The sequence below is a fragment of the Phaseolus vulgaris genome, chromosome 10 (assembly GCF_051622355.1).
Source record: "Phaseolus vulgaris cultivar YP4 chromosome 10, ASM5162235v1, whole genome shotgun sequence".
In the NCBI taxonomy this organism is placed as follows: Eukaryota; Viridiplantae; Streptophyta; class Magnoliopsida; order Fabales; family Fabaceae; genus Phaseolus; species Phaseolus vulgaris.
The window spans coordinates 29,364,560-29,436,648 of record NC_143507.1 but is presented as its reverse complement, the minus strand read 5'-3'; the positions used below and the strand labels follow the sequence as shown (position 1 = coordinate 29,436,648).

At 42.8% G+C, this 72,089-nt stretch overlaps 2 protein-coding genes across 3 annotated transcripts; one reads left to right on the top strand and one right to left on the bottom strand.

The window, feature by feature from the left end:
* Window positions 1-19,955: 19,955 nt before the first annotated feature.
* Window positions 19,956-52,053, bottom strand: LOC137818895 (2-oxoglutarate-dependent dioxygenase 19). Of its 2 annotated transcripts, XM_068622542.2 has the most exons (5): window positions 51,794-52,053; window positions 41,483-41,706; window positions 40,548-40,558; window positions 20,942-21,261; window positions 19,956-20,201 (listed from the first exon to the last, which is right to left on the bottom strand). In XM_068622542.2, exons 1-5 carry the CDS (start codon window positions 52,028-52,030, stop codon window positions 19,956-19,958), a joined length of 1,038 nt encoding a protein of 345 aa, XP_068478643.2. In that variant the 5' UTR covers window positions 52,031-52,053. The 2 variants fall into 2 exon arrangements, 1 of the variants encoding a protein (XP_068478643.2); XR_011082169.2 differs by lacking the exons at window positions 19,956-20,201; window positions 20,942-21,261; window positions 40,548-40,558; window positions 51,794-52,053 and adding an exon at window positions 42,019-42,077 and having other exon boundaries at window positions 41,473-41,706.
* A 1,435-nt stretch (window positions 52,054-53,488) lies between these two features.
* LOC150024713 (uncharacterized) lies at window positions 53,489-57,088 on the top strand. Its single transcript, XM_090296121.1, has 2 exons — window positions 53,489-56,414; window positions 56,991-57,088. Exons 1-2 carry the CDS (start codon window positions 53,489-53,491, stop codon window positions 57,086-57,088), a joined length of 3,024 nt encoding a protein of 1,007 aa, XP_090152247.1.
* Window positions 57,089-72,089: the final 15,001 nt, after the last annotated feature.

The window sequence follows — 72,089 nt, the reverse complement described above, 5'->3', positions numbered from 1 at the left end:
ATTCTTCTACTCCTAAGTCACCTACCAAAACTTCCAATATAAAATGTTTTTAAATGTTTAGGTTTTGGGCACATAGCTCTTCATTGTCCACAAAAAACCTTAATGACAAACAAGGTAAAACAAGACCTACCTCACCCACCTCCCTCACGTAAAAATGAAAAAGACAAAGAAAGCCAAGTTGACATGAGTCTTATCCTTTCACCTCCAAGGTGTTTTCCTTCCTTATCTTTTTCATTACCCAAGGTTTCTATTTCAACACCATCTTGGTTAAAAAGTGTTAGGGATGATTTCATACCTCCTAATGGTTTTCACCATTTAAGAGGCCTTTTTCCAAAAGATATCATCATTCCCAAACAAATTTTTCCAACTTGGTCGATTTATAGAACCTCCTTTTCTGAAATCCCATTGTTTACAAATGATAAGTCATGTTTACAATTTTCTTCCACTTTTAATTGTAAAACTAAACTGACTTTGTTATATGCAGGGATTCAGAATTCGTGGACGAATTCTCTCCAACTCGAGGAGTATGATGAGAATCAAATAAAGGAGGCTTTTATTAATGAAGGGAGAGGCCATTCACCTACACATTTGAAGTTCTTCCTTTTAGTCTTTTCAAAATTAAAAGAAGACATAAAATAAAGAGAGGATCAAGCCTAAAGCCAAAGAAGTCTACAAGCCTTCAAGGAATGGGCTTCAAATAAATATCTCTCTTTATAGTTTCTTTTATAAAATGTAGAATGTTTAAATATATAGTTTTTAGGAAGGTGCTTAGAGGGAAACCTTAGATACCTCTTTTGTAAAAGCATCTTTAGGCATTAGTTTAGAATTTTCTAGAAGGTGACTCTTCATGCTTAACTTTAGGTGCTAGAAGTGAGTAGCATGCAAGGGACTTTTGGTTAGCTTGTTTTGTAAGCTTCATGACCAGCCCTTGCTCTTATAAAAGGAGGGCTTAGGTCCTTCATAATGCAGATTTGGAATTTGTAGTATCAAAACTCTCCCAAATTGGTGATTGAGTGTAGTGAGAACTTGTCTTCTCCTCTTCCTAGTCTCATCTTGAGTGCCTTGGTTCTCTCAAGTGGCGACATTGCACACTTATCTTGGAGCATTCACACTTCAAGTGGCGTGTTCATCAACCAAGAACTACAACCACATAACTCCTCTTTCTTCTCCATTTTCTCATTCCATTTCCGTGCCTATTTGAATTCCTAAACATGTCTTAGGTTCCTTTCTTGCTTTCTATTCGGTGTTCTTGCTTATTTTCATGTTTCAATCGGTTCATCTTCTTTCTCCTTGGATTTGTTCGGTGCATTTCAGTTTTGAAGCATTTTAATCGGTTCATTTCATTTGTTATGCATTTTAATCGGTTCATTTGCATTTTTACATTTTTTAATCGGTTCAATTGGCAAGAAATGGGTCTTCCATGTGAGTTTGGTGTTTGGTGCAAGTTTTGGTGAGTTCTTGAAACATAGAACATAGATCCAATTCTATTAAAAGTGCCTAAGCTATCTCCAACTCAAGTTGATTCCATAGAATGTCAAAGAATCATCTCTTCTTTGCTATTGGAATCATATCACCCCCCGAGCGCCTCCACGCCATATGCATCAACTGGAGGGGGTCCTCCTTCCAATGCCTCAGCCGCAGATGTTGCTCCAATCGGGGATGAGGTTCCCCATACCTCTCCGATTCTGATCACCGAATCCCCGACGTCGCCACCACGAACAGAAGCGCCTACTGAAGAACCAACTAAAGAAGGTGGCGACGAAAACCAACAACAGGCCCACCCAGCGCCTCTACAAGCAGCAAACCTCCCTCTTGAGGTCACGAGGATGTGGGAGCCTTTATCTGCTAAGCTGAAGACGATAGCAGAAGACATCCCCGCCATCATAACCAGAGTTGTGGAGAGCTCCACCAGGAAGCTCCAGGATGACCTCTTCAACCTTAGAACTGAAAACAGCACCATGAGGGTTGAGGTGGAGAAGTTGTCCTTCAACCTGACACTCGCGGAGATTGAACACTCCCGAGTAGAGGACGCAATGAGCACCGAGCTCAGGATGGCGCGCAAGGAGGCCACTGAACTCCGCCATAAGGTGCAGCAACTGGCTCAAGAAAAAATTGAACTAGAGAGCAAGATTGTGCCTTATCGCGTCAGGGTGGCTGACCTGGAGGCTCTGATAAAAACCGACGCCGTCAAGGTGAAGAAACTGGAGCAAAGGTCAGCCGACCGGGAGATCTTCCTTGGCAAGGTGGAGAAGGCGAGGGATGACGCCATGGCTGGGCTCGACGAAGCCAACAAGAAAAAAGGGGAGCTTGCTGCTGAATTGGGCAAGGTGCAAGCAGAATCCAAGAAGGTTGCTGAAGACCTTCTCCAGGCTCAAGAAACCAACGAACAACTTAAGAAGCAAGTTGAAGAGCTGGAGCAACAGAATAAGGGGCTGAAAGAACAAACTGAACAACTCGAGAAACAGATTGAAGAGCTTAAGAAGCAAATTGAAGAACTTAATCTGAGTTCTGCCCAAATTCTGGCTGCTGGATTCGAGGCTGCACGGGAACAGTTCGCCTGCTTGTTCCCCGATCTGGATCTCAGCATGGTTTCTCTGAATAATGAGGTGGTGGATGGAAAAGTGGTTCCCGCCGAAGACTGATCAATTTACTCCATCCACTGCCCTTATACTTCCCTTTTGTGCATAACTTGTAATAAACTTTATGTCTTCCCGTACATATGTTCTGAACTGATATTTACCTTTAATGACAAAAGTCTGTGTTTTTCCTCTTATGACTTCTTCAACTGCTTTAACTTTCCTTGCGTGTTTTACTTCAAGAAATTAACTTAGCGATTTCGTAGGCACGATCTTTTACTTAACTGCTTCGAACCACTTCAACTTCAAACAACAATCACTTTAACAGCTCGTAATCTTAAGGCAATTAACCTTAGCGTAAAATCATTCCTCAAGCAACAAACTTTAACTCAGCTACTGGCTTAAACACTGCTTCACCCGATCTGCTTCATCAAAACGGGTCTTTTAACTTTCTCGCCACTGTTTGAACTTTTCCTGGTCGCCAAAGACTCTTGGCAATCAGCTTCTTTCTGGTTTCATCTCGGCCATCGTTCATTGATCTGGGGGTAGAGGCGCCTTTCGGATCCTCCTCTACCTTCCTGAACTTCAGGACAAAAGGCCGGGTGGCTAGGCGCTATCTTCAAACCTACCTTAGCCACCTTCCAAACTTCGTCCACCCTTAACACCATACCTGAACTCGTTCAAGACGAGAAGGATTTTATCTTGCCTGAACTCGCTCGTGGCGAGAAGGTCTTTAACTCGCCTGAACTCGCTCATAGGCGAGAAGGTCTTTTACTTGCCTCTACATTGCCCCAGGGGTTACATCTTCTCGCCCCCAGAAACACTGAGGACTTTTCACTCTTCCTCGCCTGCACTCGCTCGACGACGAGGAGGTCTTTAACTCGCCTCAGGACGCGCGAGGGCGTTGAGGTCTTTTAACTGGTGCCTCCGATCGCCGAAAGACGATGAGGATTTTAACTTTAACTGATGCCTCCGATCGCCGACAAACGATGAGGACTTAAAACTTTAGCTGATGCCTCCGATCGCCGAAAAACGATGAGGACTTAAAACTCTAACTGATGCCTCCGATCGCCGAAAAATGATGAGGACTTAAAACTTTAACTGATGCCTCCGATCGCCGAAAAACGATGAGGACTTAAAACATTTTAGAAAGCATGCAATATATCCTTAACTTGCCTTAAGTCACATATAGGTGACAAGGTCTTTCTTCAAAACTTTCTGAAAACAACAGGCACGCAATCTAAAACAACTTGTACTTTGAAAACTCTTCTTTTATTGGGTGGCCTCATCAAAAACCCTCCTTAGGGAAAAAAGAGTGTCCCCTGCAACACTATTTTAACAGAGACATTGTAAAGTAACTTTGTGTTTATCTTTACTTACAAAGTTCTCAACTGTAATACAACTTCAGGTGCGTGGCGTTCCAGGTGCGAGGAATCGCCCCTCCTTCCAATGTCTCTAAGCGGTAGGCGCCGTTCCCGAGCGCCTCGGTTATTCTGAACGGTCCAGTCCACTTGGGCGACAGTTTATTCTCCATCTCGTACTGGTGGGCTTTCCTCATCACCAGGTCGCCTTTTCTAAACTGTCTCGGCATCACCTTCGAGTTATATCTTCGCTCAATCCTTCTCTTCACCGCTTCAGCCTTCAATCTCGCCTCTTCCCTGACCTCATCCAGTAGATCCAGGTTCAGCCTTCTCTCTTCATTCGAGTCTTCCTTTACAAAGTTCTGGAATCTCGGCGAGCTCTCCTGGATCTCTACTGGAATCATTGCATCACACCCATAGACCAAACTGAACGGGGTCTCATGGGTTCCTGACTGCTCGGTGGTGTGGTACGCCCAGACTATACGGGGTACCTCCTCAACCCAGCTTCCTTTGGCTTTCTCTAGCCTTCTCTTCAAACCTCTCAGCAACACCCGATTAGCTGACTCCACCTGGCCATTTGTCTGAGGGTGCTCGACGGATGCAAACACTTGTTGAATTCCCACCCCTTCGCAAAGCTTCTTCAACAGGTGGCTTGCAAACTGAGTCCCATTGTCCGACACCAGGCGCTTACGCACTCCAAACCGGCACACAATGTTCTTCCACACGAAACCTTCGATCTTGTGTGCGGTGATCTGGGCCACTGGTTCTGCTTCGATCCACTTGGTGAAATACTCAATCGCCACCACCAAGTACTTCATCTGCCTGATCGCCAGCGGGAAAGGTCCCAGGATGTCGATTCCCCAGGTATGAAACGGCCAAGGGCTGTAGATCGACTTCAACTCCTCGGGAGGCGCCTTGTGCCAATCGGCGTGCTGTTGGCATTGTTTGCAACATTGGGCATACTTCTTGCAGTCTTCTCTCATCGATGGCCAGTAGTAACCTGCACGGAGAGTCCTCGCGGCCAGAGCTCGACCCCCGACGTGGCTTCCGCATATACCTTCGTGGAGCTCTGCCATGATTCTCGTGCACTTCTCGCCATGTACGCATTCCAGGAGTGGGTGAGTGAACCCAAACCTGTACAGATCGCCATCAATCAACGTGTACTTGCTAGAGTTTTTCTTTACCTTCCTAGCCTCTGTCGGATCCTGTGGGAGAAGGCCATCTGCCAGGCACCGCTTGTACTGTGTTATCCAGGTGTCTGGCTCATGGATAGCGCACACCTGCGTCATGTTCACCTTCTCTCCTCGACATGCTCTAATTCTCGGCGATCTCAGAGTTTCTTGTGTCAGGGATTTATGACTTCTCGCTGCTTTCTCCGTCGTCTTGCTTATCTAAAGAACCAGGTGATCTGCCACAAATTCTCTTGGCGTCTTCAGAGTTTCTTGAATCACCGTCCTCTGTCTACCCCCCTTGCCTGAACTGGCAAGCTTAGCTAGCAAGTCAGCTCGGGCATTCTGCTCTCTGGGCACATGCACTACTTCAAAGGAGGCAAAGGAACTCTTCAATTCCTGCACATACTCCAAGTAAGCCGTCATTTGTGGATCTTTAGCCTGGAACTCGCCTGTTACTTGCCCTGTGACTAGCAGCGAGTCACTCTTAGCCATTAGCACCCTGGCTCCCATCTCTTTGGCCAGCAAAATCCTGGCGATCAGCGCCTCATATTCTGCTTGATTGTTACTGGCTTTGAAGGCAAATCTCAAAGATTGTTCGATTAGCACGCCGTTGGGTCCTTCCAAAATGACTCCAGCACCGCTACCCTGCTGGTTTGACGATCCATCCACCGAGAGTACCCAACAGAAATCGTCCCCTTCAACCCGTGTCGCCTCGGATGAGAGCTCGACCACGAAATCTGCAAAGATTTGCCCCTTGATCGGGCCTCGGGGCTCATATTTAATATCAAACTCTGACAATTCTACTGCCCACTTCACCATCCTTCCCGCAACGTCAGGCTTCTTCAAGACCTTCTGGATGGGCAGGTCAGTCATCACCAGTATGGTGAAGCTATGGAAATAGTGGCGCAACCTCCTCGCCGAAAATACCACAGCCAGCGCAGCCTTTTCTAGGGCCTGATATCTCGTCTCGGGGCCCTGCAACACCTTACTCACAAAATAAATAGGCTTCTGAGCCTGATCTTGATCCTGGGCGAGCACCGCACTCACCGCCCTCTCAGTTACAGCAAAATACAACCTGAGAGGGGTTCCCACCAGCGGTTTGCACAAAACCGGCGGGCTCGCCAGATACTCCTTCAGCTTGACGAAGGCTTCCTCGCACTCCTTCGTCCAAACAAACTTATTATTGCGCCTCAAGCACTGAAAATAGGGATGGCCCTTTTCTCCGCTAGCTGACACGAAGCGAGACAGGGCTGCCATCCGACCTGTTAGCTGCTGGACTTCTTTCACCGTAGCTGGGCTCCTCATCGCCAATATGGCGGCACACTTATCAGGGTTGGCCTCTATGCCTCTTTCAGTCAAGAGGAAACCCAAAAACTTTCCAGCCTCCACGCCGAAAATGCATTTCTCTGGATTAAGCTTTAATCTGAACTTGGCGATCGTCGTGAACAATTCTTCCAAGTCTGCAACGTGCTTGCTCTTTTCCGGCGAGGTCACGACCATGTCATCGACGTACGCTTGCACGTTCCTTCCCAGCATCGGTGCAAGTACTCGATCCATCAGCCTCTGGTACGTGGCCCCCGCGTTCTTCAGCCCAAACGGCATCACCTTATAGCAATAGCACGATCTCTCCGTCATGAAGGCTGTCTTCTCTTCATCCATGGGATGCATTTTGATCTGATTATACCCCGAGAAGGCATCCAGGAAGCTCAGCAACTTACACCCTGCAGCACTATCTACCAGGGCGTCTATGCTTGGTAAAGGATACGAATCCTTTGGGCAAGCTTTGTTCAGGTCAGTGAAATCGACGCACATGCGCCATTTCCCGTTACTCTTCTTCACCAGCACGACATTTGCCAGCCATTCAGGGTACTGGACTTCCCTGATGTGGCCTGCAGCGAGGAGTTTCTGTGTCTCGTCCTTGATCGCCTGCCTCCTCTCCTCGTTGAACATTCTTCTTCTTTGTCGTACTGGTCTCACCAAGCTATCCATCGCCAGATGATGGCACAGGAAGTCGGGATCGATCCCGGGCATGTCCGAAGCGGACCATGCAAACGCGTCCAGATGCCGCTCAATCACCTTGGCGATCTGGTCCTGGAGCTCAACCTCCAGGGATCTTCCCAACTTGAAGATCTTTCCCCCGATTTCTTTCTCGAGCCACTGCTCGACGGGTTTTGGTCTGGTTTCTCTGGCGATCACCGCCCTGGCGATTCCCAGTTCTCTCGCTTCCTCAGGGTGATTCCTTGCCTCTTCCTCTTCCAGACTGGCATTCCCCTCCCCTAGCTCAGCATCTACCATCTCCACGTCCCTTCCGGCGGTCTCTTCTGTTACCGTCGATCTGGGCTTCACACCAGGAGGCGGGGTGGTCGTTACGTAACTCACCGATCTCTTGTTTTTCAGGCTATTCTCATAGCACTTCTTTGCTTCCTTCTGATCGGATTTGATGGTGATAACCACCCCCTCCATAGACGGCAACTTCACCTTCATGTGCCGGGTCGACGGTATGGCACCTATCCAGTTGAGCGTGGGCCTTCCCAACAGGATGTTGTATGCTGAAGGAGCGTTTACAACGAGGTATTTGATTTTCTCCGTTCTTGAACCCGCCACATCTGTAAACGTTGTCCTCAATTCTATGTACCCCCTGACCTCCACCTGGTCACCAGCGAACCCATATAAACACCCTCCATAGGGCCTCAACTGGTCAAGGGGCAGCTCTAGCTGCGTGAAAGTCGGCCAAAACATCACATCCGCCGAGCTTCCTTGGTCCACCAGCACCCTGTGGACCTTTCTTCCTGCTGTTATCAGCGAAATTACTATGGGATCGTTGTCATGAGGCACAACATCCTGGAGATCTTGCTTGGTGAATGTGATATCCACTTCTGGCGAGTGGTCTTCAAACATATCCACCGTCATCACAGACCTCGCGTACCTCTTCCTCTGTGATGCAGTGCATCCACCTCCTGAGAAACCCCCTGCAATGGTATGGATTTCTCCGTGCGTAGGCATCTCGTGCTGCTGAGCTTCAGCACCTGCCGGTTGGGGGCCACGCTTCCTCTCTTCTCGGCGACTTCGCTCTCGTCGGCGATGTGAGCCACCGCAAGTCGCCTAACCTCAGCGAACGTGGCGGGGTGTGCCCTGATCAACGCCTCACAGAATGGTCCCGGCAGCACGCCTTTCTTAAATGCATAGACTAGCATTTCTTCATCCTTGGCCGGCGATCTGACCATCTGCGCCCCAAAACGATTCAGGTAGTCCCTGAGGGACTCTCCCTGATACTGCCTTATATCAAACAGGTCGTAAGACACCCTGGGCGGTGCCTTATTCACGATGTACTGCTCGACAAAAATCTTCGAGAACTGTTGAAAACTGGTTATGTGACCGTTAGGCAGGCTCACAAACCATTCCAGTGCCGTTCCCTGGAGCGTGCTCACAAACATCTTGCAGTACACGGCGTCTGATCCCCCTGACAGCATCATCTGCGTATGGAACGTGGTGAGATGAGCTTCAGGATCCTCCACGCCGGTGAAAACAGCCTTAACCGGAACCACGCTCGCAGGAATGGGCGTGTCAGTAATCGCCTGATCGAAAGGCATAGGAAAAACGCGAGGTGGCGATGACGGCGCGACCTCTTCAGCAACGGAACGCCCCTGCTGCTCCTGAAGAGCCTGACGCAGCTCCTCAGTCACCTTGCTAAGCTTGTCATTCCTGGCCCGAGAGCCGGCCAGGTCCTCGTGCATTCTCGCCTGTTCTATGCGCGAGGCTTCCACAGTTGCCTGCAACGAGCGCATAATCTCTACCATCTGCGCCATGGTCATGGCGGCGACGCCTTCAGCAGCGACGGGCGCAACTGGACTTGAACGATTGCTTCTCATTTTTCTCATGAAACTCAGCGAATCACAGAATGCAGCGAACAACACTTACTTCAGCTACGATCGATTCAGCGATCAATCGAAAAAACTGTGCGAAACTTTGCAAGAAAACTCAAGAACACCGCAAACCTTCAAACAAACCTGCAACTCTACCAGAAACCACCGCTTTCCCCGCGGATAACCAAACGAGCGAAAGAACTCAAACTCCACCGAACAAATCACGCGTAAACAGCAGAAAACCTCACTTCACCGATCAAAAACCCAAACGAACGGTATAAAACGCGAAATCACCGAACAAATCTCAAGCAAACAACGAACGATGGTTGCACCAGCACACAACCACGCAAAAAACTTCGAAAACCTCCAAGAACTCACGCTGTGGATGGGAGCAAGTTTTACACGGCCCCACGGTGGGCGCCTGATGATCCTGCCTGTTGACCAGAACGCTGGAAACTGCCTCGTCAAAGGATCGACGTCTGCACCGCTTCAAACCTCCGTTCTTCTTCGAGATCCACCTCAAGAACCTGCAAAGGAACAGAGCGGCGCCGCTGCGGCCGATCGCACTCCAACGCCCAAGTCAGTGACCAAATCACCAAATACTAAGAGGAAACTAGGAACAGGAACCGTGCAATCTTCTCTCTCACAGTAAGCTCTAGAACTCGCAAGCGTAAAGAGTGTAATCTGAACGTGCGTACCTCAGAAAGTTCGTTGAGAACTCTTATGTACCTGGACACTTTCTCTCTCCTGGCAGTTACAGATCTGGACACGTGGCTCGCATCCAGTCGTACACGTGCCACCATCTGGAGCCTCCTTGACTTGGGCGCTGCTTCTGACTCTCTTTTTGGCTAAGTTACTTATGCATGGTACTGCCCAGTGCATAGCTAACTTGGGAGCGCGATCTCTACTGGAATTGGCGAGTTAGGGTGCTCTCGTACACCTTCCCTGTGGTCTCGCCGGCCGCCTTCATAATCTGCACCACCTTCATCTTCGGCGATGTGCTTGTTCTGGCGATCTCCAATCACTTGGTCGCCTGAGTTTACCATCTGGCGATTTCATCTTCAACTGGGCGATCGCCTGGTATGCTGGAGATCGGAGCACGCCAACTTAATAACTGGCGATTACACGAACCCTCCGACTTCCTTCCCTTCTGCAACTCTGGCGCCTTGTCCACACGCCTACTCTGTGGCTTGGTGCCACGTCATTACTTCCGACTACCAGGGCGGTACAGTTTGAATTACCAGTTTTGGAAAGTTAGAATGAAAATATTTATGGAATCTCTTGACAAAGGAATTTGGGATGCAATTGAAAATGGCCCTTTTATCCCAAAGTTTGAAGAAGATGGTGTTGTCATTGAGAAGCCATGGTCTCAATGGACTGATGCAGAAAGTAAAAAGGCCAAATTCGATTGCATTGCCAAAAATATTATAACCCCTGCTTTAAATTCTGATGAGTTTTTCAGGGTCTCACAATGCAAATCATCAAAAGAAATGTGGGATACTTTGGAAGTCACTCATGAAGGAACAAATGAGGTGAAAAGAGCTAGAACGCATGCTCTCATCCAAGAGTATGAGATGTTTAGAATGCTTAAAGTTGAAACCGTAGCTGAAGTGCAGAAAAGGTTTACACACATCATCAACCACCTTAAGAGCCTAGACAAGACGTTTGACAAAGAAGAGATGAACATCAAGATCTTGAAATGTTTTGATAGAGCATGGCAACCAAAGGTAACCGCTATTTCCGAATCTAAAGATCTAACATCATTAAGTGTTGCTTCTTTGTTTGGAAAGCTTAGGGAACATGAGCTAGAGATGAATAGACTCAATGTTCAAGAGAGTGAAGATAAGCACACAAGGAGCATAGCATTGAAAGCATCCAAACATAAGGGAAACCAAGATTCAAGTGATGATAGTGATGAGGAAAATCTAAGTTTGCTGTCAAGAAAATTCAGCAAATTTCTAAAGAGAAACCGCAACAAAGACAACAACAAGGATAGGTATGGAAACAAGAAACCCAATGAATTTAATTCAAATAACTATACTTGTTTTGGTTGTGGTGAGCAAGGTCACATAAAGGCAGATTGTCCTAACAAGAGCAAAGAGTAAAAGACAAGCTACAAGGAGAAGAAAGGCAAGACAAAAAGAGCCTACATAGCTTGGGATGAAAATGAGGTGTCACCATCAAGTTCTTCATCAAGTGAAGATGAAAAAGCCAACATATGCTTAGTAGCTGAGGATGATGATGATGATTCTTGCAGTTCAAGTCAGGTAAGTTCATGTGCTTCCTTAAATGAACAAAACTATAGTGAATTGCTTGAAGCTTTTCAAGAAACTCATGATGAAGCTAGGAGATTGTTTCTTTCAAACAACCGATTGAAAGATCTTAACAATGGGCTTGAAAAGAAAGTTAAATCTCTTGAAGAGGATCTGAGAAAAGCAAAAATTGATTTTGAAAAACTGGAAAATCGTTTAAAAAATGCCTCTTGCAAGTGTGATACTCTCATTTGCACAAATTGTGAAAATCTTGAGAAAATGGTTCACTATCTTGTTGAAACTGTGGACAAGCTTTCAAAAGGGAAATCAAACTTTGAGAATGTCTTGGCATCTCAAAGTTTTGTTTTTGGAAAGGCTGGTTTAGGCTTCAATCCACAGAACAAGCAAGATAGGTTTTCAAAATTTTTTTTAAGAAAATCAGAAAAACAACCAATTGTTAAGACGAAACAACCGGTTGTTACATGCTTTTACTGCATGAAGAATGGCCACTCTGTTAGATTTTGTAAAATTAGAAAATATTGTGTTCCTAAAGGTTTTATGAAATGGATTCCTAAGGAATGTGATGTTTCTAACAGCAAAGAAAAGCCAAAAGGACCCAAATTTGTAAGGGGACCTGATGAGAATCAACTAAAGGTGGCTTTTTATAATGAAGAACAAGATCATTCGCCTTCACATTTAAAGTTTTTCTTGTTAATCTTTGCAAAAGATAAAGCCCAAGCCCAAGCCCAAGAAGGCCAAAGCCCACAAAAGCCCAAAGACCATCCCATGAAGGGCAAGGCCAAGTTTTAAATAAATATTGTTTAGAAAGGTGCTTAGAGGGAAACATTAGAAACCTCTATTGTTAAAGCATCTTTTAGTCTTTAGTTAAGAGTCTTAGGGGGGGTGTATTAGTAGATAGGTGTAGGAGTAAATAAGGAGGTGCCAAAGTGAGAGAAAGGATCACACCTTCCTCATGCCTTGTTTTAGGCGCAAATTCTAGAAGCTTTTTGGGAGGGAGTTTTTTTGAATTTGTGTAGCTTACATTTCAGCACCTTAGGCTATAAATAGAGGTGCTCTCTTTGTAAAATTCAGATTTGAATTTATCTAAAGAAACTATACTCAAAATTGGAGTGAGCATTTGGAGAGCTTTTGAGCTTCTACTCTAGTCTTATCTTGAAGGACCATGGTTTCCTCAAGTGGCGGCTTCCACACTCATCTAGGAGCATCCATACTTCTAGTGGCGTGATCATCCAACCTATCTTCCATCTTCATGAGCATTCTCTTCTCCTTCCTTTCTTCTTCTTCAATTGTTCTTGTTGCCTTGTGTTTTTGAGTTGTCTAGCTTTCGGTTTTTCTATTTTCAACACCTATATTCTGTTTTGTTTTTAATTCTGTTCGGTTCATATGATTAGTAGCTAATTCTGTTCGGTTAATCTAGTTTCTATTCCTTTGTTGATTCAATTTGACAATATTTGGTTCATCCAAATGAGTTTGGGATTTGGTACTTGTTATTGGTGAGTTCTTGATCTTAGAACCATGATCCAACTTCTAAGAAAGTGCCTCTACATTTTCCAGCTCAAGGTGATTCCTCAAAGTGTCAAGAATCTTGTTCTATGTGGCTATTGGAATCACATCAGGACCAAATCTTGCAACTTGAATTTGTTTATGCAGGAAAAATGAAGGGAAAAAGAAGAACTGAGCCATCTGATAAAGCTGTTGAAGAAAAAGGCAGTCATTGAAGCTGTATCAATGCCATGCAAAAGGTCAAAACAGTGAAAAGAAGTTTTCTTGATCAACAAGCAATTGGCTCATTGAAGAAACAACACAAGGATAAGACTTTCCTTTATTTGTTCTCAATTTCTGTTTCAAAGTTCTTTCTTATGATTAATTGTCTTTCAATCAATGTCATGTGCTTTAATCTGTTTCTGTTAATGGTTAAAAATTTCAAAATCAAAGTATTTAACCGCTGCAGAAAAACAACCGATTGTTTCTTCGAAACAACCGATTGTTTTTAGTCTGACAGCACTATGAAGAAATTGATTTAACTGCTTTTTGAAATTCTATCCGTTGCAGATCAATTTCAAAGGGAGAATCTTGGTCAAAGGATCTGTGTTGAAAGCTAAGCATGATTTAAAAGAAGTTACAACAGTCATAAAGGAATATATTCCAAAATCTTGGAAATTCAAGAGCCTTAATGACTAGTCAAAGATCACATGTGAAGACCATGTGATTTTCAGCTTTTTCTGACATTTTCAGTGCAGAACTGAGTCAAGACCTCTCTCTGAAAAATCAGGTACCCATTGAATGAAATTAAATTCAAATTGATTCTCTTTCTACTATAAAATAAGGTGCAGATTTCTTCCATCAAGAACAACCAATTGCAACATCTCTTGCAATATCTCTTCCACCATCTCTTGCAAAATTTCTGTGAAGTGAGTTTTCGTCTCTGCTGTCATGGAATCAACCCCTCCCACCTCTAAAAGAATCAAAACCAGAGACATACCATAAACATCCCATGCCTCAGAACTCTTTGAAAAGTTTGTGAAAACCCCTTCAAACAATTCACCCCCCTCCTCTAGTTTAAAGCCATCTTTTCTAACAGAAATGTCTACCCAGACTTGGTGAAAGTGTTTTATAGTAATCTGGTTCAAGATGGCAAAAATCTGGTCTCCCATGTGAAAGGTGTGAAGCTGAAAACTACAAGGGAAATATGGAGCAATGTGGGAGGAATCAAGTATTCAGGAATGAAGGTTAGCAAAGGAAATACTGCTGGAATTCAAGGGTTTAGCAAAATGCAGTTTTATAGGAGCTGTGTTAGGAATCCTGCTGAACCAGTAGCTAGATTTCATGCTGGAAATTTGACATTAATTCCAAGACTCCTTGCCTACATAATTGCTTGGCAGCTTACTCCAAGAGGAAGTAATCATGCTACTCTCCATGAAGTGGATTTGATTCTGCTGTACTGCATAATGAATCAACTCCAGGAAAATTGGGTGAGTACAATGGTAGAGCATATGCTCAAATCCACAAGGCTTCCAGATTATCGTTTTCCATATGCTATTTTTGTGTCAAAGCTAATTGATTATTTTGAAGTTGACACTACAAATGAGAGAAATGACACCATTAAGGCAACAAGTGAAATAGACAACTCCACTCTCTTGAAGATGGGGTTCCAAAAGGAGGATGACAGCTGGGTATTTAGAAGGAATGTTGCAAACAAAGCTGAGAATGAAGCAGCTGATCCAACAAATGAAGAATAAGAAAATGCTGATGGGGTGCAGCACATGGATGAATCACCAGTGCACTCTTCTGGAAATGAGGATGTTGATGCTACAAGTCAAAATGCACTGGTTACATATGAGGAACCTGTGTATAGAGGTGAACCTCTGTCCATGTTCGAAAGACAAGTACTAAGCAGGCTGGACACACTCACATATGACCAAAAGGCACATTATGAAATGGCTCACGCCAGATTTCAACACTTGGATGACCAAATTGAAGGAGTTCAAGTGCAGCTAGCTGAGCTTTACTACAACAACAAGTGATCCTATTTCTTAGTCTTTATCTTTTATATCTTGTTGAACAATTTGGGTTTAGTCGGTTTGTCTTTATTCTGCACTAGTTTTAGTTGGTTTTATTTTGGGTTGTAATAGAACTCTATAATGGTTATTTGTTTGAACTGTTATGAATGTCTATGGTATGTCTTTATCCCATGCCTTATTCTGTTTGATGAATCCAAAGGGGGAGAAGAACAGAGAAACAGCTCACAAAGGTTGATGTTCTGGTTAAAGCTGCAGGGAGGTAGCACAAAACTCACACACTGCTATTTTCTGGTTTTATTTCTAAAAATTGTTGTGCAGGTTTTGGCAGTTAATACAGTGCAGGTTTTGATCATCAAAGTATGCAAAGCAAAGGGATTTTTGTCTCCATCTCTACCTAGTCTTAGTGTGTTTGATGTAGATGTTAGTTAGTTTGCTTTGTAGGTTGCTATATGTCTTAGATGATTCTGTTGTTTAGGCTTGTGTGTTGTCAAGGTTGCCTTTTGCTGCATGACCCATCCTAGATGCCAAATCAATGTAGTAAGATCAAGCTCATGATGTGGTTAAACGGTTTTGGAAAAGCTTTTTAAAGTTTTCTTAAATGGTTTGATTCAGTACAAAAAATAAATCTGTTTTATTGAGAAGCAATCGGTTTATTTCTTCTCTGTTAAAAGGCTTCTCGAAATTCTGTTAGGGCACCAAAGGTACAGCTCAGTCTGTTATTTCAGTTAAGCTGAGCTGGCAGCCTTATCATCTTTTAATCTGTTGTTTTTAGAATCAATCTGTTGTTTTGCTAACTGCTCTGTAACTGTTTTTTTGAAGTGGTTAGAGACTGTTCTCTATAAAATAAAATGCCCTTCTCATGTAAAATAAGGCTGAACAATCACAGTTTTTACAGAGATACAACATTTTGTGTGTGAGAAAGTGAATTGAAAAGGTTTTGCAAAGGTTTTTCAAAAGTGAAATACATGTGAGCTTGTTCTTGAAGAACCTTGTGCTGGATGAAGGTGTTGGTACTGTCTTGGAGCAAATAGAACAACTGGTTTATGTTCTTGCAACATTGTTTCAAGTGTAATCTTTTCCTTATTCATTCTTGTATTGGTTTTGAAAGTTAGTCACTCTAGATAGGGTTTCTTGGAGTGCAAGGTATGCTGGAATAGTGTTTTTCAGCCTTGATAGTTGAGGTTCTTGAAGGGTTCAAGAACTGCTGTGTGTTTGTAATTGATTGTATCAGTTTTTAGTGGATTACACCTTGGAGTGAGGTGAACTGGACGTAGCTATTGATGAGTGAACCAATATAAAAATCCTTGAGTGGTTCTTCTCTCATCCCTGCACTTAATTCTGGAATTTCACATAATCTGTCAAGAAAGGAATCTGTTATATTGAAACTAAATCTGTTAATTCTAGACCTGGTTAGATCTGTTGTTCTAACTTGTTAATCAATCCTCCAATCATAAATCAAGTTGCTGTGTGAATCTGTAATAAGATAAGAAGGGTAAACTGGTTCCTTTAACTAAACTGTGACATTTGGTTCATTACTCTAGATGGCTTATGTTAAGTAAAAATTGATTAATTATGTACCTTAAACTGCAACTCTATAAACAGTGAAGGTTAATCAATTTGGTTCTTGTATTGTTGTTGGTTGATCTAAACTGTGCTGATCTTGTTTTAATTGTGCCAGATTCATCTGTAAAAACAATCTGTTCTTTTTAATATCAATTTGTTCTTTTCACCTCTGTTACACTATAAACTAGCCTCTTCTGCGAAAATTTGATAAGCTCAATTCACCCCTCCCCTCTTGATCTTAGACACTGCTTAACTCTAACAATTGGTATCAAGAGTTAGGGCTTGTATTTGAGAGCTGACTTGATCTCGCAGGTGATTCGAACGTCAAAGGATTCGCCACGTCAAACTCTGTCTTCCGCAAGAACGCTCCAAGCACTCCACAAGAACTCCAAGCAAACCTGCGAAACACAACAAACGGCGCCTCTAGCGGCCAATTGCACTCCGACGCTCAAGTCAGCCTTGCAAAACCACCAAAGAACTAAGAACTAAGAATCTCAGCGAGACTCGTGTGCACTCTGTGATTCTCTCTCTCTCTGTGTAAACTAGTAACTTGCAAGAATGAATCTTACCCCCCTCTGCATGAGCGCGGAATGCCTTTATATACTCTGTTGCGTGCCTAAGTTATTCGTGTATGAAGTAACTTAGCGCGTTTCTTTCACTAGGTGTCTCGTGCAACCTCAGCGTGAGTACCAAGTGTGGCTCGGCTAAGCGCACGTACTAGGCATCACCTACTGTGTGAACGATCACCTCTGCTTTGCACCATGCGCGTCATGGGCTAGGAGAGCACCAATCACCGACTGGCTACTAGCTCTCTTAGACCACCCTCATGCACGACACTGCAAAGCGCATAACTTCTCCTTTCTCTGATACTCTGCCACACAAGGCTCGTATACAACGCTCTCGCTGGGAATCACCCCTCGTCTCTAGCTTAACTGCGCGTAACACGAAGACCCGATCGGTGCATCATAGCGCCACGCCTTCTGCATCATGGCGCTTATCTAGGCGTTGATCGCGCATCCTCTAGGACCACCGATCACCCCCTAACGATCACTCCCTGGGTGACTTTCTCAAGGACACATCTGCTTCCCTGGCCCACATGTCCCACTCGGAACGGTCCACGTGGCTTTCTGTTGCTGACGTCACCGACTACCGATGACCGACCAGATCACAAGCCCCCCAGTCTCGAGCTGTATACTTGTTTTCAGCGAAGAGACTAAGTGGTCATCCTCAGTGGCCACGTGGCAAGTGATGGGGTGACTCGACATCAATGAGCATGAGAATTTCATATAAGAAAGTCAACACAGAACTTTCAACCAAAACCTTAAGGCATGGGATATGTGGGTTTTCTTTCTTATGTATTTCTCTTCAAGCACATTCATACTCAATGTGAGACAAACTGACACTCGGAATCCTAACAATCACCCCTTCAAGTGCAAGTTTCTTCCACATTGGTACATCCGCACAAGCAGCAGTGGTTACCCACTTGTACCGTCTTTTTTATTAGAACAGGAAACACTTACCTGAAACTCCTTATCAGGAAGACTTTCGATGCAAGGAATCATAACAATACAGCCTCTCACATGACCACTTGTACCGCCTTTTTTATCACAAAGGGATACACTTACCTAAAACTCCTTGTCAGGAAGACTTTCGACACAAGGAATCCTTACCATACAGGATTTAACCACTCTTATGTTCGATGCACACCGCACTATTTTGTTGAATTTTTCATTGGAAAATGTGAGGATAATTTGACACCAATGAGCCATGAACATTTCACATAAGAATGTCAAGACACTACTTTCAACCTGACACCTTAAGTCATTGGGTATGTGGGTCTTCTTTTTTTTATATATTGCTCTTCAGGCATATTTCTACTCAATGTGGGACAAACTCACACTTGGAATCCTAACACTTTGTTTTTCCCTTCTTTGTCACCACCACTCTTCATCATATTCTTGTCTCCTCATTCTTCGTTGTTGTAAAAGATAATTCTATTCTTAACTTCGCCTATCGCATCGCTCATTCACTTTTCTACATTGTCACTCCTTCATTTTCTTTCCACACCTCAATGTTGTTTTTATTGTTGGTTAGTTACACTGGTTCAATCTCTCACTATTGTCTTTACATCTACTCACACTCCTCACCGTTGTCGTTGTCACCACTTACCCCTACCAACACCACATCAAAATTGTAGTATTGGTGTCGTAATTAAATAAGTTGTAAAGTTTGAATTGTGTATATGAGGACGGTTTTGCAAAGAATTATCGTTGTAGGTGATATATTTGACAATGGTTTGAATTGTTATTGAAAATCTCAATTTTCAACAATGACTCGATCAACGACGGTTGTAGAACTATCACTAGAATGTGATTTAAATTGTTAGTGATGTCATTCACATTGCAGGGAAGATCAAGAAAGTGAATCAAGACATTGATGAAGAAAAAGATAGGGCTTATATATGATTCAAGTATATTTATCTCATAATAAGGTGGCAATGGAATGAAGGTGCTTTGGAGAATAGAAGACTGTTGCTGGAAAGCTGTGAAAAAACAAGGGACTGTTGGTTTATTTTTGGAGATTGCAGGGAGAGGAAGAAGTTTGTCAGAGATGGGTGCCAATGGACTCTGAAGGAGAGGAAACACAATTTCTTCTGCTGCAACTATTGGAAAAGTTGACAACAACAGTTTTACTACTGCTGTTGCGGTTTTCCACCATCTCAAGGCGCAAAAGAGATGTGGAATGAAGTAGGGATTTTGGAATCCCATGCATGGCCAACAATGATGAAAAATATTTGACAGTTCTGGTTATGTTTAAATGAATTGCTTTGTCTTTTAGGAAGCTTTTAAATATTGATTTTGAAGTCCCTCATGTATTAGTAATGATGGAATGCAGTAGGGAGGGATTATGATAGGTTTGTTTTGGAATTGCATAAGGGTTGGAGCACCCCTAAAGTGCACCCTATATAATTTGATTGATTCTTTGCTGATTAAAAAAAAAAACACAACCAAGCTAAGATAAGTTTCGGAAGAGGAACTCTCCTCTAAAATGCACACCTTGCATCATAACTCTAATGGTGTATATGTTTGGCAACAATATCATGGATAGGAAGACACATATTACAAGCTAGAACTAGATTGTTAACGAAGCTGCAAAATTTGTATTTGGAACTAATAAGCATTGTAATTATCAAGACAATGTTAGCGAGGCTAGGGCATTATGTGATTGAAATGTTTATGGAAGTACTTTGAGAGTCTAATTAATATACTATGTAAATAGAATATAGATGTGTTTAAATAGGTTGAGCACCCCTAGTGTCTCCTTTAGTTTATATTCTTTTTTAGTTGATAAAGAAATAATATTGTCTTTCTAGTCTAGTTCTTTGAGAGTTTATTTTCCAACTATATATAATGAAGAGCTTAAATTTATTTAGAAAATCATACACTACTTTATACCTGGATGAAATGATAGTACAATAGAAATATGAATATGATAAGTATAGAATACAAGGGAGAAGACTTAAATTATCCACACCTTATTATAACATATTAAGTGAAGCATAATATAATGATGTGCATGTATTTGACACTAATCTTTGGTGTGTGAGAACATAAATGCAAATTTCACTATAATCTTGCTTGCTCAAGTGATGATTGCACATCAACCTCATCATCCCCGTTCACTTTCAAGAATTCTTTAAAAGTCATCTCACGATATTTCTTTGGATGTTTTTCATTAACAAACTTTGTGATAGGGTTGATCAATTTGTCCAGTGAAGGTCCATGAAGGCCAACCACAGATATCCTTTGCACCTTATTGTTGTCAACAATAACTCGATGAATGTGACTCTTATACATCCCATTGGTTAAAATCTACAATTGATTGATGTTAAAAACATAAGCCAAATGGTGAGAAGGAGGAAAAATGTTTATTAATAATAAGGCATTAAAAGAAAGATGATGGAGGAAAAAAATTTGTTTCACAAAGAATGAAATAAATTAACTAACACACTAGAGGTGTGCTTTAACCTTTATACAAAAAAAATCATGCTATATAATCTACAACCAAATCACGTAGTCCAACAAATAACAAAACAGTAGTCCAATAATAATAAGGGTGTTTTGTCCTGCACCCTTATATGCTTTGAAATACCCTAATTACCCTTGACAGTTTTGGATGATTATGGAATAGGATGTTCTCTAAGCAAAAGATATTTCCAGAATAAGAAATTCAAAAGACAAAAAATCTATTCTTTCCGTAACATATTTTTTGGACTTCGAAAAGATAAATCCAAAATTCATAAAATGTGTTATGCAAAGTAAAGTATGTTACAAAAAAATTTCAAAAAAACAATCCATAAGTATTTTTAAAAAGGGTAAAACAGTCTTTTCCAAAAAATATGCAGTGCAAGGAAAAATTTGTTAGAGTGCAGAAAGAAAATCCTAATAAAGAAAGAGATGTGTTACAACCTTAAAACTGGTCAAAAAGAAAATCAATTACACAATCCTACTATATGTGCTCACAATAAGAAGACACCTACAACAACAAAAGCATCAAGTATCTATAAATCATACAAACTATTTTATGGTGAAAATAATTTGAATAAAAGTACCTTAAGTTGATCACCAAGCTGGATGAGGATGGCATGATGAGGAATGTAGGCATTAATCCAGTTTCCTTTGTGGGAAAGAATTTGGAGACCACCATTTACATCTTGGACAAGTGTAATTATAAAGCCAAGGTTAGTGTGTTGAGGCAAGCCAACAGCTCCCTTGAATTTGGCATTGGGTGGATAAAGGTTCATGGCCAGTACATCAAACCCTGACTTCAATTCCAATGCCTTCTCTACAAAGTGTTCTTCAAACCCTAAGCTTTTAAACACTGCCCTCGCCAATCCAATTACTACCCTTCTCATTTCTTTGCCATATTCTTCTAAAATTTTGTTGATGCACCAAATAACCCAAAACAACTTCATGGGAGTTACAATTAATGTTAAGGAATGTCCATAGAAACTTTAACCATTACATCAGTTAAGTTTTGTTGTCATATTATGATTATTATTATACTTATGAGTATAATTATCAATATTAATATAATTAATAAAATAAAAATTAATAACATTATTCATATATTTAATATCATTATTATTATTAATATTGTTAAATATTTTTAATATTATTAAATATTCTTAATATTATTATAACTTCTTAATATTATTAAATATTCTTAATATTAATAAATATTCTTAAAATTATTATATTTTCTTAGTATTATTAACTATTATTAAATATTAAATATTATTAATATTATAAAATATTATTAATATTATTAAATACTATTCATATTATTATATATTATTAAAATATTAAATATTATTAATATACCTACGGATTCAGAATCTGTGGGTAATGTCCGTAGGTAATGTTGTTCGTAGGTAATATCCGTAGATAATACTAAATTTACCTACGGACTCAGATCCGTGGGTAAAAATCCATAGATAATACGGATTTTTTTTGTAGTGTATGGAAGAGGGAATGCCATAGTAGTTAAACCAAGATAGCTACCTTTCTCATTAAATTTATATATGCTGGAGAGTAATTTACAAATTGTATTATTTTATTTTGCGGAATTAAGAACATTTTTTTTAAAGAACACTTAAAGAAGGTTTAAAATCTTCTTAAAGTTTTTTACAAGAAACCTTGATAAAGATAGCCGTGACATTAAGTATACGCAAGACAAACATTATTAAAAGATTATTAAATAAAAATTATTAAATAAAAATTATTAAATAAAAATTAATTGAAAGATAAAAAATAAATAATTTTATATTAATTAAATTATATACTATTTTAATGATTAAAAAAATTATTGATATCTAAATTAGTTTCTATTATTAATAAATAATTTTTAAATTTGTATCTAATTAGTATCTAGGATTTAGCTATCAATTATTTAAATCTTGGTAGATAATATTATATACCAATTTAAAAATTATTTAGTAATAATAAAAACTAATTTAGATACATTAATTTTTTTAATCTATAAAATAATATTTAATTTAATCAATGTATCTTTATCTCTAAAATTAATTTAAATTGAATTATTTTCTTGTAGTCACTTCAACCATCAACATTGTAAAAATAAACTTCATTAATGTTGGTCTAAATAATTGTAATTCACTTCAACTAAAAATAATATATACAATCTATTTTAGTGAATGAAGATAAAGTTATCAGAATTAAGGTGTAATATTTTTCTTTATTGAACCAATGAATTATATTTTGAAGTAAACATAAAATTATAGATAATTATATAATTTTGTAAATAAAATAATAACAATTAATTTGAAAATGTTAACATAACTATAGATAACTAGATTTTAGAAAGTGATCCTGCCTGTTGACCAAAACGTTGGAGCTTGCCTCGTCAAACTTGGATCGACGTGTGCACCGTGTCAACCTCCGTCCTTCGTCACGATCCACCTCAAGAACCTGCAAAAGAACAGAGCGGCGTCGCTGCGGCCGATCGCACTCCAACGCCCAAGTCAGTGACTGAACCACCAAATACTTCAAGAGTAACACTCAAGAACTCTCAAGGAACCGTGAACCAGTTCTCTCTCACAGTATACTCAAGAACTCGCAAGCGTAAAGAAGACAATCTGAACGTGCGTACCTCAGAAGTTCGTTGGGAAACCCTTATATACCTGGGCACTTTCTCTCTCCTGGCAGTTACACACCTGGACACGTGGCTCGCATCCAGTCGTACACGTGCCATCATCTGGAGCCTCCTTGACTTGGGCGCTGCTTCTGACTCTCCTTTGGCTAAGTTACTTTATGCATGATACTACTCAGTGCATAGCTGTCCTGGAGTGCGATCTCTACTGGATTGGCGAGCTAGGGTGCCTTCGTACACACCTTCCCTGTGGTCTCGCCGGCCGCCTTCATAATCTGCACCACCTTCATCTTCGGCGATGTGCTTGCTCCGGCGATCTCTAATCACTTGGTCGCCTGAGTTTACATTTGGCGACTTCATCTTTAACCCGGCGACCGCCGGTTCTGGTGTGCTGGAGATCGGAGCACGCCAACTTAATAACTGGCGACTTCACGAAACCCCCGACTTCCTTCCCTTCTGCCAACCTGGCGTCTCGTCAACACGCCTATACTGATGGAGGAGGGCCCAAGCTCACCACACTATGAAAGCCAAGCTTCCAAGGCTAAGACCGTCTAGCTTATGAAGAGGAGCGTCTAAACTCAAAGAGGAGCGTCTAGCCTAAGATATGGAGCGTCTAGACCATGATAAGGAGTGGCTACATAAGGAGCATCTAGAAGGATCGTCTAGCTCACCACACATGGATCAAGCTACGGTTTGGGAAAGCCTTGTAATTGGTACATGAAGGCCCATTAGGGGTACTTAGTAGATAGGATAGTGTAGAAAGCACTTTTGATGGAAACATTCTAGAAACTAGGGTTGTGTGGCCGGTCATTGCACATGGCACATGGCTTAGCATTTAGATTTACTTTTGGTTTTCTTTTCCTTAGAAGTTAGCTTACCATTTACGTCCAAGATAGCTTATAAATAGGAAAGCTATCTCATTGTATTTTTCAAGTTTAATTGAGTAAGGTTATGCTGCCATTTTTGTGCACAAGCTTTACTTCTCCTAGAAATCTAGGCTTTAAACTTCAATCCTTTCACCTTCTCCCTTGAGCTGGCCGAACCACTCAAACACCACACTCCTCATGCACCTTCAAAGCCAACACAACTCCTAGGAGGGCTTTGTTTCACTCACCCATTGCTTCCGCATCACTTTTTACTACTTTGATTCAAGAAGAACACATGAAATGCCATCATTTGGTATCATGAGCTTTTGGTTCTTCAAGATGAGTAGCTTGGTCTTTTAATTTCAGTTCTTCTTTATTTCATCTTTGTCATTTCAATTCCTTACTTGTCTTGCTGTTTTTATATTTTAAGTTGTTCTTGGTGTGCTTATGGAAGATCCAACCAAAGCACAATTGTTCAATTGATCTTGAACAAATTCTGTGCAGCTTGTGATAGGATTCCTTACACCATTGTGTGGCTGTTTTTCTTTTAGGAAATTGAGTCCTTATTGCTTTCTTATAATTGCTTCATTTTATGCTTTGAGTCTTTATTTTCTGAATCTATAAATGTTGTGTCAAGTCATGTGAATCCATAATTGTCATCAATTCTTAGTAGTCCTATTTTTTTTTGGCTTGATTGTTTCTTGTTTTTGGGTCTGTTTATATTGCTTTAATCTGCTGTTATTTTGATCCTTTGGTGCTTTTTATTTTTAGTTTGAGTTCATAATTGTGTCTTAGTTCTTACACAATTTCCATTCTTACATTTCCATTGTGTTAATTTTGGTTATCTTGCTGTTTTCTTCCAGTTTTCCAAAATTCCCCTGTCTCATCTCTCTGTTCTGGGCTGTTTTGTTTTAAAATAAATATTTCCACCGATAGGAAAATTCTGATTTTCTGGAAAATGCAAGTTTAAAGTGTTATAGAAAAGACAAAAAAAGAATGAGGTCAAAAGAAGCAACAGAAAAAAAATGATAAATCTTACAAAATCAGAGTGCAAATCTTGAGCGCTCCAGCTGGCCTAACTGCACACCAAATTTGCAAAAATTATTAAAACAAAATGGTGCATGCGTTTTAGGTGATTCCAAAGCCAAAATTTAGATAAGATCCTGAATTTTCTTGCATCCAAATTTCAGAAACAAATTTTACAATTACAGCTCAGCATAAATCGGGGAACAAACACGTTTTCTGGCCCACAACATTTTCCAGTGGTGCTGTTTTTTTTATTTGGTCATCTAATCTAGTGCTTTTCTTTAGGAATTCCTTTTGTGTGCCAACTTTTATTGAGTACCTTTAATTGTTTGCTTTAATTTCTTGAATCTCTTTCTAAGTTGTCATATTATAAATCCTTTTGGTATTACTGTTTTCTTTCAATTAAATTTGTTTCTTGCTTTTGTTTCTTGACCTCTCATTTTGGGTGCTGGAATTTAATTCTCTCTTGGTGCTTATGTGCATGGAAATTGACTTGGTTTAAGGTTAAGCCCTTGTGAATAGGTGCTGGAAATTGGAGAATTAAAGCCAACTTTCTAAGGAGGAGTCAAAGCTAAGGCCGAAACAAGCTTTCTTGAAACAAACACTACAAACACCTAGAAGATCAACAATCAAGACAACAAAGAAAGTGCACTAACCAAAAAGAGGAACAACAAAGGGGGTTTTCTTATCTCCTTTACAACTTGGTTTATTGTTAATTACCTCTTTTAAATTACGTTTTAGACGGTGAGTGTGTCTTCAAGGGCTCAAAGTGTCCAAGAAGCCTCACCTAGGGCCGAATAGCATAGTAATTTTGCTTAGTTATTTGTTGCTTGTTTGAACTTGTTTTACTTTTGTTTTGGTAGAAACGTTTTGCATGCTTAGTATTGTTTAATTTTGTGCTATACCGACTAGCTTTGCTGCATATCTAGCTTACATAGTTTTCTTGCTTTTTGATTACTCAACTTCTTGTGTTCTAAGTGTTTTACTAAGAGAAAATTTTGTGTGAAGTCATTGGAGGAAAGTTTTTGGCAAGGAAAAGGCTTGGTACTTAAGTAGTCCATTGTGACTCACCTCCCTTACCTGGAAAACTACCTTCTCTAACTTTCCTAAACTTTCTCCAAGTAAAACACCTATATACACAAAGTTTTAGCCATGTCTTCTTCTTCTCACTCTCCAAAGTCTATAGAAAGTGAAGTAAAATCTTTGAAAACTCTTTTAAAAGACGTATCCCAAGCGGTACAATTGATATCTTTTAGACAATTGGAGAATGAGAACAAAATCAATGAGTTGGCTAAAGCTCAAGAAGAGAAGTCACAAAAAACACAAAAATCCAAAAAAACGCTTACTCATGCATCTCAAAGTATTGAGTCTCTAGGGGAGGGCAGCCGTAGAATCAATGATTATTACCAACCACCCCCTAGAAGAACTAGACAAAGGGAGCAAGAGAGCCCAAAGGAAGTAAGGGTAGACCTACCCCATTTCTATGGTAAGGAAGACGTAGAGGCCTACCTAGATTGGGAGATGAAAGTAGAGCAACTCTTTGCTTGCCATAGGGTGAGTGAAGAGAGGAAGGTACCCTTAGCAACCCTTAGTTTCCAAAGCAATGCCATGTATTGGTGGACCTCTTTAGAGAGAGACCGACGTCTTCATAGGGAGCCTTCCATAGAATATTGGAATGACCTTAGGGGAGCCCTAAGACGTCGCCACATACCTTCCTACTACCATAGGGAGTTGATGGACAAGCTCCAAAGACTCCAACAAAAGAACTTAAGTGTGGAAGAGTATAGGCAGAAAATGGAGCTCTACATGATAAGAGCATCCATTAGAGAGGAAGAAACCACCACCATATCTAGGTTTCTAAGTGGGCTCAACCTTGAGATAAGGGATCGAGTAGAACTATTACCCTACCAAGACTTGAATGATTTGGTTCAACTTTGCATTAAAGTTGAACAACAAAATTTGCGCAAAACATCAAGTCTAAGGGTGGGTTCTTACTCCAACTCTTATCCCAAGAAAGATTTTAAAAGGGAGGGTAGTACACCTAGAGACGAATCCAAAGAAACTACCAAACCCTTAGTGAAAGATGCCTCCATCCCATACATCCATGCTAGGGACACCAAGTGTTTTAAATGTTTTGGAAGAGGGCATGTGCAAGCACAATGTCCAAACCAAAGGGTTTTGTTTTTAAAAGGAAAAGATGAGTACACAAGTGGTGAGGATGAACCTAGTACTCAAGAAAAAGGGGAAGGAGAAAGGATAAATCCTTTGGAGGGGGACTTATTGATGATTCAAAGAATCCTCCACAATCAACCTAGTGCATCCAACGAGACACAACGAGAGAACATTTTTCATACTAGATGCAATATTTTAGAAAATATATGCTCTCTTATTGTGGATGGTGGGTCATGCTGCAATTGCTGTAGCACTAGATTGATTGAAAAATTAAAACTACAAGTAGTTCCTCATCCAAAACCGTACAATTTACAATGGATCAATGAGGATGGAGAACTACGTGTAGACAAACAAGTGGAAATCGAGTTTTCTATAGGTAACTACAAAGACAATGTTTTATGTGATGTAGTACCTATGGAAGCTTGCCACATCTTATTAGGTAGACCATGGCAATTTGATAAGAAAACCTCGCATAATGGTCTAACTAACGAGATTTCTTTCATCCACAAGCACAAAAGATTTGTACTTAGCCCTTTACCACATTCCCAAGTGGTAAAAGACCAAATACAAATGAAACACAAAAGGGATGAAGAAAAAATAGAAAAAGAAAAAAATTTTGGGAAACAAAAGGCGTGGGAGAATAGTGTTCCTTCCCACAAGGTCATTCAACAAGTCAAGCACAATGAAACTACCTTTACAAACATGCTTCTTGTTGAACAACCTAGCCTTTCCTATTGTAAAGGAACACTTGCAAGCATGAGCACAAAAGAAAAGTCTTTAAAAGAAGCTTGCATAGATCAAGACTATTTCTCCAATGTGTTAAGATATCCCCAAAAGAATGACAAGTTATCTATAAGCACCTACCAATTTTTGTATGAAGTAGTGCCTAGAACAACTTGCCATGTCTTATTGAGACAACCATTGCAAAATGTACAAATTTTCATAAACAATGGTTGTACCAACGAGACTCTCTTTGCACATAAGAGAAAAAGTCTACAAGAAGGAGAACTCATGGGGCAAATGAGAATTGATGAAACTCTAGAGCTTTTAAGAGGAAAACTTTTGTCACCCATGAGAAAAGAGGTTCAAAGACATTACTTTAGGTACAACTCTTGTTTTCAAACTACACCTAAAGCAAAGTCTCAAGAACTCTATACTCCTTCACCTTTTGTAAAAGATACTTGGGAAGACACACATTTCATATTAGAGCTTCCTAGGACAACAAAAGGTCTTGATTCTTTCTTCATGGAAGTGGATAAACTCTTCTTAAGAAAAGTGACAAGCCTCCATGATTTATTTTCAAAAATAAGGGATAGAGCTCCAAAATTTGAAAACATAGCTCTCCCTTCTATGCTTCACGAAATCATGAGGGACACCCACAATTCTTGGGATGAGAATCCTTTTCCTTTTATACATGCATACAATGGAGTAGTCCACAAGATTACTCATATCTCTCCATTTGAAGTTGTATGTGAACATAGTCCTCTTGCCTTTTTAAAGTTGTCACCATTTCCTAAAGGTATTATGCCTAAGGAAAAAGTAACTACTTTTGAAAATTTTAGAAAATATAAGAGGATTAGAGGACACCTACAACCCTCAAAAAGGAGATATTGTGAGAAGTTGACCAAAACAAGAGAAAAACAAAGATGGCAACTTCACACAATTAATTGTTTTCCAAAGGCTCACCCTAACTCCTTTGCTTTGTTTCAGGATTCACATAGATTGACATTTGATCCGGGAGGATACATCTTGACGAAGCAAGAGGCTGCTATCCGAGATCAAGAATGCACATCTGAGGATAGATCTTCTCATGAAGGAGGAGATGATGGACACCATCCAGCCACAACCATCCCCCAAGCAAAAGCCTTGGATTTGAGGACAAATCCTTTTCAAGAGGGAGGGGATGATGGAGGAGGGCCCAAGCTCACCACACTATGAAAGCCAAGCTTCCAAGGCTAAGACCGTCTAGCTTATGAAGAGGAGCGTCTAGACTCAAAGAGGAGCGTCTAGCCTAAGATATGGAGCGTCTAGACCATGATAAGGAGTGGCTACATAAGGAGCATCTAGAAGGATCGTCTAGCTCACCACACATGGATCAAGCTACGGTTTGGGAAAGCCTTGTAATTGGTACATGAAGGCCCATTAGGGGTACTTAGTAGATAGGATAGTGTAGAAAGCACTTTTGATGGAAACATTCTAGAAACTAGGGTTGTGTGGCCGGTCATTGCACATGGCACATGGCTTAGCATTTAGATTTACTTTTGGTTTTCTTTTCCTTAGAAGTTAGCTTACCATTTACGTCCAAGATAGCTTATAAATAGGAAAGCTATCTCATTGTATTTTTCAAGTTTAATTGAGTAAGGTTATGCTGCCATTTTTGTGCACAAGCTTTACTTCTCCTAGAAATCTAGGCTTTAAACTTCAATCCTTTCACCTTCTCCCTTGAGCTGGCCGAACCACTCAAACACCACACTCCTCATGCACCTTCAAAGCCAACACAACTCCTAGGAGGGCTTTGTTTCACTCACCCATTGCTTCCGCATCACTTTTTACTACTTTGATTCAAGAAGAACACATGAAATGCCATCATATACCGTAGCTCGGTGCCACGTCATCACTTCCGACAGCCAGGGCGGTACACAAGCCCCCCAGTCTTAAGCGAAGACTTGTCCAGCGAAAAGACTAAAGGAGTCACGTCAATACCGATCTACGTGGCACTGGCGCAGAATTCCAAGCAGTTGTACTTTCTACTTTTCTGACGCTCCACCAAACACTCCTCCCATCGCTCGACACGTGGCTTCATCAACGGTTACCTTCAATTGCCGTTTGCGCTTCCCAAACTTATTCGAAAAACCCTTAAACCCATTTCGCTCCACTGTTCCATCACTTTCTTCGTATTCTCAGACGCTTCAACTTTCTTCTGCAAAAGCTCTCAACGTTCTTCAACCTCCTGAATCACCAACTTCCTTCCTCACTTTTCCGATCATAAAAAGGTACTTCCTTTACTTCTTCTGCTGGTTTTTCCTGCATTTTAACCGATTCGCATCATCCTTTAACTATCTCGTGCATACGCTGTGGGCTGTTTTCTCTGTTTCTCCTTCCTCGTAACTTAGGGCTTCGTCTTCGTTACAACGAACCTTCGTTCGTTCGTTTTTCACCCCTCTTTCACGATCGAGTCAGCCTCTGCGAACCCTGATCACCTTTTCTTTTCTTCTTCCTTTGTAGATGGCTCGTTCAAAGATCACCCCAAATCCTCCTCCCTCGTCTCGAAACCCTTCATCTCAAGCACACAACCAACCGCGAGCACCTGGTGCTTCCTCTTCCCAAGCTGAGAGGCCTGCACCCTCCCGCTCTAACCTGGCTCAGGCCACTCCCCCTGTCGCCGGAGGAGCCTCCATTCCTACCCCAGACTTCAAAACATTATACCCCTGGGCCACCTCGACCTTGTTGAAGGAAACATCTTCTGTAAACTCTGCTGGGGCAGTTCTTCGTTTGAAGAAAGGGGACGAGCCTCACCTATCGTTCCACAAGGAGCACGACGAGAAGATGATGGTGCTACCTTGCCCCCCCGACTTGCCAGTGTGCGTCGACGACAAAGGGAACACCGGCGGGTTGTTCTGCTTCATATACACCACCCTGTTCAAGAAGGTGAAACTTAGGTTTCCCTTCACTCGCTTTGAAAGAGAGCTACTTACCGAGCTCGACATCGCCGCCGCCCAGCTCCATCCCAACAGCTGGGCGTTCGTGCGGGCCTTCCAGATTATGTGCGACCACTTGGGGCTGCCAGCGTCAGTGGACGTCTTTCTCTTCCTCTTTGAAGCCAAACACCCGGGAGATCGCCTGTGGGTGAGCCTCAATGGGATTGCTGGGAGGTCGATCCTCTCTATCTTCCAGCAATCCTACAAGAACGCTTCTCTGCTCGACGGTTTCCCCTTGTATTGGGTAAACAAGGGGAACAAAGAGTCCAAAGGCAGCTTCAGGAGGCCAAGGAGTCCAGACAGCATGGGTGCTTTGGACAAGGACCTCTGCTTCTTCTGGAAGAGTGTGGCAGACGCCAACATTACTTTCCTCACCACCACACTCATCTCCTACGAGTTCTTCAAAGATCAACTTGAAGTTCGCATAGGTTAGAACTCACCTCAACGTCTAAGTCTTTACTTTGGCATTATCTCTGTTAACTGTTTCTGGGCGTCTTGTGCGTTGTGCGCAAGACTTTGGTTTTATTTTCTGCACCATTTATCTGCTTTGCTGCATACTGCCTTATGCATTTATTTTTCTCTCTGAGCTAACCCATGCATCTTTGCTTTATGCAGATCGTATCTTGGGTCAGGGAAAACTTGCTGAACTGAGGGCGCTCGCCCGAGCCCACGGGTTGGCATCGGGTTCCCAGACCGTGCCAAACTCGGTGGTGGAGATTGCCGCCGCACAGGGCATATCGCCACCCAAAGGCCCAACTTCCTCCGAGGCCCAACCCGCCAATCAGCGCAAAAAACTTATCCTCAGGAAACCCAAGAGGAAAGCCCCATGAGGAAGAAGAAGAAGATGATGAGGCGACGGAAGATGGTCTTGTCACCAAGAGGAAGAGGGTGGCGCCTTCTTCACCATCTGCTCCACCCCCTCTTCCAACATCAACACTGCCATCCACACCCGCTCTGCCTCCAACATTGCTTCCTCCACCAGCTCCTGCCTCGCCAGTCCAAGCGATTCCATTGGCGTCTGCGCCTCCTGTGATTGAGGCCGCCGAAGCCAACTTCTTGGAGAACCCCCCGAGCGCCTCCACGCCTTATGTATCAGCGGGAGGGGATCCTCCTTCAAATGCTTCAACCGCAGGGGCTGCTCCAGTCGGGGATGAGGGTGCTCACAACTCCCCAATCCTCATCACCGAATCCCCGACGTCGCCACCACGCCAAGAAGCACTCACTGAGCAACCAACTCAAGAGGGTGGCGGCGAAAACCAGCAACAAGCCCCCCCGGTGCCTCCACCAGCAAACCTCTCTCTTGAGGTCAAAAGGGTATGGGAGCCCTTTTCAGCAAAACTGAAGATGATGGCGGAGGATTTCCCCTCCATCATCTCTAAAGCTGTGGAGAGTTCTACCAAGAAGCTCCAGGATGACCTCTTCACACTCCGAGCTGAGAATAACTCCATAAGGATTGAGGCGGAGAGGTTATCCTACAATCTGACACTCGCCGAGATCGAGCACTCCCGAGTAGAAGATGCCATGAGCACCGAGCTCCGGGTGGCGCGCAAGGAGGCCACCGATCTACGCCATAAGGTGCAGCTCTTGGCTCAAGAGAAAATTGAGCTGGAGAGCAAGATTAAAACTGACATCGCCAAGGTGAAGAAGCTCGAACAAAGGTCAACCGATCGGGAGGTCTTCCTGGGGAAGGTGGAAAAGGAGAGAGACGACACCATGGCCAAGCTTGCCGAAGCCAACAAAGAAAACGGGAAGATCGCCGCTGAGCTGGCCCAGGTGCAGGCAGAATCCAAGAAGGTTACTGAAGACCTTCTTCAAGCTCAGGAAGCAGTTGAAGAACTTAAGAAGCAAGCTGAAGAGCTGAAGCAGCAGAATGAGGGGCTAAAGAAACAAATCGAAGAACTTGAGCTAAGCTCTGCCCAGATTCTTGCTGCTGGATTCGAGGCCGCCCGGGAACAGTTCGCCTGCCTGTATCCCGATTTAGATCTTACCATGGTGTCCCTCAACAACGAGGTGGTGGATGGGAAGGTTGTTCCCTCTGAAGATTGATTGGCTTCCCTCCATCCATTACCTTTATGCTTTCTCCTTACATATGATTGTAATAAACTTTCTATTTTTCTGTACGTGTGCTTTGAACTGATATTCACTTTATGACAAGGTCTTTGTATTTCCTCTTGCAACTCCTTTGTCTGCTTTATCTCTTCTTGCACAATTTTCTTCAAGAAATTAACTTAGCGATTTCGCAAGCGCGATCATATACTTAACTGCTTCGAACCACTGACTTTCGAATAACAATCACTCTAACAACTTGTAATCTCAAGGCAATGAATCTCAGCGTAAAACCGCTCTTCAAATAACGAACTTCACCTCAATTAATGGCTTAAGACACCGTTCACCCGATCTGCTTCATCAAAACGGGTCTTTGACTTTCTTGCCATTGCTTGAATTTCTCCTGGTCGCCAAAGACTCTTGGCGATATCAGCTTCTTCCTGGCTTCATAACTTGGCCATTGTTCCTTCATCTGGGGGTAGAGGCGCCTTTCGGATCCTTCTCTACCTCCCTGATCATCAGAACAAGAGACCGGGTGGCTAGGCATTCTCTTTAAACCTACCTTAGCCACCCTCAAAACTTCTTCCACCCTTTACACCATACCTGAACTCGTTCGAGACGAGAAGGATTTTATCTTGCCTGAACTCCCTCATCGGCGAGAAGGTCTTTAACTCGCCTGAACTCGCTCATAGGCGAGAAGGTCTTTAACTCGCCTGAACTCGCTCATCGGCGAGAAGGTCTTTAACTCGCTTGAACTCGCTCATCGGCGAGAAGGTCTTTAACTCGCCTGAACTCGCTCATCGGCGAGAAGGTCTTTAACTCGCCTGAACTCGCTCATCGGCGAGAAGGTCTTTAACTCGTGCCTCTGCATTGCCCCAGGGGTTACATCTCCTCTCCCCCAGAAACACTGAGGACTTTTCGCTGGTGCCTCTACATTGCCCCAGGGGTTACATCTTCTCCCCCCCAGAAACACTGAGGACTTTTTACTGGTGCCTCTACATTGCCCCAGGGATTACATCTTCTCCCCCCCAGAAACACTGAGGACTTTTTACTCTTCCTCGCCTGCACTCGCTCGACGGCGAGGAGGTCTTTATCTCGCCTCAGGACGAGCGAGGGCGTTGAGGTCTTTTAACTGGTGCCTCCGATCGCCGAAAGACGATGAGGACTTTAACTTTAACTGGTGCCTCCGATCGCCGAAAGACGATGAGGACTTAAAAACTTTTTAGAAAGCATGCAATATATCTTTATCTTGCCTTAAATCACATATAAGTGACAAGGTCTTTCTTCAAAACTTTGGAAAACAGCAAGCATGCAATCTAAAACAACTTTAAGCTTCGAAAACTCTTCTTTATTGGGTGGCCTCATTAAAAACCCTCCTTAGGGAAAAAAGAGTGCTCCCTTCAAACTGTTTTAACAGAGTCATTGTAATATAACTTCGTGTTTGTCTTTACTTACAAAGTTCTTAACTGTAATACAACTTGAGGTGCGTGGCGTTCCAAGTGCGAGGAATCGCCCCTCCTTCCAATGTCTCTAAGCGGTAGGCGCCGTTCCCGAGCGCCTCGGTTATTCTGAACGGTCCCGTCCACTTAGGCGACAGCTTATTCTCCATCTCGTACTGGTGGGCTTTCCTCATCACCAGGTCGCCTTCTCTGAACTGTCTCGGCATCACCTTCGAGTTATATCTTCGTTCAATCCTTCTCTTCACCGCCTCAGCTTTTAATCTCGCCTCTTCCCTGACCTCATCCAGTAGATCCAGGTTCAACCTTCTCTCCTCATTCGAGTCTTCCTCTACGAAGTTCTGGAATCTCGGCGAGCTCTCCTGGATCTCCACTGGGATCATTGCGTCACACCCATAGACCAAGCTGAACGGGGTCTCATGGGTTCCTGACTGCTCGGTGGTGTGGTACGCCCAGACTATACGGGGTACCTCCTCAGCCCAGCTTCCTTTGGCTTTCTCTAGCCTTCTCTTCAAACCTCTTAGCAACACCCGATTGGCTGACTCTACTTGGCCATTCGTCTAAGGGTGCTCGACGGATGCAAACACTTGCTGAATTCCCACCCCTTCGCACAGCTTCTTCAACAGGTGACTTGCAAACTGAGTCCCATTGTCCGACACCAGGCGCTTGGGCACACCAAACCGGCACACAATGTTCTTCCACACGAAGCCTTCGATCTTGTGTGCGGTGATCTGGGCCACTGGTTCTGCTTCGATCCACTTGGTGAAATACTCAATCGCCACCACCAAGTACTTCATCTGCCTTATCGCCAGCGGGAAAGGTCCCAGGATGTCGATTCCCCATGTATGAAACGGCCAAGGACTGTAAATCGACTTCAACTCCTCAGGAGGCGCCTTGTGCCAATCGGCGTGCTGCTGGCATTGCTTGCAGCACTGCGCATATCTCTTGCAATCTTCTCTCATCATTGGCCAGTAGTACCCTGCACGGAGAGTCCTTGCGGCCAGAGCTCGACCCCCGACGTGGCTTCCACATATCCCTTCATGGAGTTCTTCCATAATTCTCGTACATTTTTCTCCGTGCACGCACTCCAGGAGTGGGTGAGTGAACCCAAACCTGTACAACTCGCCATCAATCAATGTGAACTTGCTAGAATTCTTCTTTATCTTCCTAGCCTCTGTCGGATCCAGCGGGAGAAGGCCATCTGCCAGGCACCGCTTGTACTGTGTTATCCAGGTGTCTGGCTCATGGGTAGCGCAGACCTGCGTCATGTTCACCCTCTCTCCCCGATATGCTCTTATTCTTGGCGATCTCAAGGTCTCTTGAGTCAGGGATCTGTGACTCCTCGCGGCTTTCTCCGTCGACTTGCTTATCTGAAGAACCAGGTGATCTGCTACAAATGCTCTCGGCGTCTTCAGAGTTTCTTGAATCACCGTCCTCTGCCTACCCCCCTTGCCTGAACTGGCGAGCTTAGCCAGCAAGTCAGCTCGGGCATTCTGCTCTCTGGGCACATGCACCACTTCAAAAGAGGCAAAGGAACTCTTCAATTCCTGTACATACTCCAGGTAAGCCGCCATTTGTGGATCCTTAGCCTGGAACTCGCCTGTTACTTGCCCCGTGACTAGCAGCGAGTCACTCTTAGCCATCAGGACCCTTGCTCCCATCTCTTTAGCCAGCAAGATCCCGCCGATCAGCGCCTCATATTCTGCTTGATTGTTGCTGGCTTTGAAGGCAAACCTCAAAGATTGTTGGATCAGCACGCCGTTGGGTCCCTCCAAGATGACTCCAGCGCCGCTACCCTGCTGGTTCGACGATCCATCCACCAAAAGCACCCAACGAAAGTCGTCCCCTTCAACTCGTGTTGCCTCAGATGAGAGCTCGACCACAAAGTCTGCGAAGATCTGCCCCTTGATCGGGCCACGGGGCTCATACTTAATATCAAACTCCGACAGCTCCACTGCCCACTTCACCATCCTTCCCGCAACGTCGGGCTTCTTCAAGACCTTCTGGATGGGCAGGTCGGTCATTACCAGTATCGTGAAGCTATGGAAGTAGTGGCGCAACCTCCTCGCCGAAAATACCACAGCCAGCGCAGCCTTCTCCAGGGCCTGATATCTCGTTTCGGGGCCCTGCAGCACCTTACTAACAAAATAAATAGGCTTTTGAGCCTGATTTTGATCCTAGGCGAGCACCGCACTCACCGCCCTCTCAGTTACAGCAAAATACAACCTGAGAGGGGTTCCCACCAGCGGTTTGCACAAAACCGGCGGGCTCGCCAAATACTCCTTCAGCTTGACGAAGGCTTCCTCACACTCCTTCGTCCAGGCAAACTTGTTATTTCGCCTTAAACACTGGAAATATGGGTGGCCCTTCTCTCCGCTAGCTGACACGAAGCGAGATAGGGCGGCCATCCGACCTGTGAGCTGTTGTACTTCCTTCACCGTGGCCGGGCTCCTCATCGCCAAGATGGCGGCACACTTATCCGGGTTGGCCTCTATTCCTCTTTCAGTTAGGAGAAATCCCAGGAACTTTCCAGCCTCCACGCCAAAGATGCATTTCTCTGGATTCAGCTTCAACCTGAACTTGGCGATCGTCGTGAACAACTCCTCCAAGTCCGCAACGTGCTTGCTTTTCTCTGGCGAGGTCACGACCATGTCATCCACGTACGCTTGCACTTTCCTTCCCAGCATCGGTGCAAGTACTCGATCCATCAACCTCTGGTACGTGGCCCCCGCATTCTTCAGCCCGAACGGCATCACCTTGTAGCAGTAGCACGATCTCTCGGTCATGAAGGCAGTCTTCTCTTCATCCATGGGATGCATCTTGATCTGGTTATACCCCGAGAAGGCATCCAGGAAACTCAACAACTTGCACCCTGCAGCACTATCTACCAGGGCATCTATGCTTGGTAAAGGATATGAGTCCTTTGGACAAGCCTTATTTAGATCAGTGAAATCGACGCACATGCGCCATTTCCCGTTGCTCTTCTTCACTAGCACGACATTGGCCAGCCACTCAGGGTACTGGACTTCCCTGATGTGGCCTGCAGTGAGGAGTTTCTGTGTTTCGTCTCTAATCGCCTGCCTCCTCTCCTCGTTGAACTTTCTTCTCCTTTGCCGCACTGGTCTCACCAAGTTGTCCATCGCCAAACGATGGCACAAGAAGTCGGGATCGATCCCGGGCATGTCCGAAGCGGACCATGCAAACGCATCCAGATGCCGCTCTATCACCTTGGCGATCTGTTCCTGGAGCTCGACCTCCAGAGATCTTCCCAGCTTGAAGATCTTTCCTCCGATCTCTCTCTCGAGCCACTGCTCGACAGGTTTTGGCCTGGTCTCTCTGGCGATCACCGCCCTGGCGATTCCCAGCTCTCTCGCTTCCTCAGGGCGATTCCTCGCCTCTTCTTCCTCCAGACCGGCGTTCCCCTCCCCCATCTCCACGTCTCTTCCGGCGGTCTCTTCTATCGCCGTCGATCTGGGCTTCACACCAGGAGGCGGGGTGGTTGTCACGTAACTCACAGACCTTTTGTTTTTTAGGCTATTCTCATAGCACTTCTTCGCTTCTTTCTGGTCGGATTTGATGGTGATCACCACCCCCTCCATAGATGGCAACTTCACCTTCATGTGCTGGGTCGACGGTATAGCGCCTATCCTGTTGAGCGTGGGTCTGCCCAGCAGGATGTTGTATGCTGAAGGAGCATTTACGACAAGGTATTTGATTTTCTCTGTTCTCGAACCCGCCTCATCTGTAAACGTAGTCCTCAACTCTATGTACCCCCTGACCTCCACCTGGTCGCCAGCAAAACCATACAAACACCCTCCATAGGGCCTCAGCTAGTCAAGGGGTAGTTCCAACTGCGTGAAAGTCGGCCAGAACATCACGTCTGCCGAGCTTCCTTGGTCCACCAGAACCCTGTGGACCTTTCTTCCCGCTGTGATCAACGAGATGACTATGGGATCGTTGTCATGAGGCACAACGTCCCGAAGATCTTGCTTGGTGAACGTAATGTCGACATCCGGCGAGTGGTCTTCAAACATATCCACCGTCATCACAAACCTCGCATACCTCTTCCTCTGTGATGCGGTGCATCCACCCCCTGAGAAACCCCCTGCAATGGTGTGGATTTCCCCGTGTGTAGGCATCTCGTGCTGCTGAGCCTCAGCACCTACTGGCTGGGAGCTCGACGCGCCCCCCGTCCTTCTATCCAGCAAATAGTCATTTAGGAACCCGCTCTTGACCAGATCGTCGAGCTGGTATCCTAAAGCCAATCATGAATCCACGGTGTGGCCAAAGCCCTGGTGAAACTCACACCAGCCGTCTGGCTTTGGTCCCAGCACCTTGTCGCCTACCTTCTCGGGCGCTTTCAACCTAGCTGATATGTTGGGAATGGCGATCAGGTCCGCCAATCCCATGACAAACTTGTGCTTAGGCATGCGATTGTATTCCCGGCGTGCTGGTTGCGGGCGTCCTTGGCCCCTGCCCTTGTTCTTCCTTGGATTATAAGGATGGCGAGTCCTCTGATCCCTTCTGGCCGCCGCTGTCTCCAGCACCCTTTGTGGCTGGATCCTGGTTTGGGCGCATGGCCTAGCGGGAGCCACGCTTCCTCTCTTCTTGGCGACTTCATTCTCGTCGGCGATGTGGGCCACCGCAAGGCGCCTAACCTCAGCAAACGTGGCGGGGTGAGCCCTGATCAATGCCTCGCAGAATGGCCCCGGCAACACGCTCTTCTTAAATGCATAGACCAGCATTTCTTCATCTTTTGCCGGCGATCTGACCATCTGCGCCCCAAAGCGATTCAAGTAGTCCCTGAGGGACTCTCCCTGATATTGCCTTATATCAAACAAATCGTAAGACACCCTGGGCAGTGCCTTATTCACGATGTACTGCTCGACGAAAATCTTCGAGAACTGTTGGAAGTTGGTTATGTGACCTGTAGGCAGGCTCACAAACCATTCCAGCGCCGTTCCCTGGAGTGTGCTCACGAACATCTTGCAGTACACGGCGTCTGATCCTCCTGACATCATCATCTGCGTATGGAACGTGGTGAGATGAGCCTCAGGATCCTCCACGCCGGTGAAAACAGCCTTAACAGGTACCACACTCGCAGGAATAGGCGTGTCAGTAATCGCCTGAGCGAAAGGCATAGGAAAAACACGAGGCGGCGTTGACGGCACGACCTCTTCAGCAATAGGACACCCTCGCTGCTCCTGAAGAGCTTGACGCAGCTCTTCAGTCACTTTGCTAAGCTCATCATTCCTGGCCCGAGAGGCGACCAGGTCCTCATGCATTCTCGCCTGTTCTATGCGCGAGGCTTCCACATTCGCCTGCAACGAACGCATAATCTCCACCATCTGCGCCATGGTCATGGCGCCGGCGCCTTCAGCAGCAACAGGTGCAACTGGACTTGAACGGTTGCTTCTCATTTTTCTCATGAAACTTGACGAATCACAGGGCGCAACGAACAACACTTCCTTCTGCGACGATTAATTCAGCGATCAATCGGTCAGAACTTCGCGAAACTGCGAAAGAAACCTCAAGAACACAGCGAGCCTCCACAGAAACCAACGTTTCTTCCACGAAAAACCAAACAAGCCAAAGAACTCAAATCTCACCGAACGAAACTCACGCAATTAGCAGAAAACTTCACCTCACCGAACAAAACCCCAAATGAACGGTGAAAAACGCGAAAACACCGAACAAAACATAGATGAACAGCGAACAATGGTTGCACCAGCACACAACCACACAAAAAACTGCAAAAACCTCCAAGAACTCACGCTGCGGATGGGAACAGGTTTTACACGGCCCCACGGTGGGCGCCTGATGATCCTGCCTGTTGACCAAAACGTTGGAGCTTGCCTCGTCAAACTTGGATCGACGTGTGCACCGCATCAACCTCCGTCCTTCGTCACGATCCACCTCAAGAACCTGCAAAAGAACAGAGCGGCGCCGCTGCGGCCGATCGCACTCCAACGCCCAAGTCAGTGACTAAACCACCAAATACTTCAAGAGTAACACTCAAGAACTCTCAAGGAACCGTGAACCAGTTCTCTCTCACAGTATACTCAAGAACTCGCAAGCGTAAAGAAGACAATCTGAACGTGCGTACCTCAGAAGTTCGTTGGGAAACCCTTATATACCTGGGCACTTTCTCTCTCCTGGCAGTTACACACCTGGACACGTGGCTCGCATCCAGTCGTACACGTGCCATCATCTGGAGCCTCCTTGACTTGGGCGCTGCTTCTGACTCTCCTTTGGCTAAGTTACTTTATGCATGATACTACTCAGTGCATAGCTGTCCTGGAGTGCGATCTCTACTGGATTGGCGAGCTAGGGTGCCTTCGTACACACCTTCCCTGTGGTCTCGCCGGCCGCCTTCATAATCTGCACCACCTTCATCTTCGGCGATGTGCTTGCTCCGGCGATCTCTAATCACTTGGTCGCCTGAGTTTACATTTGGCGACTTCATCTTTAACCCGGCGACCGCCGGTTCTGGTGTGCTGGAGATCGGAGCACGCCAACTTAATAACTGGCGACTTCACGAGCCCCCCGACTTCCTTCCCTTCTGCCAACCTGGCGTCTCGTCAACACGCCTATACCGTAGCAAGGTGCCACGTCATCACTTTCGACTGCCAGGGCGGTACAGAAAGGTTATAAAAGTGTAATAAAAGAATAAATGAGATAACTAGATTTTAGAAAGGCTAAAATGGTGCAGTAAGACTGATAGGGTGTGTTTTGAGTGGGTGCAAGGTTTGGTGGAGAAAGGTAGACTATGAAGTTAAGTAAGAACAGTATATGGTTGAGGCCCAAAGTCACAGGTACATGAAGAATCCTGCTGAAGAGATACATGTGTATTCTGCTACAGCTTTAGCTTTAGTTATTTAGAAATATTGAATTTAAATACTTTTGGAGTGTTGGGGTGTTGAGGTGTTGGCCAATTCAGAAACAGTAAGGTGAGGTTCTCTACCAGATTCTAATGGCAGGATGTTTGCGGGTGTAGTTTTGTATGCCTTTAAGCAGCAAACGGTTATTTTTTATTCTTCCTGGCTCGTTTTGTACATCAGAAACTCTTTTTGAAGGTATCGAATTATGGATAAGGGTGGAGATATCTTAAATATCCCTCTTAATTTTATTTAATTATTTGATAATAAAAAAAATATGAAACACCTTAGAACATAAAGGGAGATAGAGAAATAAGTTTTGTGTAGTTATTATGTACCTGAAACCAGATGGGTTGGAAGGAAAATGAGATTGAGGATGCGCAACAACCTTCAGATATTCCCTGTTTTCCCCAGTGGAGGAGTTTAGTTCCCATCTGATTCTATCCGATGGACTTCTTTTGCTGTAGATCCTTCTCTCATTCAATGTTGTTTGATCAAAGAAATCAGAAACTCCATTTAATATATTGTCAAATACTCCATCTGGGATGCTATGGTTTACCAACTGCATACATATCAAACAATGAGAAACTATATATATATATATATATATATATATATATATGTTGTAATATGCAGCTTGCTTTACTTGGTATGGAGTTGCACGGATTTTTGATGGACCAAGTTGTTGTAATGAGTGAGTGTATAACAAGGTTTTTGGGAGGAAGATTTTTTGTTAAAATTAATTAACTATTAAAGTTAGTTACAAGTTATTTAAATTCTAAAATTGATAAATACTTGATATATAGTTAATTAGATATTAAAATTATTTATTATAAAAAAAAATTAGAGAAAAGAAAGAGCAAAGACAGTTTACATAGAAGAAGCCATATTCTAGGCAAGCATGACGGAGGCATTGAAGGGCATGCAGTTGCTAATTAGGGCTATCAGAGAAGAGAAGAGAGTAATCAATAGTGGGTATTTCATCATCACAGGCTGAGTAAAGATCAGCATGATGAAGATGTTCTATCACTGCAAGCTCTGAGAAATTAGCATTGGAGAAAATAGGTTCAGAAGACTGAATTTGGGATGCAAAGGAACTTATTTCAGCCATTATAATCAAAGATTAAGAGTGAAAGAGAAGCTATTCTTTGGTAGTAACTTATATCATATCTGAGATGCATAAGCACTGCAACTATATATTTCCTCTACCGACACAGACTACGGCGATTGTCCAACTTAGCATTTAATATCAACTTCTCAACTACCATTAAATGTGTTACATGTTTTTTAGTTTTTCTTAAGGTTAAGAAAGCAATTTGCTCCAAAAGTTATGTATATCATTGTTCTAATAAATTTTAACAGAGTAAAATTCAATTTAGATTTATGTTCTAAATAAAGTATTGAAAACTCAGAAAGGCTAAAACTTTCAATGTATATCATAGTATCAATCTATAATATAAATAGAAGGCACTTTCATGGTAAGTTCTAAAAAAAATTTCAACAAGAAAAAATTTGAAATTTTAACTAAAAATAGCAATCTGAAACTCATTCTGGGAGTGACAAGTGGCACGCTGTAGAACTTACAAGTAGCACGCCGTAGAACTTACACGTTTCACAAAATTCTCATTTTATTATCACCCACATCTCCCTCTTTCCTCTCATTTACGCCTTTCTCTAGACACATTTCACCCTTTCTTGGATTTCTTCTTCTCTGGGTATGCTCTATGTTTTTTCTCACATTTCGCCTTTTTCTTTAGTTTGTGCAGCAATCTGTAGTGGAATGAATTTTCCTTCATATCCATCGTATGTTCAAGTACCAAGGTGAACTATTTTCCTTCCTCTGTCCTCATGGTTGTTTTCATTGATGATTTTTTTGTTGATTTAATTGTTAATGGAGATTTTTTTTTGGCTACTTAATTAGGGTTTGGACTTCCTCTCAACGATATCTCCTTTTTGTTGTTAAACTTTCTTTTTAAACTATTTTACACCTTTTTCCCATCTATATTTCAGTTTGTGCAACAACCGGTAGTGAAATGGATTTTCATTCATATCCATCGTATGTTCAAGCACCAAGGTGAAATCTTTTCCTTCTTTTGTCTTCATGGTTGTTTTCATTGTTCATTTTTTTGCTGATTTAATCGTTAATGGAGATTTTTTTTTTGGCTACTTAGAGTTTGGACTTCCTCTCAAAGATATCTCCTTTTTGTTGTTAAACTTTCTTTTTAAACCTTTTTACACCTTTTTTCCATCTATATTTCAGTTTTTGCAGCAACCGGTAGTGGAATGAATTTTCCTTCATATCCATCGTATGTTCAAGCACCAAGGTGAAATCTTTTCCTTCCTCTGTCCCCATGGTTGTTTTCATTATTGATTTTTTTGTTGATTTAATCGTTAAGGGAGTTTTTTTGGCTACTTAGGGTTTAGACTTCCTCTCAAAGATATCTACTTTTTGTTGTTAAACTTTCTTTTTAAACTCTTTTACACTTTTTTTCCATCTATATTTCAGTATGTGCAACAACCGGTAGTGGAATGGATTTTCTTTCATATCCATTGTATGTTCAAGCACCAAGGTGAAATATTTTCCTTCCTCTATCCTCATGCTTTTTTTTTTGGCTACTTAGGGTTTGAACTTCCTCTCAAAGATATTGATGGAAAATTTCATGAAGGTCTTCTTGAATCATGTAAGATATGGTGCAGAAGCTATGTATGAGTGTGTGCAAGATCCTCCTAAGAGTGGTGTTGATCTTGAAGGTGCACGAGGTGTATGAATATTGGGAGGTTCGGCCAGCCCAAGGAGAGGTGAAGGATGTGAAGTTTAGAGCCTAGAGTTCTAGGGAGAAGCAAAGCTTGGCACAAAATGGCAGCATAACTTTACTCACAATAAACGTGAAAATACAAGGTGTAGGCTCCTCTTTTTATAGGCTAAAGAGGACCATAATGCAACCCTAATGCTAGTCAAATGAAATGTAAATGTGAAGCACATGGGTGCACATGGCACATGGGTGCACAAATGAGCACATGGGGAGGGGTGTGTCTAGTTTTTATGCTCACCCCCTCCATGGGCTTTCTAGACCGGCCTTGGTAAATTTAGAGGTTTTTTTAGAAACTCTAAGTTTACCTAGGTTGGTGTTTTAGGTGCCAAAATTAATTCTAAGAAAATTACAAATAAAGTTCCTATGCTAATTTTGACAAGAAATTAAAGTCTACTCTACACTAGAGTTTATGGCATTTGAACATGTAAAAGAACGTCTTCTTGGATCCTCTTGGCCATAACTCTATGGTTGGCCCAAATCTACCCTTTGGTGGGCTTGCATGTGGGCTTGTGCTTGGGCCTCTTCCATCATCCCCTCCCTCTTGAAAAGGATTTGTCCTCAAATCCATTGCTTCTTCTTCTTCATGGCTAGGGGAATGGATGTGGCTGGATGGTGTCCATCATCCCCTTCTCCTTGAGAAGATCTATCCTCAGATCTAGAGATTTAATCTCGGATAGCAGCCTCTTGCTTCTTCAACTATGCTTGCCCTCCCGGATCAAACGTCCACCTAGGGGAATTATCAAATAAAGCAAATGAGTTAGTTGAAGCAGTTATATACAAATCAATTTTATGAAGTTGCCATTTTTGTTTTTCTTTTGTTTTTGGCAACTTTTTACAATATTTCTCTTTTGATGGTTGCATGTGTTCTCTAATCCTCTCATGCTTTGTAAAATTTTCAATAGTGGTTACTTGTTCCTTAGGCATAATTCCTTTAGGAAGTGGTAACAATGCAAAAAGAGAAAGAGGACTATGTTCACATACAACTTCAAATGTAGAAATATTAGTAGTCTTGTGGACTACTCTATTGTATGCATGCTCAATAGAAAAAGGATACTCATCCCAAGAATTGTGGTTGTCTTTCATGATTTCTCTAGGCATAGTAACAAGAGCTATGTTTTCAATTTTATTTTGACCATTCTTTTGAGGATGATAAGAATTTGAAAAGGACAACTTAGTTGCAAGTTTTTACAAGAGAATCCTCAAATGATGGTTTTCAAATTTTGGAGCTCTATCCAACACTAAGTTTGAAGAGAAATCATGAAGACTTGTCACTTCTTTAAGGAAGAGTTTATCCATGTCCATGAAAATGGAATCAAAACCTTTTGTTGTCCTAGGAAGATCTAATATGAAATTTAGGCTTATGTCTTCCCAAGGATCATTTGCAAAAGGTGAAGGAGTATAGAGTTCATGAGACATCGCCTTAGATGTATTTTTAAAACACGGAATGTATCTAGGGTAATGTCTTTGAACATCTTTTCTCATGGGTGACAATAATTTTCCTTTTAAAAGCTCTAGAGTTTTATCAACTCTAATTTGACCCATGAGTTCTCCTTCATGAAGAATTTCTCTTTTATGTGTGAAGGTAGTCTCGTTGATACAACCTTTGTTCATGGAAATTTCAATTCTTTGCAAAGGTTGTCTCAATAAGACATGACAAGTTTCTTTAGGCACTACTTCACATAAAAAATTGTCTTTGTAGATGCCTATAGATGACTTGACCTTCACTTGGTGATATCTTGGCATGTATGTAAAATAATCTACTATATTTTTATCTATGCAAGCCTTTTTTAAGGATTCTTCTTTTTTTTCTAGGCTTGCAAGTGTTCCTTTACAAAAGGTAAGGCTAGGTTGTTCAACAAGAGGTATATTTTCAAATGTATTTTCAACTTTTCCTTCTTGTTGAATGACCTTGTGGGAAGGAACACTCTTCTCCCACGCCTTTTGTTTCCCAAGGGTTTTCTCTTGCTTTTCTATTTTTACATTTTCTTCACTCTCACTAGCTTCTTTTTCTTGGCTACTATTTTCATCTTTGTCCCTTAAGATCATAGATCTTTCATTGAAACATTGAGATGCTAATTGATCATTGCCAAGGTATTCTAAACATGGAATTTCTCTAGCTTGAGTGTGAGAGATATGCTTGGTTAGGTTTTCTTGTCTCTCTTTCCTAGCTCTCCTAGGGAATTGTTGATGATATTCATTTTTCCTAAGACTTTCTTCCCCAAGATAATCATGATGTTTAGAGCTAGATGCATGAGAATGTAATTTTTTTGAAAATTGAGACTTCTCATTCTTTGCTTTAGTCAAAACATTAATTTTAGTCTCACTCTCCAATTGTCTATAAGCAATTGATTGCACAGTTTGTGAAACTTCTTTCAAAAGAGTTTTTAAAGATTTTAATTCACTTCCAATAGACTTTGTAGAATGAGAAGAAGAAGACATGGCTAAAGCTTTGTGTATACAAGTATTTTACCTTGAGAAAACTTAGGAAAGTCATAGAAGGTAGTTTTCCAGGTAAGGGAGGTGAGTCACAAAGGACTACATAAATACCAAGCCTTTGCCTTAGCCAAAAACTATCCCTCAATGTCTTCACACAAAACTTTCTCTTAGTAAACCACTTAGAACACAATTAAGTTGAGAAATCAAATTTTCAATGAAAGAAAACAATGCAAGCTACTAATCAACAAAGCTAGTCGGTTTAACACAAACTTAACAAAATAACCATGCAAAAGCGTCACTAACTAAGCAAAAGAAAAGGCAATTACAAACAATTAACAATTGCTAATTAAGAATTCTATACTAGTCGGCCCTAGGTGAGGCTTCTTGGACACTTGGAGCCCTTGAAGACACACTCACCGTCTAAAACGTAATTAAGAGGTAATTAACACAAATTAAGTTGTAAGGAAATTAAGATAAACTCCCTTTGTTGATCCTCTTTTTGCTAAATGCACTTCCTTGTTGTCTTTGCTTGTTGGTCCTCCAAGTGTTTGTAGTGTTTTTCAAGAAAGCTTGATTCGGCCTTGGCTTTGTTTCCCCTTGGAATGAAGGTCTTAATTCTCCTATTCCAGCACCTATCAAAAGAATAGACCTTACCCAAGTCAAGTTTCAATTCAATTAAGCACCAAAGGAGAATAATTTCCAGCACCAAATTAGAGGTCAAAGAACAAAAGCAAGAAACAATTTAATTGAATAAAACAGTACCACCAAAAGGAGTTAGATTATGACAACTAGAAAGAGGTCCAAGAAATATTAAGCAAGCAAATAAAAGGTACCAAAATAAATGTAGGCACACAAAAGAATCCTAAGAATAGCACTAGAATTAGATGACCAAATAAAAAAAACAGCACCACTGGAAAATGTTGTGGGCCAGAAACGTGTTTTTTCCCAATTTATGCTGAGCTGTGTTTTTAAGATATGATTCTGAAATTTGATATTCAAGATATTCAAGATCTTAGCTAAATTCTGGCTTTGGAATCACTCAAAACGCATGCACCAATATTTTTTAATAAATTTTGCAATTTTGGTGTTCAGTTACGCCAGCTGTAGCGCCTCAGATTTGCACACTGATTTTAAAAGATTTATCATTTTTTTTCTGTTGATTCTTTTGAACTAATTCTTTTTTTGTCCTTTCTATAACACTTCAAACTTGCATATTCCAGAGAATCAAAATTTTCCTATGAGTGAAAATATTTTTCTGGAACAAAACAGTCAGCACAGAAAATTTGAAACAGGGGATTCTGAAAACTGGAAACAAAAACAGAAAGATACCAAAATTTAAACACAATGGAATTTGTGAAATAGAATTGTGTAGGATCTAAACACAATATGAACTCAAACTAAAATTAAAAAGGCACCAAAAGATCAAAGAACAGCAGATTCAAAGCAATTAAAGATACCCAAAATCAAGAAACAATCAAGCCAAATAAAGGACTACTAAGAATTGTTGACATTGTGGATGAACATGACTTGACAAAACATATATGGATTCAGAAATTAAAGACTCAAAAGCATAATATGAACCAAATTAAAAGTGCAATAAAGACTCAAAAGCCTAAACGAAAACAACAACTCAAAGGTGTATGGAATCCTATCGCAAATTGCACAAGAAATTGTTCAAGATCAATTGAACAAAAGTGCTTCGGTTGGATCTTCCAAATAGCACACCAAAACAAATTAAAATGCAAAAAAAAGCAAGACAATTATGGAAATAAGATGAACAACATGAAATAAAGAAGAACTAGAAATGAAAAGACCAAAAGCAACTCATCTTGAAGAACCCAAGCTCATGATACCAAATGATGGCAAATTTCATGAAGGTCTTCTTGAATCATGTAAGAAAATGGTGCGGAAGCTATGTAGGTGTGTGTGCAAGATCCTCCTAAGAGGGATGTTGATCTTGAAGGTGCATGATAGGTATGAACATAGGGAGGTTCGGCCAGCCCAAGGAAAGGTGAAGGATGTGAAGTTTAGAGCCTAGAGTTCTAGGGAGAAGCAAAGCTTGGCACAAAATGGCAGCATAACTTTACTCACAATAAACTTGAAAATACAAGGTGTAGGCTCCTCCTTTTATAGGCTAAGGAGGACCATAATGCAACCCTAATGCTAGCCAAATGAAATGTAAATGTGAAGCACATGGGTGCACAAATGAGCACATGGGAGGGGTGTGTCTAGTTTTTATGCTCACCCCCTCCATGGGCTTTCTAGACCGGCCTTGGTAAATTTAGAGGTTTTTTTAGAAACTCTAAGTTTACCTAGGTTGGTGTTTTAGGTGTCAAAATTAATTCTAAGAAAATTACAAATAAAGTTCCTATGCTAATTTTGACAAGAAATTAAAGTCTACTCTACACTAGAGTTTATGGCGTTTGAACATGTAAAAGAACGTCTTCTTGGATCCTCTTGGCCATAACTCTATGGTTGGCCCAAATCTACCCTTTGGTGGGCTTGCATGTGGGCTTGTGCTTGGGACTCTTCCATCAGATATCTTTTTTTTGTTGTTCAACTTTTTTTTAAACTTTTTTATACCTTTTTTCCATATATATTTCAGTATGTGTAGCAACTGGTAATGGAATGGCTACTTATTATGTCCCTTATTTTGATTATGTTGGAAATAACTCTTTTAAGTTTACTTTGTTTAAGGAAGAATCGACTTCTTTTCTTACTTCACATTACTTCATTACTGTATTTATACATGTGTTTATTTGCTTTTAGGATCTTCATTTTGCTTTTGCCAATTACATTCAGGAAAACTGGTTAAAGTATGTTGTCCTTCATTGACATAATAGTGAAGTAAATTGCAAAATTCCGATAAGGCCACCTCTAAAAGCTTCTGTTAAATTTGGTTGTGGATGGAGGGAATTTTTTCAGATCCATGCACTTTGTGAAGGAGAAAAATTGATCTTTGATAGTGGAGTAACCCCAATACATATGATGGTGTTGTTAGTGTTGTGAAAATTCAAGATTATCTTCTTCTGAATATAATTTGTCAAGAACAATGTTCTCACTATAGAGATTCAAATTCTATTATAGAGTTATGTAATTTGCAAATTGTTGTAATGTCAACTAGAAAAAATTAATTATGTTTACTTTGTTTTAGTTATCAAGTTTTGTTTACATACATGATCAAAGTATGTAATTTCATATTAAATATTATTATGGAATGTTTTTTTGTTTTTTTGTTTCATTATGCTACTTTATAATTTACTTTGAAAAAAGACATGAAATGTGTGTTATTTTTTTTTATAATAATGTGTTGGCATAAACAAGTTAAATTTCATAAAAAGTTATTCGCATTAATGTATTTTCCATAAAAGCTTTAACGTTAATATTATTCGCATTATATTATATTTTAAATTTCAAATTCAATTTTGTCTTTAATATTTGTGAATGGTTATTATGATTCTATATTATTAATATTAATATTTCATAATGTATCCATATTAATATTAATATTCAAAATTTACAATTTCAAGATCATTAATTACCTTTCTGATTCATATAAAATGTACATTATTATTATTATTTAACATTTGATTCAAGTTTGATTAACTTTCATTTTATTATTATTATTATTTAATGTTAAATATTATTATTAATTATTAATATTTATTTTTTCATATTTTCAAAATTTACAATTCCAAGATCATTAATTACTTTTCTGATTCGTATATTTTTTGTCTGACTTCTGTTGCACACTTATTTCCAATTCCAATATTATTATTATTATTATATATTATTATTATTATTATTATTATTATTAAAACTCTTCAAATATTTAATTTTTCAGATTTTTAAAATTTAAAATTTCAACATCATTAATTACCTTTCTCATTCATATAAAATGTCCATTATTACTATTATTTAGCATTTGATTCAAGTTTGATTTAAAATCCTAAATAAATACAGAATTTAAATCATTTAATGTTTTACACAAATAAAAGTTATTTTAATTTATAAAATTTAATTGAAAAATTATAAATATCAAATACCATTAAAGAAATGTAATTTTTCAGTCATTTTGGTTTTTCATTTCATCCAATAGTTTTCTCATTGTGGTTTCCCGCAATACTTCATTTATTGTGCTTTTTTCAGCTTCATGACAAGTTTATTCATTTTCATTTTTTATATCCTCAAAACAGTCCAATGAATGGAAGTGATTCTTTTTATTGGATAAAGAACCAGTTTTATGTTCATATAAGACCTTTACTTTTGTTTTGGTTTGTGTTCTTAATAGTCAAGGTAGGATCACAGGAAGTGTGTGGTTAACAATGAGGCTGAAAGGGGATAAAGGTTTCATCTTTTGTCTTTTTCCAGAGAAAGTGTTAAGAAAGTTTGTATTTTTAATGTATTCAAGTCAAAGATATGTTTGTTTCTTCAATTTCATGTTTGCACAGAATGTGTTGATAAAATTTTCATTTTTACACAGATATTCCATTTGGTTCAAAACACTTTCTCTAAAAATTTTGGATCTAACATTCTCATTTTCTACTTTCAGTAAACTTAAATATGATTTTAAACCTTTACCCGCGTGCATTGCATTGGCTTTTTTGTTTCTATTACCTTCTTGGCTTAAGTCATTAATGTTGTTATGTTCTCTTTGTATCAAAGTTTTTCTCTTCTTTGATTTGTCTGCCTTTTCCAGTAATCTGTCAACGCCACCGCTACTTTCATAGGTTTGGGTCATTTTCATGTTTTGCAAAGGAAGTATTAAAAAGTTATCATTTTTTCAAATATCATTTTGTACATATATGATTTTATACTTCTACCGACTTTCTTTCATTTGATTCTTTTGTTTATATTACCTGATTATGTTAAGTCATTAATGTTGATCTCTGCGCTTTCTATCTCACTTTTTCTCCTCTTTGATTTCTTTAAATTTTCAGTAATCTGTGAACGGCACCGCCACTATTATAACTTTGTTTCTTGATTTTCATGTTTTCAAACTGATTCCCCAGTATATCAAGCACTAAGGAAAAAAAATTTCCTTCTTTTGTTTGCATGGAAAAGCAAGAGTGTATGGTTATATGAAATTGGTAAGATTTCTCGGTTAGGGTTTCCACCTTTTTTTGTCTATGTTCTACATTTGTGCATTATGACAATCTGTGTATTATTTAAGAAATTTCAAAGCAAGGATTTTTTTTATATCTTTTATGCTTCATCTTATACGAGTTTGAGTTAATGAATCCTATTGTAATTGTTGAAGAGAAAAGAAGCACTCGATTGTCCTGAAACTTTAATATAATTAAAGTGAGGGATAATAAATTTAGAAGAGAAAATAAGGCATGCATGATGAAATATGTTGAAAATAAATAGTAGGACACAATAAGAGCAAAGACGGTTTACATAGAAGAAGCCATATTCTAGGCAAGCATGACGGAGGCATGGAAGGGCATGCAGTTGCTGATTAGGGCTATCAGAGAAGAGAAGAGAGTAATCAATAGTGGGTATTTCATCATCACAGGCTGAGTAAAGATCAGCATGATGAAGATGTTCTACCACTACAAGCTCTGAGAAATTAGCATTGGAGAAAATAGGTTCAGAAGACTGAATTTGGGATGCAAAGGAACTTATTTCAGCCATTATAATCAAAGATTGAGAGTGAAAGAGAAGCTATACTTCGGTAGTAACTTATATCATGTCTCAGATGCATAAGCACTGCAGCTATATATTTCCTCTACCCCTACGGTGATTGTCATATTAGCATTTAATATCAACTTCTCAACTATACCATTAAATGTGTTACGTGTTTTTTTAGTATTTCTTATGATAAGAAAGCAATTTGTATGTGACTAAAACATAAATTGTATGTGACTTTCCAACATAAATTCTCCAAAATAAATATGTTCAAATAAATAAAAAAAATATCACAAATATCCAGATAAAATTCAATACGTAACTTACTAAAAAAATATTTTACATTTTTGTTATATTAGTCAGTGTCCAAAAAAGTTTTTTAGTTTCCACATTTGACTTTACCATTAATTAAAGTGATGTATACTGCCTTGCATTATTATTGTTCACTAGTCTCCGCATAAAAGAAATAAAGATAATTATGTTTAGAGTCTTTTTCAAATTTGTGCAATTTTAATTAAGCTCTTGTACCGGTACTGGGCGAGGCCGGGACCCACCTGCCTGTCCGACTCCCAGTCAAGCCTGACCGAGAGACTGATAAGTCAATATCTTCAGAAATCTGGCCGAACGGCCGGCAGACCTAGACCTTTATATACTTGGCCGACTGACGACTGGCCGAGACCTTCGTATACTTGGCCGACTGACGAATGGCCGAGACATTTGTATACTTGGCCGACTGACGAATGGCCGAGACCTCCGTATACTTGGCCGACTGATGAATGGCCGAGACCTTTGTATACTTGGCCGACTGACGAATGGCCGAGACCTTTGTATACTTGGCCGACTGACGAATGGCCGAGACCTCCGTATACTTGGCCGACTGATGAATGGCCGAGACCTTTGCATACTTGGCCGACTGACGAGTGGCCGAAACCTTTGGAGACTTAACTAAGATGGTCGAAGACCACACTTATTTGGCCGATGGCCTACCCTCACCATGAGAATGTGGCCGACAGCCGAACCCTATTACGATTAACGCTCAAATCGAGATCAGTAAAGCTAATCCATCATCAAGAATTAGGTAATGCAACCCTAAGCGGTATCCACCTCGATAAACGGGCCCAACAGGTAGGCCCATTAGAATAATATAAATAGCACGCATTCCAAGGAGTAAGGTATGTCATTATTACTGTTCACCTACCTGAGAGCTAACCACCCGCTTTACTGACTTGAGCGTCGGAGTGCCTTCACAGGTACCCCCACCATCCGGTGTTCACCCGACGACCGAGTCCCGAGTGCCGAAAGATAAGCAGAAGGAAGAGAAGGATCCCAGTTCATCACTCAGCCACCTGCCCGACCGAAGGAAGGAGAAGAAGACTTCAACAGTTCTCTAGGTCCCATTTCCCTAGCAGGAACAATTGGCGCCCACCGTGGGACCGAGGGAAACTAGCTGAAGGAAAAAAGTAGATGGTTTCGACAAGAAGCATGGAAAGAATGACTGAAGCCGACCAGACAATGCTGCTGCTGTCTCTCCAGAGGGAGATGGCCGAGATGCGAAGAAAGGCCGAGGAGGCCGCTCAGAAAAATGAGCAAGAGCTGCAGGTTCTCCGCAAGGAGAACGAAGATATGAGAAAGAAGCTGGGGGAGGGAGGACCCTCTGTCATACCGACGAACGTGGTCGGCAAGTCCTACACCTCTCCCCCCAACCCGGATGTGGCCGAGGGGACAAGAGGCCGACCCCCTCCCCGCGAGACTGAAACGGGCGACGAGTCGTGCCTAATCAGATCCACCCGGACGACCCTGACGGCCGACCCGAACCGCCGTCACCCCTTTACAAACAACATCATCGAAGTCCCACTTCCTGAGAAGTGGAAGGGTTTCAACCGAGACCAATACGACGGGTCGACCGACCCGGACGAGCATATGGACGCCTACACCACCCATATGAGTCTCTACACCTCGAACGACGCCGTCTTGTGCCGAGTGTTCCCCACATCCTTGAAGGGTGCAGCCCTTAGTTGGTTCACCAAGCTCTCACCCAACTCCATAGATAGCTTTGCCACGCTCATCGCAAAGTTCGAAACACAGTTTGCGACCAGCCGGCCGCACCACCTGACCTCGATCGCCCTGGTAGGCATCCGCCAGGAGAAGGGAGAGTCGCTGAGAACCTTCGTAGATAGGTTCAGTAAAGTGGCAATGAGCATCCGAAATCTGAGTCCGGATGTCGCCATCCACCACATGCTGACGGCCCTGCGCCCGGGGCCCTTTGCCGACAACCTATGCATACAGCCGGCCGACAGCCTGGACGAACTGAGAAAGAGAGCCGCTAAGTACATGCAGCTGGAGGAGCTAAGAGAGTTCCGCAACCAGGCCCGTGCCGAGGCCGGTGGAGAGAGGAAGGAAGAAAAAGACCGACAGGCTCGGCCGATACAGAGAACGGACCGGCGCCGGGAAAACCGAGACCGACCGATCCGTTTCTCGAGGTATACACCCCTAACGGCCGAGCGGGGAAGGATTCTGGACGAAGCCCTTAACGCCGAGCTGATCCCTCCCCCAAGGAAGGTGGCCAGCCCAAATAACGCCGACCGGAGGAAGCAGTGTCGGTACCACCAGAACACCGGACACTCAACCGACGAGTGTCAGGCCCTTAAGGACAAGATAGAGGAACTTATCCAGGCTGGGCATCTCCGCCGGTTCGTCAGGAATGGCCGAGACCCACCAGGCCGGGCGGATCCTCCCAGGCGGACGAGGTCACCTCAGCGCGGCCGAGAAAACCAAAACAACAGAGGCGACCGACAACCCGCAAGGGCCGATCCCCCTCGAAGAGACGACCCCCCCAGGGAGGCCGATAGGAGAGGTAACCGAGAGGTTATCAACACTATAGCCGGCGGCTTCGCCGGGGGAGGAAGCACGAACAACGCCCGAAAGAAGCACCTCCGGGCAGTACATCAGGTAAACGCTGTGGCGTTCCGACCGAGAATGCCACCCATCACATTCACGGACGATGACTTCAAGGGCGTAGACTACCGCCAGCAGGACGACCCGATGGTGATAGCGGTCGACATAGATCGATTCACCATAAGGAAGACCCTCGTAGACCAAGGAAGTTCGGTAGATATCCTCTACTGGAAAACTTTCAAAGCCATGAGAAAGACCGAGGCCGAGATGATGCCATACGATGACCACGTGGTAGGATTCTCGGGCGAAAGGGTGGGTACCAAGGGGTATATCGACTTGTACACCACCTTCGGAGAGGGGAAGAACACCAGGACCATCAAAATTCGGTACCTGGTCATCGATGCCAACACCTCCTACAACATCCTCCTCGGCCGACCATCCATCAACCGGCTGATGGCCATAGTATCAACCCCTCATCTCGCAATGAAATTCCCTTCGAAGACAGGAGACATTCTCACGGTCCACGTGGACCAGAAAGAAGCACGGGAATGCTACGCCGAGAGCCTCCGGGTGGAGCCTCTAAGGGCAGACACCTCTCCCCTTCGGGCGAGAAAGTCCTCCCGAAAGGACCGCTCCCCCAGGAAGGACCGGCCCAGGGAGACCCAGCCAACCGTGGCACTAGTAGACCTTGATCCCCGGGCAACCGAGGACAGGCTAGAGGCAAGAGAGGAGCTGAGGAGAGTCCCCCTCCTCGACGAAGAGCACAGCACGGCTGTAGGGACAGCCTTGGCGGCGGCCGAGGCCGAGGTCATGTACGCCGCGCTAAAAAAGAATGTCGACATGTTCGCATGGACGCCGGCCGACATGCCGGGAGTAAGTCCGGATGTCATCACCCATCGGCTGTCCATATTTAAGGAAGCCCGTCCGATCTCCCAAAAGAAGAGGGACTTGGGCGACGAAAAACGACTCGCAGCGAAGGAGGAGGCCGGCAAGCTCCTGTCGGCCGGATTCATAAGGGAGGCCCGATACACGACATGGCTGGCCAACGTCGTCATGGTTACCAAGCCTAACGGTAACTGGAGGATGTGCGTCGACTACAAAAACATCAACAGCGCATGCCCGAAGGATACCTACCCCCTCCCGAACATTGACCGACTGGTGGATGGGGCGGCCGGCCACAAAATTATGAGCTTCCTGGACGCTTACTCTGGCTATAACCAAATAAGCATGCACCCGCGGGACAAGGAGAAGACGGCCTTCATGACGGCCGATGCCAACTACTACTACGAGGTCATGCCGTTCGGCCTCAAGAACGCCGGGGCGACCTACCAGCGTCTCATGGACAAAATTTTCAAGGGTCTGATAGGCCGGGCGGTAGAGGTCTATGTGGACGACATAGTCGTGAAGTCCGACTCCTTCGAGCAACATCTGAAGGATCTGGACGAGGTCTTCAAGGCTCTAAGGGGAGTCAACATGAAACTCAACCCCGAAAAATGTACTTTCGGGGTAGAGGGAGGAAAGTTCCTAGGTTTCATGCTCACCCACCGAGGGATAGAGGCAAACCCCGACAAATGTCAGGCCATACTCAGCATGAGAAGCCCGAACACCGTAAAGGAGGTACAACAACTCCTTGGGCGGCTGACCGCCCTCTCTCGATTTGTCCCCCGTCTGGCCGAGAGGACGAGGCCGATCGTTCGGTTGCTCCGAAAAGGCAAAAAATTCATCTGGGACGACCAATGCGAGGAAATCTTCAAAAAATTTAAGGAGTTCCTCACATCCCCGGCCGTCATCCAGAAGCCGAGACCCGACATCCCAATCCTGGTATATCTAGCAGTCTCGGAAGAAGCAGTCAGCGCTGCCTTAGTGCAGGAAGCCGAGGGCGAGGAGCGACCCATATACTTTGTGAGCCGAACCCTCCACTCGGCCGAGACCCGATATCAGATGATAGAGAAGGTGGCTCTCGCACTCGTCCTCACGACAAGACGGATGCGCCCCTACTTCCAAAATCACTCCATAACTGTAAGAACTGACTACCCTATTTTTAAAATTTTATCTAAACCGGACCTTGCAGGGAGGATGATAGGATGGTCGGTCGAACTCTCCGAGTTCGACATGAGTCGAGGGGTGCCATCAAATCTCAATGCTTGGCCGACTTCTCGGCCGAGCTGACACCACTGCCCACCCTCTCGGCCGGTTGGACCCTCTACGTGGACGGCTCCTCAAACAAAACAGCGTGTGGAGCGGGAGTTGTCCTGGAGGGGCCGGGCGACCTCCTCCTGGAACAAGCTCTCCAGTTCGGATTTCGGGCGACCAACAACCAGGCTGAGTACGAGGCCTTGCTGGCCGGGCTAAACCTAGCCTACGACATGGGAGCGCGCGAGGTTACATGCAAAAGCGACTCCCAGGTAATGGTCGGCCAAGTCAATGGAGACTTCGAGGTTAAAGAACCTTTGCTGCAGCGATACTACCACGCGGCCAAAAACAGTATCGCCCGCTTTAGCAAAGCACCCTTGCAACACATACCGAGGGAGGACAACAAGAGGGTCGACATCCTGTCCAAACTCTCGGTCACCAAAAAGAAGAGCCATCAGAGGTCGGTCATACAAATATGGCTAAGACACCCCAGTGTGACGGAGGCCGAGGCCGAGTGTCTAGCTGTAGGAGAAGAAGAGGCTGAGGCCGACAGTTGGATGACACCCGTCATCCGATACCTGACGGACGGTACGTGCTCGGCCGACCAAGAGAAGGCGATGAAGCAACAATGCGCCCGGTACACCTTGATCAACGAAGATTTGTATCGGAGAGGCTACTCAACCCCCCTGCTAAAATGCATAACCAGCAAAAGGGCCGAGTACATCCTGGCCGAAATGCATGAAGGAGTCTGCGGAAATCACACCGGGGCGAGGACTATGGCCGCCAAGGTCTTGAGAGCCGGCTACTACTGGCCGACCGTACAGGGCAACTGTGCCGAATACGTAAAGAAATGTGCCAAGTGCCAAGAATTCAGCCCCCTCCTCCACACCAGGCCGGAAGAACTGCACAGCATCATCTCCCCATGGCCGTTCGCCATGTGGGGGATGGACATTATCGGTTCATTCTCTCCAGGGAAAGGGCAGACCAAATTCCACCTGGTGGGAGTCGACTACTTCACAAAATGGATCGAGGTCGAGCCCCTCGCCTCCATCTCAGCGAAGAATGTACAAAACTTCGTATGGAAGAGCATTGTCTGCCGATTCGGCGTCCCACACACAATAGTGACTGACAATGGCCGACAGTTCATCGACCGAGGCCTACAGTCCTTCTATGACGACCTGGGCATCAAGTCCATCACGGCCTCGGTAGAACACCCACAAACAAATGGGCAGGCCGAGGCCGCCAACAAGGTCATACTCAACGAGCTGAAGAAGCGGCTGGGCAAGGCAAAAGGACGATGGACCGAGGAACTAATCGAGGTACTTTGGGCGTACAGGTGCACTCCCCAAACTACCACACAAGAAACGCCCTACAGCCTGACATACGGAACCGAGGCCATGATCCCGGTAGAGGTGGCCGAGCCCACCATACGACGGCAGATGTTCGATCTCACCCTAAACGAGGAAAGCCTAGCGGTCAACCTCGACCTGGTAAGTGAGCTTCGTGACAAAAGCAAGATTCGGGAGGCTGCCTGCAAAGCCCGGGCGTCCAGACGGTACAACACCAAAGTCCAGCCTAGAGGTTTCCAGAAGGGCGATCTTGTCTGGAGAATGCGCAGCGATGCAAGAAAAAACGAAGGGAAGTTCTCATCCAACTGGGAGGGGCCTTTCCGAGTCCGAGAAGTCACACAAGGAGGGGCCTATCATCTAGAATGGCTTTCAGGAAAAATTGTACCGAGGACGTGGAATGCCACGCACCTCAAATTCTATTACAGCTAAAATCAATAAAATCACGCAATCTTTCCTCACCCAATCAGGGAGGTTTTAACGAGGCGTTTTCATCAAAAGTGTTGGAAATATTCTACCGAGAGTACCGGCCGACCGCCCACTCGCTCGATTAACATCGCGAGTGCCGGCCCACCGACTGCCCACTTGCTCGATTAACATCGCAAGTGCCGGCCTGCCGAACGCCCGCTCGCTCGATTAACATCGCGAGTGCCGGCCCACCGGCTGCCCACTTGCTCGATTAACATCGCAAGTGCCGGCCTGCCGAACGCCCACTTGCTCGATTAACATCGCAAGTGCCGACCTGCCGAACGCCCGCTCGCTCAATTAACATCGCGAGTGCCGGCCCACCGGCTGGCCACTTGCTCGATTAACATCGCAAGTGCCGGCCTGCCGAACGCCCTCTCGCTCGATTAACATCGCGAGTGCCGGCCTGCCGAACGCCCGCTCCCTCGATTAATATCGCGAGTGCCGACCCACCGAACGCCGTCCCACCGGACGCCCGTTTGCTCGATTAACATCGCGAGTGCCGGCCCACCGACTGCCCACTTGCTCGATTAACATCGCAAGTGCCGGCCTGCCGAACGCCCGCTCGCTCGATTAACATCGCGAGTGCCGGCCCACCGGCTGCCCACTTGCTCGATTAACATCGCAAGTGCCGGCCTGCCGAACGCCCTCTCGCTCGATTAACATCGCGAGTGCCGGCCTGCCGAACGCCCGCTCGCTCGATTAACATCGCGAGTGCCGGCCCACCGAACGCCCGCTTACTCGATTAACATCGCAAGTGTCGGCCGACCTATCGCCCGCGTGCTCGAATCCAACATTCGCAGATATGGCCGATCGCCCACGTTTTACCTATCCAAATCCAACATTCATAGATAGTGGCCGAACGCCATACTTTACCTACTCGAATTTATGGCCGATCGCCCGTATATCATTCGCTCGAATTTATGGCCGATCGCCCGTATGTCATTCGCTCAAATTTATGGCTATTCAAACTTAATACTCGCAATCACTGGCCGACTGCCATGTTATGAATCCAAAACAATCGCAGTTCATGGCCGACCGCCCAAGGTCTTGCTCGCATACATTCGTAAGTTCTGGCCGATCGCCCGAACCAGTGGGAGATCGATTCGTTAACTTGTCAATTGTTTGATTCAAAATGATAAAGGAAGAAACTGGACGATATATTCATAAAAGCACTGGGCGATACATCAAAATACAAAATAAGAAGGCCACGCCCCGGCCTAGGAGGATGCTAAAAGAAAAAGGGGAAAGGCCACAACCCGGCCAAAGGTATAAACCTAATCCCGCACTTCAATGCACTCACCCTCGTCGGCTTCGGCCTCCCTACCCTGAACCTCGGCCTCCCCTCCTTCGGTCCCGTCCGGTTCAGCCCTTTGAGCAGTCAGAGCGGCCACCTCAACACTCGGCATAATCCGACCCTGATAAACCTCACAATCAAGGTCGAACTCCCCAGTAGCCGGCGGCCCTCCATATAGCACGTGCGCTTGACGCACGGCCCTTTCAAAACACTGCTTCAGTAACTCCTCGACCTCGTCATAGTTCTCGTCGAGTTCAGCTTCGACTTTGGCCTTGGCAGTTTTAAGGGCAAGCACCTCAGCGGCCGACTCCGCGAGCTTCTCGTCGGCCCACTTCTTCAACTGGGCGACCTCAACCGCCGCCCTCCTCCTCTCGGACTCCAGTTGACGCCTCACCTCGCCGGCCTCACTTTGGGCCAACTCTTTCTCGGCCACCTCCTTGGCAATCTTGGTGGACAAGTCATCATTAGCGGCCAAAGATTGCTCCAAGGACTGAGCGGCCTCCGAGAGCTTGTGCTCCAACTGCGACACGGTCTCCACGTGTCGGTCTTGCGCTTGGAGACCGTGTTGGAAGAGTACGACCGAGCGACAAACGAGCTCAAGGCCGCTCCTCATAAGCTCTGAAGGGGCGACGTCCCGAAGCGACTCCCGAGACTCATCGGGGAGCGCCACACGCACACGCCGTGTGAATTGATGGCCGCGCCCCAGGAGATCGAAGGGGGTCGGCCCAGACCTCGCCACGGCATCAGAAGAACCCGGGCGAGAGTGGGGAGAAGGTGGCACCGCCTCGGCCGCCTCTCGACGAGGAGGAGGAGGCGTCGGCATCGAGTCGGGCGACCTGACGGTAGTTTCAATGTTGCTACCCTCCCTCGGCCGCTTCTTGGACTTTTGGGAAGGACCGGCCTGCTCCCTGGCCGCCACTTCATGAACCGGAGGCATCACCTCCAAACTACGGCGACCCTTACGTGCGGCCGCTTTCTGTCGGTGCTTGTCAAGCACGCTAACAGCGTTAGGTCGTTCGTTCACCATGGTCTCTGCAAAAAAAAAAAAAAAAAGAGAGAGAAAAATACAAGTTAGAAAAGGCCGAACGATAGAAATCGACTGACCGACTGACTGGCTAAACGCAAAAATAAAGCCCATACCCCGAACGGCCGCCCAACGCCCAGGCTTAGCGTAAGCCCCGATCAGCGTCCGACAGGGAAGCCTCCTCGGGAGGGCGTCAAAGAGCGCAAGAATTTCTAGCTCATCGGCACCCTCTGTCGGCCTCGGCCACTCTTTGAAGCCACAAGGCTCGCGAGTCCAGTAGAGAGGGAACCTCGATCCACCGGACTCGTCAAAAAAGATGGCCGTCGCCTCCGGCCGGATGATAACTTTAACAAAACGCTCCTTAAATCTCTTATAGGAGCCAGCAAATAGGTCGAACAAAACGCTACCCGTTCGCCCAACCAACGAATGCCACGAGGCCTTCTTAGCCGGATGAGGAGCATAGTAGCAAAGAAAGCAAGAGGGAGATGGATGGAGGCGCATCACGTCGCACAACAAGCGAAAGGCCTGAAGGGACGGCCAGGTGTTCGGATGAACCTGGGTGGGCGCCACGTTAAGCGCCCGAAGAACGCCCATCGTGAACGTGTCAAAAGGCAAAGACACGCGCAAGTCAGAAAAAAAACAGGTGTACATATAAAAGAAAGGGGGACCGTCGCCCGGTCTCCCCATGCATACTCTCTCCGTTGGTCCGCAAGGAACAACGTCGAAATAACTGGACAGTCCGCCCGGCTTTAATGCTGGATTCTTGGCGAAGAACCGAGCCACGCCCTCCGCGGTACTATAGGTGGAGGATTTCTCAACCACGTTGCGATCCACCCAGCTAAAGTCCATAAGCGGTATGGCCGAGGGAGGAGAGTCCGACCGGTCACACGCAACCGCCAGATCATCCTCCCTCACGACTTCTACCGGGGACGAAGTCTCGGCCAAGCCGGTGGTAGAAAAAGAAGAAGAAGAAGAATAAGAGGAAGAAGACGAAGAGAAGGACTGGCCGATTGGGACAATCGAACGACCAACGGGACACACTGGACGGGCGGGGGGAGAAGATGTTCGACCAGATGAAGAAGATGTTGGCCGAGACCGGCTCGACATGACTAACCTTTTTCTGGGAAAGAAATGTAGGCGAAAGGTGACTCGGCTATTAGAGATGAGGGCGAGAGATCACTCGGCTACCAGTTCGCTCGCTCCAATAGAAAATACAAGAGTATGACACTGGTGGACCCCTATATATAGGGCCCATGGGCCTCGGAATTCGAAACGTCGTATCAATCTCAACCGTTAGATTATCTAACGGTTCACAAATTCCCCCGCCCAAAAAAACCCCTCATCAATGCGCGTCACGTCGCGCCGTCTGAGGTCATGTCACGCTGCTTAGTCAAATCACACCTCGAAAAACGAAACGACCGCACGACCAAGGGAGCCCAACCGTCTCCCATCATCAAAGACTCATCGGACATATCTAACACATTTGTCCTTGAGCCTGGGGGGCAAGTGTACCGGTACTGGGCGAGGCCGGGACCCACCTGCCTGCCCGACTCCCAGTCAAGCCTGACCGAGAGACTGATAAGTCAATATCTTCAGAAATCTGGCCGAACGGCCGGCAGACCTAGACCTTTATATACTTGGCCGACTGACGACTGGCCGAGACCTTCGTATACTTGGCCGACTGACGAATGGCCGAGACATTTGTATACTTGGCCGACTGACGAATGGCCGAGACCTCCGTATACTTGGCCGACTGATGAATGGCCGAGACCTTTGTATACTTGGCCGACTGACGAATGGCCGAGACCTTTGTATACTTGGCCGACTGACGAATGGCCGAGACCTCCGTATACTTGGCCGACTGATGAATGGCCGAGACCTTTGCATACTTGGCCGACTGACGAGTGGCCGAAACCTTTGGAGACTTAACTAAGATGGTCGAAGACCACACTTATTTGGCCGATGGCCTACCCTCACCATGAGAATGTGGCCGACGGCCGAACCCTATTACGATTAACGCTCAAACCGAGATCAGTAAAGCTAATCCATCATCAAGAATTAGGTAATGCAACCCTAAGCGGTATCCACCTCGATAAACGGGCCCAACAAGGTAGGCCCATTAGAATAATATAAATAGCACGCATTCCAAGGAGTAAGGTATGTCATTATTACTGTTCACCTACCTGAGAGCTAACCACCCGCTTTACTGACTTGAGCGTCGGAGTGCCTTCGCAGGTACCCCCACCATCCGGTGTTCACCCGACGACCGAGTTCCGAGTGCCGAAAGATAAGCAGAAGGAAGAGAAGGATCCCAGTTCATCACTCAGCCACCTGCCCGACCGAAGGAAGGAGAAGAAGACTTCAACAGTTCTCTAGGTCCCATCTCCCTAGCAGGAACAGCTCTTATTAAAAAAATTATTTAATTTAGGAACGTAATGATTTTTTTTAATAAAATCTGACTTAAAAATATTTAAATTTATAATAAATTTAATACTTAATTAAGTTTAATTATTATAATTAACATTTATTAGTCCTGTGTTTTTTTTTATCAATAAGAATAAATAAAATGAAATGAGAAACTCTTATAAAAAAAAATACCAAGACCAAAGTGTATAACACCTACCCAATTCCAACAAACTCAACAAATTAACCAGAACCTCATAGAAAATGACTAAAAAGATCTAGACATGACCACATCAGAGCAAGAAAATCATCCCTCCAAAAGGCCCTAACAATCTTTTAGCAAAAATAGCAATAGAAAACACCTCGCAAAATGAAGAAGCCCCCACACAAAAACCACCCTACAACCTTCTTCTTTTGACATGGATCTAAATTCCCAAATGCATCATTAACCATGACACATATGGGATCATGACCTGAAACTTTATGCTCATTTGATTGGAAAAGTGAAGGTGTTTCAATCGTAATTTGTACAAAAATTGTCTCGCCATGTAGAGGCCAAAATGTATAACCTTTTGAAAAAAGATGAAGAATCAAGTGCTTAAATGTTACTTCTCGAGTTTGTCATTTTTTGAGATTGAATTTCGGACATGGACAAATTATCTTACCCTCAACGCTTTTATTAGCAAATGCAAGGTCCAAAAATGTATTCAATCCTGATATGTATTTCGAGGCATGTTATAATCCAAGACTTTGTTACGATGCTAACTAATGAGTGGTGGATTTCTTTCTTTGAAATAGTATTAGAATTAGTTGTGCTGAAGTAAAGAAGATAATGGGATGCCCACGTTTCCATTTACAGTTATTAGGCCACGTTTTCATTTACAGTTATTAGAAGTAGTTTACGTTTTCCCTTTAAATTGTAATGTTTGCTTTCAGAAAGAGATATGAGAAAATTGCCTCAATCTCTCTTGTTTCTTCTCCTTCATCTTTTTTTTCTTAATTTCCTTTGGCCAGTGGTTTAGCCGTAGACCACCTAACAGACTTATCCATATCTAAATGGAATTATTTGATAAAAATAAAGCAAACTTATCACGAAAGTTTAAAAAAAAATATGTGTCAACAAGAACATTAGAATGCGTAGAAGAATAAGAGTAGAGAAAGTGTATAAAGAAGTTGTACAAATTTAGTGTATGAAGAAGATATGAAAGTGATAAAAAAAGTAACTTTCACTATTAATACGTAGTTGAAAGAGAAATAGTATATGACGGAATATGGTACCAAGAACCTATGAAGTGCCTATCATTAATAAACAACAAAAATTATAACAAAAAGTTTACGTACCTGTGACATTTTTAAGTGACTAGAAATAACTTCAATAAGTGCAAATCTACATTTGTTTTCACCAGCAAACAAAGTATTTGGAAGGTAAAGAAGAATAATGTGTTACTTAAACTCAAACTACTTCTGATAGGAGTAATCTTAGCACAAAAAAGTCAAAAAGAATAGACACAATCAGAAAGTCCCACACAGAATATATGTATATTCTATCTTGAATTTTGGATAAGATGCATCAACATCTACTTTAAAAAAAACAAAAAGTTATTATCAACAAAGAAACCGCTTCAAAAAAAAACCAAAAAGTTATTATCAATAAATAAAGTTGCAACTTGCATAAATACTAAATCAAAACATAATTGATAAAAAATGAGAAATATGATAAATTTTAAATAAAAGAAATATTACATACTATCTATGCAATCGCAAAATTTATTACATACTATAAATTATATGGCTTAACCAAAAACTGTAAATATAAAACCACATATTACATCTATTACTATTGTAGCACAACTACAATGAATCCACTCATATCATCAACATCATAATTATTAATTAATCTATATACTATACCAATTCACCAATAAGTTATAATAGATGTGAATAATTGATTTTAATGTAATATGTAAAAGAAAACATTTTCATTTTCCTATTTTTATCATTTTTTTTCAAAAATTTTAATATATGTATATCTCTCTTTACACATCTTTTTTTTTCTCACATTCCTCTTTTTTAGTATCTTCTTTCTCTGATATTTTCTTTTCTCTCATTCTTACTATCCTTGTTTTTTCATATAGTCACTCGACATTTTCCATTCTCCCTAGTGATTATAATGCAAACCCTAGGGACCAAGGGTTTAAGGTGTCAGAGATTTGAAGTGGAAAATTTCGACAATGGGGAAGAAGTTATTACGAAGTGGTGAAGAAAGAAAAGAATCATATTCCACGTTAATTATATTCAATCTAATATTATATTACTTGCTTTAACTATTGATGTTATCACTCTCTACTTTCTATCATTATAGTTACCCTATATCACGTTTTTCTCCTCCTAATGCTTATTTATGCACCAACCTTAACAGTGCATTGAATGTTTTTATGTGGTTGTCGGTTTTTTATAAGGTTGGAACATCCCTCTTAAGTTAATTTTATTCTTTCCTTTTCAAAAAAAAAAAAAATCACGTTTTTCTCTTCACTCAACTCTTACGTAGCTATATCAGTTGCAATATGATTGTTTAACTAATTTAAAATTGTCATCATATTTTTTACATCAAAGATATAAGACTTTAGAATTTAAAATGAATTCTTCAATTATCACACAAAGAATCGTTAAAATCGGTTCTTTATATATATATAAACAATTCTTATATATAATAATGTCCTGTAATTGCCATTTTAGGAATCGAAATTTATGATAATTTATAAATGTATTTTTCCATTAATTTATGTGGGCACTGTTTTATTGAGAACAACAATGAATATTAAAATATACAAAGCAATGTAATTGAATTTGTTAATCTTCCAACCTACCGTTTCAATATATCAAAATAGTCTCCCATCATGGTGGCGGGTAGCAATCTGTTTGTGAGAGATGGCTCAGAAATAAAAGTTGAATAACAGAGAATGAGAAGGTTGAAGGAAGGTAGGGGATGAAGGTGAAAATGAATTATGTAGGTTAAAAACCCCACCCCATGCCCTAATTGCTTTCTTGTTTGCTTTTATGCCCTATATTTCCATGTGACTCATTGTTTTGGCCATGCATTGGGCCATCAAATGCTCCTGCTATCAATGCGCCTTCTTTTTAAGATCTCATCATCATTCATAAAAACAACTTCATCTTTGACTACTGCACCTCAACTTTTCTCCTCACCTAACTTTTCTTCCTTTGCTTCCTCAACTTCTTTTCATTTCGCACCTAATCACTTTTCTCTTTCTATAACACTCCAAGTCATAATCACACTTTTCGTTTGCTTCATTCCTAAAAATAAAGTACTAAAACAACTTCTAATTATGTGGTTGAATGTCATATCGAAAAGATGTATTGAGTCTATTCATCTCTAACTCATGTTCCCTAAACTTTCCAAACAAAGAAGCAACACTTAATGATGTTAGATCTTTAGATTCAGAAATAGCAGTTACCTTGGGTTGCCATGCTCTATCAAGACATTTCAAGATCTTGATGTTCAACTCTTCTTTATCGAAGGTCTTGTCAAGATTCATGAGATGATTGATGATATGCGTGAATCTTTTATGCACCTCAGCAATTGTTTCTCCTTTAAGCATTCTGAACATCTCATACTCTTGAATTAGAGCATGCTTCCTAGCTCTCTTCACCTCATTTGTTCCTTCATGAGTGACTTCCAAGGTGTCCCACATTTCTTTTGATGATTTGCATTGAGAGACCTTGAAAAACTCATCAGAATTTAAAGCAGAGGTTATGATATTTTTGGCAATGCAATCGAATTTGGCCTTTTTGCTTTCTGCATCAGTCCATTGAGACCATGGCTTCTCAATGACAGATCCATCTTTTTCAAACTTTGTGACAAAAGGACCATTTTCAATTGCATCAAAAATTCCTTTATCAAGTGATTCCATAAATATTTTCATTCTCACTTTCCAAAATTGGTAGTTCAAACCACAAAACAGAGGTGGTCTGTTAATTGAAGCACCTTCCCCAAAAGGTAGTCTATCAGCCATTTTAAAAACAGTTTTAGGATCAACTTGAATAACTTTCAATAACCAAGTTCTTGATGCCAATTGTTAGAATGGATGGCTTTAAACTAGAGTGGGGGTGAATTGTTTAAAGAGGGTTTTCGCAAACTTTCAAAACAAGAATGAAATTATCTCAAGAAACAATTGATAAGAAATTTAGTTTGCCAAAACAGCAATCAAAAACAGCAGTACCAGAAAAAACAATCGGTTGTTTCACAGAAACAATCGGTTATTTATACCAGCAAACAACAAACAAAACTGAATTTAAAGAGTTAAAGGATAGAGAGATTGCACACAGATGTTTATACTGGTTCACTTCAAACCTAGAGCTACATCTAGTCTTCTCAGAAACCCTAAGGAATTCCACTAAGCAATCACACCTTGATTACCTACACCACAACCAAGAAAGTGACCTTGAACACCTCAAGACACACACTCTTCTTGGCCAACACACCAACACTAAGATTGCTGATCTTGATCCCCTCAAGAACACACGGTCAATCTCAGCAAACACAGAAACGAAAACTTGTTTCACAGAGTACAAGGATTACACTTGTTACAGAAGATAATCTGAAATCAATACAAGCATAATCCTATTCCACAAACTTTGATCAATCACAAACTTTCAGCAATCTCAATTCTTTGAAAAACTCAAAAACTCTTAGCAAAAACTTGTCAAAGATTAATTCTCAAATCTGTTTTTCTGAATATATTCAAATATGTAGTTTGTTATCAAATCTTAACAAACTCTTAAATTGCATTAAAAGATTGGTCAAAGTATTTAATGACTGGAGCGTAAGCAATTAAATCATTTAAAGCTCAGTCAAAGATAAAACAGTTTTTCTGTTATGGTCCTAAAACAAACAATCGGTTGTTTCCTCGAATCAATCGGTTGTTTTGGTTCTAACCGTTCAACCATTTGAAAAACAGTTTTCAATCTTTTCTTAAAACATCTAAGTATAAACAATCGGTTGTTTCGACAAAACAATCGGTTGTTTTAACTTAGTTTGAAAACATTTTACTTTCACAAAGATTGAGAATGCCTATGCTTTAGATTCTATCAAAGGGTGGATTACAACACTCAAACTACCCCAGAACTATACTAAACCATCACAGCAAGAGCAAGCACAACCAAGGCTTCAACATCCTTCAAAGGGTTTGAATTCTTCAAAGCTTGAACATCACTTGGTTCAACAAAGCCGAGCGATTGGTAGTAAAGGAATGGGAGGTCGTTGTCATCGTAGGCCTAAGCCTCTTAGAGATTGGCCCCTCAGCGGAGTCCTCATCTTATTCGATCTCCACTATCTTGCTCTCGTAAGGAAATGGAGCGGGAGATGCTTGGGTAGCGGCAAGAGGGACCCCGACTGCAGGAATGGAGGGAGTAGGCGAGGGTGCGAGGGCTAGAGGTGCCCGCATCCCCATACACCCCCCGGTGGCGAGTAAGAATACCAGCCAGCTTCGCCCGTTTCTCCACATTTAGAACTATCCCTGCAAGCAAACTTCAGAATACAAGAGGTTGAGAAACACAAGGATAAAATATGCGAATGTACAAGGGCAGAATGTGCAAGCATAACAGTACGATCACAGGAATCAGTTCGTCGAGGGTCCTGGGTTTCTTGAACCCTAACTCAGGGAAACCCACACTCGAAGGAAACCTAGAAAAAAGGAACAAGGGACGCTTGAAATGCAAAGAGTTAACACAGCCCCAGGCAGCTATCAAGCATCGAAATTAATAGATAAGTGCGATCAACAATTAATGTTCGTACCTTTTGATCAGGTAGGATGAAGGTTCTGGAGTTTGTAGGGAAAATGCGAGATCGCTTGAGGAAGAAGACGAAGCAATCAAGGATGTTCAGAGAATGATGGAACAGAAATTGGACGTGCGCATTTTCGAACATTTTTAAAGTAAACAAATAAGCGTAAGCGACGTTAAGCCCTAGCCGTTGATCAAAACACATGCGTAGTTAAGACAGACTCAGAAAGATGTCACTTTGGTGCACTATTCACGTCCTGTCATACAGAGCCACGTAGGTCACCAAGGACAAGAACTTAGTATCTTCGTTGAACAAGTTACAACTCGAGACTTTATTATGTTTTCTTACTATTCCTAGCTATTTCAATTTGAAATTGTACCGACCAATCATCGGGCGTCGTTGACCACTGATAATATTAGTGTCACGTAAGCAGGGTCCCACGAGCGCTAAGGAACCCAAGAGTGTCAGACATCGGTCACCAGGATGTACCGACGTGCCACCAGAGAGTGTGGAGAGGTCGGACATCGGGACCCGAAAAGCAGAGCTGGGCCACGAGAGGTGGATCCCAGACCACACACCAATTATTAGTAAGGGAGAAGCCTAGGTCACGAGAGTCCATGCGTGTAGAGTGGATGACGTGTTTTAGGCATAACACAAGTATAGGGCCACTGGAAAGATATGACCTGTGAGGGTCGCGTTCCAAGGGTGAGCTGCATGCATGGCACGTGAACAACTAGGGCACTCCCAGAGGCGGGTGACCCAGAGATCAGGTGCACGAGGAGGCACCCAGGTGGTCACCCTGTTAGAGGTTGCACTCCAGTTAGGGAACCCACGCGCTAGGTTATCCTAAGAGTAGGATAACGATAATGTTGGGCCCACCCGCTCAGAAAGCCCATTTTCGATAAAGTGAAAACTCTAGTTTCAGTCTATATAAAGGAAAACAACAAACTTAGCAAGGTACACTATTCATTTGCGTCGCTCAACACACACAATTACATACGATATAGGTTTGGTGTTTCCTAGCCCTAAGATTGACTTGAGCGTCGAAGTGCAAACAGCCTCTAGGGCGCCCTTTGTCTTTGTGTTTTCAAACATTCATCAAAGGAAAAGCACGTGCGATCGCAGGGATTCTGGACGTGAGAGTGACATAGACGCACGAAGACGTATTTGGTCAACCGACAGGAACAAAATTTATAAAATTATTCTTTTGATATTTTTGAAAATAATTTCGTACCCCACTTCCTCATTAGTATATATTCTTTTTATATGTTTTATGCTTGATCTTATACGAGTTTGAGTTAATGAATCCTATTGTAATTGTTGAAAATAAAAGAAGCACTCGATTGACCTGAAACTTTGATATAATTAAAGTGAGGGATAATAAATTTAGAAGAGAAAAGAAGGCATGCATGATGAAATATGTTGAAAATAGTAGGACACAATAAGAGGAAAGACAGTTTACATAGAAGAAGCCATATTCTAGGCAAGCATGACGGAGGCATTGAAGGGCATGCAGTTGCATGATGAAGATGTTCTACCACTGCAAGCTCTGAGAAATTAGCATTGGAGAAAATAGGTTCAGAAGACTGAATTTGGGATGCAAAGGAACTTATTTCAGCCATTATAATCAAAGATTGAGAGTGAAGAGAAGCTATACTTTGGTAGTAACTTATATCATGTCTCAAATGCATAAGCACTGCAGCTATATATTTCCTCTACCCCTACGGTGATTGTCATATTAACATTTAATATCAACTTCTCAACTATACCATTAAATGTGTTACGTGTTTTTTTAGTTTTTCTTAAGGTAAGAAAGCAATTTGTATGTGACTAAAACATAAATTGTATGTGACTTTCCAACATATATTCTCCAAAATAAATATCCAGATAAAATCCAATACGTAACTTACTAAAAAAATATTTTACATTTTTGTTATATTAGTCGGTGTCCAAAAAAGTTTAATAGTTTTCACATTTCTTTTAATCAGCAATAAAAATTTAATAAATAGAAGTACTCGGGGTATTCCAACCCATTTACAAAAATTTCCTATGTTAGAGAAAAAGGTTTACAGATAAAGTACCTAAACATAGCCATATTCTACAGATATAATTCTGATGATCTTACACCTCTTTAAAAACATTAGGATGTCTATACATACATCAGATTATCTATCAAGGAATCCAGCCCTTAGTCCTAATCCAAAATATAAGCGTATTAGCTCAAAAGAAGGACTTTGTCTCCTTGCTATCCACTGCAGTTTCCAAGCATCCATTGTCCATTATGACTATAATTATACCCCTAGAGATTCCTCTCATGCAAACCGATAGTCTAGCCAAAAGTAGAGGAAAGGCATTAATCATCAATATAGTGATTTTAAACATATTCATATACATTAATACACCAATCAGAATAAGAAAAATTTGACTTTGGAAATTTATAACTAACCCATGGCCACGCCTTTATTTGGGCCAAAGCAAAAACTTCAACCGGATCCATCACTGCATTATTGAAAATTATCCTATTCCTATGGTTCCATATTGCCCAAATGATGTGAATGTAACTACAAGAACACATGATTCTTGACATTCTTAGGAGCAACTTGAGCTGGATTTGAAAGACACTTTACTTTAGAATTGGATCAATGTTCTAATTCAAGAACTCACCAAAACTTAGCACCAACCAAGACTCATATGGAAGT

Excerpts from the sequence above, each read along its gene's own strand:
- LOC137818895 (XM_068622542.2), bottom strand. The coding sequence starts at position 52,030 with ATGGCTGAAATAAGTTCCTTTGCATCCCAAATTCAGTCTTCTGAACCT. Across the intron at positions 41,707-51,793 it reads TAGAATATGGCTTCTTCTAT|TTGGTAAACCATAGCATCCC; the intron begins GTAAACCGTCTT and ends ATATGTATGCAG. Across the intron at positions 20,202-20,941 it reads AGCTTGGTGATCAACTTAAG|ATTTTAACCAATGGGATGTA; the intron begins GTACTTTTATTC and ends AATCAATTGTAG.
- LOC150024713 (XM_090296121.1), top strand. The coding sequence starts at position 53,489 with ATGGTTTCGACAAGAAGCATGGAAAGAATGACTGAAGCCGACCAGACA. Across the intron at positions 56,415-56,990 it reads GAAACTCAACCCCGAAAAAT|GGAGGATGATAGGATGGTCG; the intron begins GTACTTTCGGGG and ends CGGACCTTGCAG.